This window comes from Oryx dammah, unplaced genomic scaffold (genome assembly GCF_014754425.2).
Source record: "Oryx dammah isolate SB20612 unplaced genomic scaffold, SCBI_Odam_1.1 HiC_scaffold_22, whole genome shotgun sequence".
Lineage (NCBI taxonomy): Eukaryota > Metazoa > Chordata > Mammalia > Artiodactyla > Bovidae > Oryx > Oryx dammah.
This window is the reverse complement of record NW_024070206.1, coordinates 2,685,260-2,757,348: the sequence shown is the minus strand read 5'-3', so window position 1 is coordinate 2,757,348 and position 72,089 is coordinate 2,685,260. Positions and strand designations below refer to the sequence as shown.

Genomic DNA, 72,089 nt, shown 5'->3' with positions numbered 1-72,089 from the left:
GAGAAGGGAACCAAGAGGGAGTGAAGTCCCCGTGGGAGATAGGATGGAAACAGATACAGCTGAGGATTGGCCATAGCAGAGGGATCTTTACGGTAACAGAGACCGGAAACCAGATGGATGCAGCTGCCCTCAGTGTACGGAGACACTGGGGCGTGATGGTCTTTATCATTGCAGGAAAAAGGAATATGGTAGAGGACTTGGGCTAAAATTTTGAGGAAGATTTGCTGGGTGGGAAAGAGGCTACAAAACAATAAAGCAAGACGTTGAGAATATTGACAGGAGACTGCAGTAATGAACCATGCGGCCTCTGCTAGCTGGCGAAGGAATTTAACCACAGGAAGTAGTTAATAGGAAGGCAGTAAAGCAGGTGTTGAGAACTTGAAGCTCTCATGATTTAGTATTGATTCATTTGAAAAATAAAATTTATAGGAGTTTGCTTTTCCTAACTTTTATTATTAGCTAAATCTATCAGTGTTTTATCATCTTCAAACATCATTAAACTCTCTATATAAGAAAGCTGTTTGTTCTTTCATAGAGGTTAATACAGTCCCCCAGTACCTCCTTTTATACCAGGTATGGCTTATTTACAGTACAAAGCATATTTGCTTACTATCTTATGATGTTTTGAAAGACAGTGCCCTTGGATTTAAGAATATAATACTTATTTTGAAGGAGTAGACTGAGGGTTTAAACGTCCGTGACTACTAATGAAAATTGTTTGTTGCAAAGGATGAGAGATTGCAGAGGGCACCTACAAGTGGAAGGTAGAAAAATAATTTTTTAAGAAATCTCTGGAACAGAAAACAATGGTGGGTGTGGGATGGGGGAATAAATCTCCCCTGCAAGAGCATCCAAGTAAATAAAATGAGAGCTAAAGAGAGTGACATAATTATGGCTGGGTTGTAAATGTCTATTTTAAGTCTGCTTCATGTAGTGTAAACTGTTTTTCAGCTCCTTACTTGTAAGTTAGTACTGTACAATTATTAAAGTCTGTTAAAATTCATACCTTTAAAGCAAGAAAAATAAGATATGAATTTATTAGGCATTTAGGTCAAGTAGTGTATTCTTTAAAATAAAATTTATTTTCCAAAAGTCCAGGTAGTGTGTCATGCGATACAAAAACCCCACTGATGATTCGTCACTTTGACCACGCTCCCTGCTTGCCGACCACTACTGCTGGTGTGATGTAAACTCACAAACGTCTCGTGAAATGCGAGGCTTCCTCAGGCCTTCAGTCTCCTGATTTTGCAGTTTCACTCCTGCTCCATCTGTCCCTTGATGACAAAGAAATAAGTTATTTGATGATTTAGAAAATGGAATTCAGTGAATTATACATGGTTATGCTCATCCAGGGAGAAGGCAATGGCGCCCCACTCCAGTACTCTTGCCTGGAAAACCCCGTGGACAGAGGAGCCTGGAAGGCTGCGGTCCCTGGGGTCGCTGAGGGTCGGAAACGACAGAGCGACTTCACTTTCACTTTCACGCATAGGAGAAGGAAATGGCAGCCCACTCCAGTGTTCTTGCGTGGAGAATCCCTGGTGGGCTGCCATCTCTGGGGTTGCACAGTCGGACAGGACTGAGGCGACTTAGCAGCAGCAGCAGCAGCAGCAACATGCTCATCCAGTCTTTACCTCAAAGAGTTCCACTCTTACATTCCTCACCCTTTTTCAGATTTCTTTCTCAGCTACATTCCTTCAGCCTTCCATGGATGCAAGGATCCTGCTGAGATGAACTTAAATGGAACCTGAACCTCAGAGTGAAGTAACTTTTGAGCATCAGTGTTAATTTTAAAAGTTAGAATTTAGGTTCAAATTTAGAATTTGGATTCATCAGCTGGACTCATTCACATTTGCTTTATGGGGACCAGTATGAGCAGATGGAAAATCTGTTTTGGGATGGATGGAGAAAGCCAGGTAAAATTCAGTAAAAAGAGGATGACGTAGGGATCCTCCTCACAGCTTATTTGAAGGGAAGCGATCCAGTTCTGATCCAGTTCTGAGGCTGAAATAATATTTTTGTTCATTTGAAAAGCCTTAATTGAGTACGTACTAAGTCCTAGGCATATGCCAGAGCCCTGAGATATGGAATAAAGCAGCAGTATTGCTAACACTGAAAGGGCCACAGTCTAGTCAAAGATATTACTTGGTTTGAACTTACTGGTTGCCATGGCTCAATCAATTACACAATTGTAGTGGTTCATATTGGAGAAGGAAATGGCAAACAATTCCAGTATTCTTGCCTGGAGAATCCTGTGGACAGGGGAGCCTGGTGGGCTGCTGTCCATGGGGTCACACAGAGTCGGACATGACTGAAGCAACTTAGCAGCAGCAGCAGTGGTTCATAGGTATCTTGGGAGGAGTAAGCTGTTAGTAGTACTATAAGAAGTAGGGAATCTTCATAAATAAGATTAGAACTGACTTTGAAGTATAAATTGGCTAGGTATGAAAAAAGAAAAGTATTCCAGGCAAAGGGAATAATCCAAACACACACAGAGAAATGTGTAACTGCTTAAACATAGTTCACGTCTGAATAGGGAAGGTCTTTCCCCCATGATTTTTCTCCAGAAAGAAATAACTGATCTTTATGTGGCCATTTAAGATTTAAAAAGTCCTTAAGATAATTCAGTTTCAAAGAATTAAGCATAGCAGAAAAGGGAAATTGTTGGGATGCTACATAATATTGAAAAAGTATATGTTGGATGATTAAATGACATTTGTAAACAAGCATCTTCAATTGTATTGTTTTATAGTAAATTACACCAAGTATGCAGCCATGGGGCTTCCCTGGTGGCTCAGTGGTAGAGGATCTGCCTGCCAATGCAGGAAACCTGGGTTCAATCCCTGGGTCAGATCCCCTGGAGTAGGAAATGGATATCCACTCCAGTATTCTTGCCTGGAAAAGTCCATGGACACAGGAGCCTGGAGGGCTGTGGTCCATGGGGTTGCAGAGAGTCAGACACGACTGAGCATGCCCACATGCACACATCTCTAGAAATTCTTATCAGTGGAGAAGGCAGTGGTGCGAATCTGCACAACAACCTCAGTCTTCTTGTTCCTGACAACCTCCCACAACTAGTCTCCCCTCAGACTTCCAACATATTCTTTTATCTTTAGCTGAAAATGGTATTTAAGGTGGTAGCTTGGGCCATTTTGGGAGTCACAAAGGTTTTCTTGGCTAAATCTTATGTATGCAGAAGGTAAACAAGTTATTAAACTTATTATTGTTTTGACAGGGAGGCCTGGTGTGCTGCGGTTCATGGGGTCACAAAGAGTTGGACACAACTGAGTGACCGAACTGAACTAAACTGAATATGTCTTTATTACAGGCGAGTCTCAGCCAAGAACCTAGAATTTTCTGGAAAGAAAAACATTTTTTCCTCCCCTACAGACACATTACAGTCAATAAATGTCCTTTGAAGAAATCAATGAACTAACATAATCCTCACTTTACTGTGGTTTTTAAGCGTTAAATAAAATTTAATTAATGTTACTTTGTTCTGAATTTTCCAAATCTCCTGTAAATGTGTTATCATACCTTCATAATTTAAAAAATGAAAAGAAAAAAGAAAGAAATATAATTACGGAGAATAAATTCAGTTAGGAAACTTTTGAAATCTTGCTGGCAACTTAGAAGAAGATGAGACAAAGATATGACTTAAATCGCCTCCCAAAAATGGAGCCTCAGCGTCACAGATGCCCAACTCTAGGTCTATATTTTGCATTTATTCCAAGACTTAAAAACATGCATTTTATATTTCTTCTTTCATGGTAAGATATGATGTGTTCTTAAATTCTTATTCAATGATAATACAAAATATAATGATGGTATTCTTGATGCTTTATTTCCTTGGTTAAAATTTAATTTTTGGTCCTCACACTAGGTGATTCGGACTAAGCTGATAGAATTTTCTGAGGCTGTTTAATTCACTTCATTAACACAAAATAGCCATCTACTAAGTTTTCAGTTTTGCACTACATCAATATAGACAAAGGTGAGAAAGACACAATAGTAGTTACTTCAAGAAACTGATAATGTAGTCAATGAAGCAGAATGTATAAAAGCCAATAATTACATTGCAAGATAATCAACACCCTAAGGTAAAAACCCAGAATACTGAAAAAACATTCTGTATCAATGATAAGGAAACAGAAAACTATTTCATCTTATGGTACTGAGAAAGAATAACAGAGTCCCGTAAGAATAAGTAGGACTTCAAATAATAAAGGTAGTTTGGGGAAGACATGCAAAATTGAGTTAACAGCAAAACAAATACATTTAATAATTAATTAACTCAAGTGACTGAAGTCCTCTCATCTTGTATATATAGTTCACAAGGTAGACTAAGTGAATGACAATTAATAGATGAATAGAACTCCATCCTCATTCCTACTGCAAACTAGAAAGACGAGAGATAAATGTATTTTCCTCTGCTGTTTTCTGGTTAATCATGGCTATCTCGGACAGTTTTAAAGCTTTCTAATGTGTAAACAAGAATCAAGCTAATACCTCATTTTCAAATAGTGTTCAGTTATGCAAATCTCGGTCTTTCATCTTTGCTTTTTATTAGCACAGTGGTATCCAGTGATTATAATGGGAGAGGATTTTTAAAAACTATTCAAATGTCATTTATATAAGGAGAAAATTTTTTGTATAAAGCATCTTCTACAAAAAGATGCATAGATAAATAATTCAGGGGATATTTATGAGTTTATCCGTTTGTTTTATCTATAGAAGAAATAATGCACAAATAAATATTCATGAGCCAATTTGTGTTATTGGTTTATTTTGTGATACCCAGATGTTATTTTCTTCCTCTTTGTATTCAGTAATGATCATTTGAGATTCAAATGCAAACACTAGGTGTACTTGTCATACCTGTCCATCATTAAAAAATGAATAATACATCATGAGGAAAAAAAAATAACTATTGCCTCGTTTTCAATAAGACAATACCATTTGAAATCCTGTTGTGTATTTCAGAACAATTTTGTATCTACATTGAAGTTTACAAACACAGCACTTTATAACTTTTTGGTCTCAGGATCCCTTTACATATAGTCTTAAAAATTAGTGAAAACCTCAAAGAATTTGCTTTATGTGGGTTATATCTAATAATCTGGTTCTACTAGAAATATATTTATCAGTTTATTTAAAAGCAAAAATTGCAAATCTATTATATAAATTGCACTTCACTAGTGGCTCAGATGGTAAAGAATCTGCACGCAATGCATTATATATTAACAGAAATAACATGGTTTTTTATAAAAAATAATTCTATTTCCCAAAACCAATCTAAAACTCATCGTAACAACTATTTGTAGCAAACTGGATACTATTAACACTTGGCTGTTTCCGGCTTTCATGACTGGGATAGCTTGAGATTTGCCTTTGTTTTCTAAAGCTGCTGTCAGTCATTTAGCGCAGCTGTTATAGATCTGGTTCAGGCCAGGTTACACTAAACTCTGTGAAATTCAACTTGGAATTATTTGTTGCTATTAGTCTGTATTCTAAAATCATGCTTCAAAATGTAGGCTTTGAGAAAATGTAGGAACTTCTGAGAAAAGAAACATAAAGTGCATGTGTTAGCAAATAGAAAGTAGCAACATGAAATGGCCATTCACTTCCCCTGGTGAGGGGCTTCCCTGGCGGCTCAGATGGTAATGAGTCTGCCTGCAATGCAGGACACCCGGCCTTAATCCCTGGGTTGGGAAGGCACCCTGAAGAAGGGGGTAAGTCAGGAATTTGCAAAGCCAAGGATCAGTATTACTTTACATATTCATATTTTATGTTGAAGTGAAAACACACACCAACTGAACACAATATAAAATACTGATAACATGATAGGCTGATTTTAAAAAATCACTACGTGGAAAGAAATGGGTGCTATGTTGTTTTAATAAAATGAAGAGATTAAAGTTGGAAGATCTGCGTCTTGGTCTGGGCTTGAATCTCTGTTCTGAAAGTTATTAGTTATACTTTGTAGGGGGAAAACTCCCTAAGTTTTCTGTAAAATAGTTTCTATACTGTTGGTATTTTGTTAGAATTATATATCTGAATAATGGGAATGGCATTTGTTTTGCTTTGCTGCAAAAAACAAAGCAAAACAAAAAAAGCTCTTTTTATGCTTTACAAAGCAAGCTGATAAAAGAAAGATGTCCTGTAGTCTAGACACAAAAAGTACAAAGGAAAATATTGGTTCAAGTATATTGAATGATTATAATCTTTTCTCCTTACAATGTGTAAACAGTAGGTTTGCAAGTGCGTATGGGAAAACTAAAGTGAAATGTAAGATGAAAGAATCACATAATTGTAAAGCCCAGATTGTTCCATAAAGCAAGAGCTGTTCTCTCTGTCCTTTGTATATTTAGAATATTGTGCTTCATAGTATTGTTAAAATCGTTTCTCAAAGACAAAAACAAATTCTCCCAGAAGAAATCAGTGACTAATGAAAACAAATGAAGTCAAACCTTACAAAGGAAACACATATCAATGTCTCCTGGGTGTTATTTGTATCCTTCTATTCCACAGTCTTAATTCTTTACTCTGTCTTCAAATTTATCTTTCTATTTGAACCCAGATAATCAGACATTATATGGAAAGAAAGGCTAATACATGTTTCCAGTGAAAGCAGTGACAAGTCTTCTTTAGACTTTGTAGTATGACTAAGCATCATATAGATATGAAAATAATTAAATGATTTTCTGAAGACAGAAAAAAATATTCTTAAATTTTTTTTCTGTCTTCAAAGTTTATGCAGTGTAAGGGATAGAATATCAACCCAGGCAAAGTTAAAAAAATAATAAAACATTAAATGGCAATGATCCACACCTTATTTTTTTAACAATATATTGAAATTACAAACATCCTTCTATCATGGTCCAGATGTCATTTTTTCCCAACTCTACTCTTTAAAAACTATAAATGTGCGCAAGGTGCGTGATCATTCTGTGTTTCCCATTACTTATCTAAAGAAAGTTCTGCAATAGTATCTGCGCATGGCATAGACTGTTAATTTTTCCCAGTATCCCTCTTCTCTTCTTTGTTTTGGAAATGGGAAACCTCCCTTCCTCCGCTCTCCTCCTCCTTACCCTGTGCAGAAAGTGTTACCAAAGAAGTCCGTTTAGAAGGTGACATGGTTTCTAACCTAGCCTCCCAGCGGTTCTGTATGACCAGGGCGGCTGTCTCTGGCCACGGAACTAAGATCTGGCCAACGGGATGTACGTAAATTCTAACTCACACTTTAAACAGTAGCCTAATTTCTTTCATCTCCTTTCCCCCCATTCCTTGGTCTAGAATTCAGGCACAGGGCTAGTAAGCTAGTTTTGTGGATAAAAAGTAGGTAAAAGAAGCAATCTTGACTTGTGTTGTCCAGTTCAGTGGCCAGTGGCCATGTGTGGCTTTTGAGTACTTGAAATGTAGCTAGTGTAGTTGAAGAGGTAAATTTTAAATTTTACTTCCTTATAGTTAATTTAAATATAAAAACTCATACTCAATTTCATTACTGGAAAGTTTAAGTATCTTTGAAACAATTTATATTGTTCATTTATTTTTTAATTGAAAATTGCATGAAACCTAAATACAGACTAAGTATTTCAAATGAAATTTAACATCTTCATTGAGAAGCAGTTCATGCTTGAAATGATAAAACTTAAATATATTATTAAAGTTAATTCACCTGTTTTTTAAATTTTTGAATATGCTATTTTTCTGAGCATTTTTTTCTTTTAGTTTTAAGTGCCATATAAAATGGATAGCACAGATCAAGGGAATGGTGGTGCCACAGGAAGACAAGAACTCAGGTCTTTGGATGAACTCATGGAGCAGAACTCTGAACACCTTCCATCCAGTTTAGATTTCTTTGTAAAAGAGAAAATAAAATTATTGGCTTAAATCACTCTTATTTTTGTTTTTGTTAAGGCAACCATACACTATTTTAACTAATAAACTACTTCATAGATTTGTTGAGAGGATTGAATGAATTAATGCCTCTGAAGGGCTTCGACTAGAACCTGCCACACTAAAGTCCGGAGCTTCCCAGGTGGCTCAGTGGTAAAGAATCCGCCTACCAATTCAGGGGACGAAAGAGATATGGGTTTGATCCCTGGGTTGGGACGATCCCCTGGAGTAGGAAAAGGCAACCCTCACCAGTATTCTTGCCTGGAAAATTCCATGGACAGGGGAGCCTGGTGGGATACTGTCCATGGGGTCCCAAAGAGTTGGACACAACTAAGCCCGCACGCACAGTATACTAAAAGTCCGAAGCGTATAAGATTTACCATTCTTAATATATTTCCAAACTGGAAGAAATTTTCTCCCTCCATAAGCCTATAGCCCATTTTATATATTTGTATTACATAGTGCCATCATCACTCAATTTCATGCCTTTAATTGAGATTCATTTTGAAGAATTTGTCAGAGAGCCTATGCTCCTGCTTCTAGCATCTCTGCTAGTCTCACAGACAATTAAAAAAAAAAAAAAAAAAACTCTTGCTCTAAGTTTTACCAAGAGACTGACTATTTCTTCAACCATAAGGAAACCACAATCACGTCATTCCACGGCCCATATCCTTGGGTGGTTTTGCCAAATGCCAAACACATTTATGTGTCTTTCCCGCTTCCCCTGCTGATAACTTCTCCCCGTTGGTTTTCTGGGATGTCACATACACTTATTTTTCCTTATTTCCTCAATTAGCACCTCAAGATACTGTGCATTTTAAAAATTTGCTTGGATGTGATTTTCCTGTCTCATCACCTAGTTAAATGTCACTCAGTTCAGATTTCAGCTCACACACCCCCTCTTCAGAGAGCTGCAGATGGCCTTTCAGACTATTAGTCATCTGTTAATTCTCTCAGAGCAACTTGGCGGCACATTCATGGACCACCCCGGCCCAGGTCACTACTATAATTGATTATAATTTTATTATAAGTGTGGCATTTTTCACATCATTAAAATATTAGAGTTTTGTCCTGTCTGTTACTCTCTTTTCTGCTAAACTGTAACTTCCTTGAGGGTGGATTTGATTGTACTTTTTGTATCTCCCCTCCAACACCAAGATAGAACTTCTAATAAATGCATTAAACTGCCAAAGGAGCTGTACAAAAATTGAAAAAACGTTGCTCTGATAATTCAGAGGGAAATAAAGATCACTTCGGCTCAGGGGGAAATATGCAAATATTTATGGAGTTACTAAGCTATGACAAGAGGAGGGATTAAGAGAATGGACTCTACAATGAGAATGATCGAGTTCGAATCCTGGGTTTGCCACTTACTAGCTGTGTGATCTCTGGAAAATAGCTTGACTTCTCTGTGCTTTAGGTACTTCATCTGTAAAATGAGGGAAGTAAATAGCAGCGTTTTATAAGGTTGCAGGGAGAATTAAATGGATTAATGTGAATCTATCTTACAAGAGTGCTTGTCACATAAGTACTCAGTAAACGTGTGATCCATGGGCTTCAAATTAAGAGAAAGAAGGAGAGAAGTCATTTAAAATATATGAAGTTGCTCTATACAGAGTGCAAGGAAGTAAGAAGAGGTGAAGTTAATAGGAGAGAGTGAGGGAACTATTTCTGAGATGCAAAAGGTTTCTGTAGGTAAGTGGTAGGAGGTAAGGCAAGAAAAGTGTCAACTTAAGGAGTTTACAGTAGATATCATCATTAGAAGTTTTTGGTCCAGGCAATGGCATTATCAGAATCATTTTTGATTGTTGTTTTTTTTTTCTGTCTGTCAAGACTGTCAGGAAAAAGAATTCATAGTTTGCTGTAAACTCTTCAAAAGCATCATCTCTTTTTATATTGAAAGCTCATGAGTAGGTGTTACTCTAGTGCCCACTTTACTGATGGGAGGGCTGAAGCAGAGGAAAATGTGAAACAGAACAACAGCAATAATATCCAGATCACTGGAGTTCTATGAGGAGTCAATCTATGAAATCTATTTAGCACTGTCTTAAATAGAGTAAGTGTCCAATAGGAAAAAAGCTATAGGTTTAACCTTGAGTGACTGTTTTTTAAGAGTATTATCCCCATTTCCTCTGGAAGTCCTATCTAATATAGTGTAATATAATACAAGAGATCTTGGACATGCTTTGTAGATAAAAATTATTGAGTTTTCATTTCAATTTATATATGTTTTACAAATGTATAAAATTAGAATCAAGTGAAAAAAACAGCAACATTAGTTTCCTCTTGGGTTGGGGAGGGTCAGCTGTGTGTTTAGACATAAAGGTCTCATTGTGAGGACATGAAGGGGAAGAAATAGAGTGACAGAGAGTACTCTGTGGGGGAGACCCATTTGCTCAGAACCAGGATTGTCCGAGTCCTTGAGAGCACAGAGCGCCCGCGGTTAGTGTGTGGGGAAGGAGCGGGGCAGGAGGAGGAGGAAGCTAGGGGACTTTGTGGGATGAACTGTGCACGGGAGGGGCTTCTCACAGTGCAAGCAGCGCAGGGACAGAGCCTGGTTTATGAACAGAAATGAGCGGGGGTCCAGGAGTCAAGGCCAGAGTCGATCTTCGAATGAAGATAATGAGATCATCTTCCCTAGTGGATGTAGAGACACGAGTGGTGAAGAACCCGCCTGCCAGTGCCGGAGAGCCGGTTCGATCCCTGGGCCGGACGATCCCCTGGAGGAGGAAATGGCAACCCACGCCATCTTCTTGCCTGCGGAGTCCCACGGACAGAGGAGCCGGGTGGGCTCGGTCCCTGGGGGTCGCACAGAGCTGGACGCGACGGAAGCGGCTCAGCACGGCCGGGTGGACGTGGCGAGGAAGGGTTGCTGACCATCGAAGGAAACGGAACAGCAGCTACGGACTCCGGGGAGCTTACGTTTTCCATTCTCCCCGCTTCTATGCCACTTCCCAATCATCAGTCAGTTCTACTGGAAGCAATGAAAGGAGGAAGAAACACACAGAGAAAATGGTTTTCAAATCATCCAATATGTTTTTTGCTTATTTGTTAGAGGCTCTAGTGAACTCCTTGATGAGGAAAAGATTGTAATAATGGGTCCAGATTAAGTTGGAATTTGTCAATGGCTTTTGACAACCCTCATTTCCCCCCCCCTATCATTATCAGAGTGAATTAGACATCACTGAATCTTTTCATCCTGGAGAAGGAAATGGCAACCCACTCCGGTACTCTTGCCTGGAGAATCCCGTGGAGGGAGGAGCCTGGTGGGCTACAGTCCACAGGGTCGCAGAGAGTTGGACACGAAACACAGAGAAGAGAAGCTAACATATTTCCAGGCCTCTTTGTTTTGTGAGCCACCCATCTTTTCATGTTCTTTCATTAGCATGCTCAAAAGATGCTTAATTTAAAAAAATAGCGGTGTTGACCAGCACGTTATTTAATAGTTGTAAATTCCAAAGGACTAGTTGACAAACTCTTGAGAGAAGGTTCACCTGGAAATGGGGCTCAGAAATGACGATCATTATGTATTTTTGGATTATTTTAGAATTTTCAATCCAAAAGTAGAAAATAATTCCTGTGTTACAAACATTTGAATTATACTATTAATATGCCCATGCATTATTGTTGTTTGTACTCTAGAATATTAACATACCTAACATATCTGTCGATCTATAGATAAAAGTTGTAATTGTTAAAGGGAAATTGAAATTCATTTTTTCCTAGTAAATCATACTTTTAAAAAGCAAGTGATGTTTAAACACGATACATACAATTATAACTTCCCTGGTAACTCAAATAGTAAAGAATTCACCTGAGAAGCAGACCCAGGTTTGATCCCTTGGTTGAGAAGATTTCTTGGAGAAGAAAATGGCAACCCACTCCAGTATTCTTGCCTGGAGCATCCCATGAACAGAGGAACCTGGCGGGCTACAGTCCATGGGGTTGCAAAGAGTTGGACATGACTGAGCAGCTAACCCTTACATACAATTCTCTCTCAGTAAATTCTCTAAACAAACAGGAGCATTGTATTGCGGCCTGTTTTACAAATAATGGAATTGCTCCAAATTTCTATGCCATCAGAAAAAAAAAAAAGGACCTTGAAAGGGTCCCTTATAAATTACAGCAGTTATTCATCTTTAACAGTCAAGTTCTTTTCATTACATCAAAGTGCGCTCTAGCTGCAGGAATTCTCTTAAAGTAGATATTATTTTTTCATGGACCTCAAGGAGTGTGCATATAGCCTGGCAAGTAAGTTGAAATCTTGTGAGAAAAAGTGAAAATTAAAAGTTCATACTCTCAAGTCTTGTTTATTTTCTATGATTATCAGTTATTAACATATTTTGACAGAACATATTAGCAATCTTTGTCTTATGCATTTAAAGCAAGCATTTTGTTATTAAATATTAATTTAATTTCAGGTTGTAGAGCCAATGCATAGTTGAACTATTAATGGAGTATAATTCTTATTCCGCTATATCAAATCTTTTAGTTGCTACATAACTTTTTAATAAATGTTCTGTAATACTCTTTCACGTATAGAATTTTTTATTTCACTTTTCTTGTGATTTTTATTTCCACTATTTATAAGAAGTGATGCATTTAAAGCTTTAGTACTTTAAAATTTATTTATTATCAATTATTACTCACTGTCTATAGCACTGAAACTTGGAAAAAGCAATTTTCCTCTAGAAAAAAATTGTACAAAATATTAATTTATGTCTACTGGATCACCATGTAATATGAAAATCTGTTTTTAAGTACACTGAATTCTCTGCAAAATTATCTCACATTTCTGTAATCTATGTTGTCTTTTCTTATGTGCAATTTTCTCATGTATTAGGATTTTACTTACAGAGAAAGCTATACTGAAACACTTTTGTCTGTTATACATAAACATTTAAAATGCTTATGTTTTATAAACTGATAAATGTATCAATGCTTAAAAGTTAAACCAAATTAATCTTGCTGCAGTCTTAACAAATGCAATCTGGATTATATAGGGGAATAGCTTATTTTATTTCAAGAAAAATCCAGTAGAACTTGAAACAATACTACTAAGCTTACAAAATAGAAGCTACAAAATTTAGCCATACATCATTTTCTGACTTGCTGTTGTTTTTTAGTCGCTAACTTGTGTCTGACTCTTTTGTGACCCCATGGACCATAGCCCACCAGGCTACTCTGTCCATGGGATTTTCCAGGCAAAAATACTGGAGTGGGTTCCCATTTCCTTCTCCAGGGCATTTTCTGATTACTTTGTGTTTTTTCTATGAAACTATTGGCAAACAAGTAGATTTTATAAATTACAGTTTGTACTTTCTTTTTTCTCCTACATTGTTCAGGACATGAAATGATATTAACAATGAAATAGCTTGCTTGATGGGATATTTGGTTTAACAATTTTATTGAAGAAGACTCTAAGACTTATTATTTTCAAATATTAATTTTTAAAGAGGATAATGTATTGATCTTTGGATTTAAACACTTGTCTATAAATTCCAGTCCAACCATATATAAAGCTATTTTTATCAATAATAGTATCCATATCATAAGCCTGTATTATGAGGATTGAATAGAATGACACAGGTGAAGTACTTAGAACAGTGCCTGGGCCATAAAAAGTGCTCAACAAGAGTTAGTTTATTTCTATTATTTAACTTCTTTAAATCTGTTGATCGACATACTGGGGAAATGTACCTATATTGGATGGTTACTGTGAGGATCAAATTGTGTGCACAGCACTTAGGACTCTTAATATGTAGTAGATATGGTTATATGTACTTAAATGTCAATACACATGCAAGGATCTTATCTCGTAGCAGGCATTGTTATTTATAGTTAAAGATAACAGGTCTTCCCTAGTGGTTCAGACAGTCAAGAATCAAGTTGCAATGTAGGAAACCAGGGTTCAGTGCCTGGTCTGGGAAGATCCCCTGGAGAAGGGAATGGCAATCCACTTCAGGATTCTTGCCTGGAGAATTCCTAGTGGACTCCAGTCCATGGGGTCGCAAAGAGTCAGACATGACTGAGTGACTAACACTTTCACTTTACTTTCATGAAAGGTCTTTATTATTAGATTATCAATCCTCTATGCTAAGCTGACATGAAGCTAACGTGTAACAGTTGTATCATTGCTCTCTGTGTGGTGATAAAAGAACCTTGAATAATTTCAGTAGAGCTCATGCTTCTCTCCAGTTTATCCCGCTCCACCAGAGAGCACATGTAAATAAAAATTTCAAATGTTATGAGTTTTTTCGAGGCATCCATTTGATTACAGATTTGATTACAGTAATACATCTTATTAGCACGTTTTAATAATTACAAATATTTTCTTTCTCAACTTAGATAAAAAACAGATGAGAAAAAAATCCATTCATGCTTGTCAATCAACTGACAAAGATATGATAAAAGAAGCTCATGCTGAGAATTTAATGACTAATTTATCAAATGCTTATGCTTCAGGTATGGATGCTGTTAACAAATGTTGTTTCTTTTTTTATAAAAAATAAAAAATCTTTATAAAATTCTATGTTATATACATATTATTGAAGTAATTTTGATTTTTCTTAAGATCTATAGACTAACTTTTATAAGTATACTTTAACTGACTTTTAAAAGTACAACTTACCAGCTCATTTTTGATGACAGTCAACTAAGGACCACCTGGTAGAGCTTAAAGGGCCAATTACTTTCATGGCGTTTATTTAAATTGGCTTACTTTTTGGTGAAAATTGTTATTCAGTGGGACTTCAAAAGAAGATTATTTGTAGGATTTGGACAGATGTTGCTTTATTTACTATTTGACATGGCCTTCAAATGTCTTTAATTTTCTATGATTCAAATTCTGATAGTGAGTTTCGACTCTTTAGATACTGACCTTGTTGTTTATTTCTTTTTTCTCTAGATTTGTTGCCATCCAAGGAGGGCGAAGGTTTAACAAAATGTTTTCTGCTGCGAGTGGTAAATATTCTTCTGCACTACATTGAGAAAACTTTTGATGTTAAGAGTAAAATATTGGACTTTCATCATCCTCATCAACTTCTTGAAGGTTTGGATGGGTTTGACTTAGAACTGTCTGACCATCCTGAATCTCTGGAGCAGTTGCTTGTTGATTGCACAGACACCTTAAAATATGGTGTAAAAACAGGTAATTTTCAAGTTTGTTTGCCCGAACTGGAGACTGAATGAGTAGCCTTAAGTTTGAAAAATACCCTGATTTCATTCATTTTTATTTAAAATATTTGTCTAGTTTATTTTAAATTGGTATTTTCATATATGAATTGTTTATTAATTAACAGAGAAAGTAAACCAAATGATTTTGGTTTGGAGGGATATATCCCAATGGCAAATAACATACAGTTTTTATTTACCTTTTTCATTTTTTTGCTTTATTTGACCATATTCATTACTGGATGCTTGATTTATTATCTCTGTACTTCAATAAAATATAGAATGCTAAAATTAGATATATATGTAATTTATATATACAGCCTATATTTTGGAAAGTGTTTTCTGATTAAAATAACATTATTATAACTGAACTTAATCTCTTAAAACAATGGTATTTCCAGGAGCAAGTGATATCTGAACAAAACTGTAGAGGCAAAACAGAGATTCACAAAGAGCTATCACACACATTATCTTTAAGATAGAGTGTAAAACCAGTGTACAGAACAATCCATTGTGGAACTAAGGAGGAGAAGCTTAATTTAAACTGAGTTGAATATGAATTGTTCAATTTGACAAGCAATGTTGTCCTTAATATAAAATTTTGAAAAATCATTATAAGAGGAACCTGGTATTTTTATAGTTGAAATTATTTATCTTTTTTTGCTGCCTGTATTTTTAAAGAATTCTTTTCCATTTTGGTTTCTTACAGGATATTGAATATCCCGTGCCCTACACTAGGACCTTGCTCTTTATCCATCCTACGTGTAACAGTTTCCATCTGCTAACCCCAAACTCCCAAACCAGTTTGTCCTCCACCCCTCTCCTCCTTGGCAATCGCAAGTCTGTTATCTGTGTTTGTGCTTCTGTTTCTGTTTCGTAGATAAGCTTATTTGTGTCGTATTTTGGATTCCACAGATTTGTTGTTCAGACGCTAAGTTGTGTCTGACTCTGCGATCCCATGGGCTGCAGCACGCCAGGCTCCTCTGTCCTCTATTGTCTTCTGGAGTTTGCTCAAATCCATGTTCATTGAGTTGGTGATGCTGTCTAACTATCTCAGCCTCTGCCACCCCCTTCTCCTTCTGCCCTCAATCTTTGCCAGCATCACAGTCTTTTCCAACATATTGGCTCTTTGCCATCAGGTAGCCAAAATAATGGGGCTTCGGCTTCAGCATCAGTTCTTCCAATAAATAATCAGGGTTGATTTCCTTTCAGATTGACTGGTTTGATCTTGCAGTCCAAGGGACTCTCCAGAGTCTTCTCCAGCACCACAGTTGGAAAGCTTTAGTTCTTCGGTGCTCAGTCTTCTTTATGGTCCAGCTCTCACATGGTGTTTCTTGCTTAGTATGATAATCTCTAGGGACCTGATATTTCATCCGAAAAATGTATAAGCAGCTTTGGAAGGAAAATTATTTCATCTTCTAGGTGATCTTTCCCCCGTTCACTGAGGTAGCTTCCCACACCCCACGCTCGGTCTTTCTACTTCAGTTGGGTTCCTCACTCTGGTATTTGAGCCCTTTCTCATTTTGGTGCCTTCTTATAGCTGCTCCTCCTCCTCCGCTGTTTGGAAATAGACTTAAGACCTCTGAAAGATCACTTCCTTCAAAAGCCTTCTCTGGAGACTGCCTCTCCTACTCCTGACCCCTTAGAAATGGTCTTACAACATGCTGATCCTTTGCTTCGTAATTTCTGCTTTTTACTTAAATACATTTGTGTCGTTATTTGATCATGTCTCCGTCTTTCAACAGTAAGTGAAACCCCCATGTAGCAGCTATGTCCACCCTGTATGACCGCTGGGCCCTAAAACCCAGAACACTCCCAGCATATGATAATCGCTCAGGAATGTTCACTGAATGAAATCCATAACACTTGTTTACTGAGAAACTGCTATAAAATTTAACCATATTTCAGCCCTGTGTTTACACTTTGACCCATGTGCGATTTTGTCTTCTTTTCCCAGGACATCCTCGCTATTTTAACCAGCTCTCCAGTGGGCTAGATGTGATTGGACTTGCAGGGGAATGGTTGACAGCCACTGCAAATACCAACATGTGAGTATCCTTCTGGATCTAAGGAACGTGAGACTGTGAGACACGTGAGCAAGAGTGAAGGTGTCAGTTGTTGAAGTTCTGTGTTGCTGGACAGGATGTTTGCTCTATCAGGAACGAATAGGTGATACCAGAAAAAAATGCAAAGAAGATGGTTCCTATTCCCTGGCGGACATTTTAACCGGTCCTCTGGACAGTCTTTCCTCTCTAGAAACTCTTAGGATCCGAATTTCCTGGTAAACAGTAAAGTTCAGTTGATTAGTCTGAGTTATTAGTGTGCAGACTGGGAGTCCAGCTCCAGGACGGAAATCACTGTAATACTACCCAAAAAAGCCCAGAGCATATAGTGCAAAAATGACACACACTAGTGTATGAAAAGTTGCCTGAATATTAATTAGAACTTCAATCTACTCAAAGGTGAAGAAAGTAAACTATTAAAGTGAAATCGAACTCCAATGTGATTCCTTAAAAATTTTGACCTTTGTCACAACAAAACTTTCAGTTATATGAAAGTGAGATACACCGCTGTAATGTTTTGAAGTAAAATTAATTTCAGGGCAATATATTTCAAGTTTAAAGGAATAGGGAAATGATTGGACATGAAATTGGAAGGAACAGTCTGTCTCAGATGTTAATACAATTTAACTACAATCAAAAGAGAGAGCTGGTAGAAATTTAAACTTTAAAACCAGGAACTAAATATTTATGAGAACTGACTGCTTTACTGTGTAGGAAAGCTGTGGTTTATTTTAACTGTTTAGTTGTCATTGGGATCTTAATGGGGCACACAGTTTTATAAATGTGAAATGCGTAGAAAAATAAGCCGCACAGTTTATTTCTAGTTTTAATTTTCATTGCTTGATGGCAGCCCTTTATTTGAACACACATAGAGTAACACTTTTGGGATCTTCTATGACAGCTCAGTTGGCAAGGAATCCACCTGGATTACAGGAGACCCTTAAAGAACCTATATCGTTTGTGACATATAAAATGACGCATTTTATATAAATTATTACATAAAAATCATTTTACAAATCTTACTCCATTATTTGGAATCCTATTGCTATGAAGCAATCATTCTCTGTACGAAGAAAATATAGATTTTGGGTTTAAATAGAGAAATAGTAGAGAAACGCAAAGAGAAAGCATTTAAGAGATGGTTCTATATGTTTGAATTGTTCTTACTTGAATCAAGGGATGTGTGCATGCATGCTAAGTTGCTTCGCTGTATCTGACTCTTTGGATTATAGTTCACCAGGCTCCTTAGTCCATGGGATTGTCCAGGCAAGAATACTGGCATGGGCTGCCATTTCCTCCTTCAGGGGATCTTCCTGACACAGGGATCAAACCTTTGTCTCTTGCATGCCCTGCATTGGCAGGTGGATTCTTTACCCCTGGAGCCACCTGGGAATCCCAACCATAATGTGAGATAATAGAAAAGCATGTGAGATGGAATTAATTAGGGAAACAAATTTAAGTCCTAACTCCACCCTTTAATGGGGCTCTGGTCAGCAAAACAAGATCGGGAGCTGACTGTGGCTCAGATCATGAGCTCCTTATTGCCAAATCCAGACTGAAATTGCAGAAAGTAGGGAAAACCACTAGACCAGGTATGACCTAAATCAAATCCATTACAATTATACAGTTGAAGTGACACGGAGGTTTGTGACATTGTACAGGAGACAGGGATCAAGACCATCCCCAAGAAAAAGAAATGCAAAAAAGCAAAATGGCTGTCTGAGGAGGCCTTACAAATAGCTGAGAAAAGAAGAGAAGCTAAAGGCAAAAGAGAAAAGGAAAGATAGACCCATTTGAACGCAGAATTCCAAAGAATAGCTAGGAGAGATAAGAAAGCCTTCCTCAGTGATCAGTGCAAAGAAATAGAGGAAAGCAATACAATGAGAAAGTCTAGAGATCTCTTCAAGAAAATTAGAGATCCTAAGGGAACATTTCATGCAAAGATGGGCTCAATAAAGGACAAAAATGGTATGGATCTAACAGAAGCAGAAGATATTAAGAAGAGGTCGCAAGAATACCCAGCAAAACTACACAAAAAAGATCTTCACAACCAGATAATCATGATGGTGTGATCACCAACCTAGAGCCAGACATCCTGGAATGTGAAGTCAGGTGGTCCTTAGGAAGCATCACTACGAACAAAGCTAGTGGAGGTGATGGAATTCCAGTTGAGCTATTTCAAATCCACTGAGCTATTTAAAATCCTAAAAGATGATGCTGTGAAAGTGCTGAATTCAATTTGCCAGCAAATTTGGAAAACTCAGCAGTGACCACGGGACTGGAAAAGATCAGTTTTCATTCCATTCCCAAAGAAAGGAAATGCGAAAGAATGTTCAAACTACTGCACAGTTGCACTCATCTCACACACTGGTAAAGTAATGCTAAAAATTCTCCAAGCCAGGCATCAGCAATACATGAAGCATGAACTTCCTGATGTTCAAACTGGTTTTAGAAAAGGCAGAGGAACCAGAGATCAAATTGCCAACATCCACTGGATCATGGAAAAAGCAAGAGAGTTCCAGAAAAACATCTATTTCTGCTTTATTGACTATGCCAAAGCCTTTGACTGTGTGGACCACAACAAGCTGTGGAAAATTTTTCAAGAGATGAGAATACCAGACTACCTGATCTGCCTCTTGAGAAATCTGTATGCAAGTCAGGAAGCAACAGTTAGAACTGGACATGGAACAACAGACTGGTTCCAAATCAGGAAAGGAATACGTCAAGGCTGTATATTGTTACCCTGCTTATTTAACTTATATGCAGAGTACATCATGAGAAATGCTGGGCTGGAAGAAGCACAAGCTGGAATAAGATTGCCAGGAGAAATATCAATCACCTCAGATATGCAGATGACACCACCCTTATGGCAGAAAGTGAAGAGGAGCTAAAAAACCTCTTGATGAAAGTGAAAGAGTAGAGTGAAAAAGTTGGCTTAAAGCTCAACATTCAGAAAACGAAGATCATGGCATCTGGTCCCATCATTCCATGGGAAATAGATGGGGAAACAGTGGAAACAGTGTCAGACTTTATTTTGGGGGGCTTCAAAATCACTGCAGATGGTGATTGCAGCCATGAAATTAAAAGATGCTTACTCCTTGGAAGGAAAGTTATGACCGACCTAGATAGCATATTAAAAACCAGAGACATTACTTTGTTCACGAAGGTCTGTATAGTCAAGGCCATGATTTTTCCAGTTGTCGTGTATGGATGTGAGATTTGGACTAAAGAAAGCTGAGCACCGAAAAATTGATGCTTTTGAACTGTGGTGTTAGAGAAGACTCTTGGGAGTGCCTTGGACTGCAAGGAGATCCAACCGGTCCATCCTAAAGGAAATCAGTGCTGAATATTCACTGGAAGGACTGATGTTGAAGCTGAAACTTGGGCCATCTGATGTGAAGAACTGAGTCATTTGAAAAGACTGTTTCCTGATGCTGGGAAAGATTGAAGGTGGGAGGAGAAGGGGATGACAGAGGATGAGATGGTTGGGTGGCATCACCAAGTCAATGGACATGAGTTTGAATAAACTCTAGGAGTTGGCGATGGACAGAGAGGCTTGTTGTGCTACAGTCCATGGGGTCACAAAGAGTCATACACGACAGAGCGACTGAACTGACTGACTGTTGTCTAAAAAGAATAATGTCTACTCCCTGGAATGAAATAGGATCAAAAGGTAATGTGTGTAAGAAGCTGAAGTTGACACAGCACTGGCAAAAATGAGTCTCGTTGAAAGAGAAGTCTGTGAGGCTTGCTGTGTAGACTTTGTTCCTCTTAGAACTAGAAGCTTAATTCTAATAGGCAGTGGGTTTGCTCAGTCTGGGTTTTTGTACAGAGCCCTGGGCCAGAGCTTATGTATTATCACTGGATTAGGGCATGCCATCCAGTGGAGCAGCGCTGATGGGGAATGAAGGGGGTCAGGACAAGGCAGAGGGTAACACGAGGGCCCTTTTAGACCTGGTTACCCCTTAGAATAAGCAGAAGCGAGTGCACTGTCTCTGGGAATGTACACCCCCCTGTAGAGAACTGCTTCTACCATCAGGCCCTCTGTAGGGAGCAAGGGAACCAATTTGTTCTCCACAAGGTCTCTTATGACCGAAGGACTACACAATGCCCACACATCATCACTGGGCACTCTTGGGGCTCCCAGCTGATTCCATGGCTTGTCATAAGGGCAAAAGCAAGTCCCAGGGCTGAAGGTTAGGGACTGCCAGCGCGTGATTCTCTATCGTGTTATGGGTGAACGTGGTCATGGTGGCTGGGCCTGAATCATGTCCGAAGACCTGAGAGAGAGCAAGCTGAGCACCTCTGAAATGGCACATAGCTGGTGCCTGGTACAGGGATCCACACGGAACTACACTTAAAGGGATCCTTAAAATTGTTTTGAGGACAAATAAAAAGGATTTCTTGAGAATAACTGGGCCCACTCTTTGATTTGGGAGTCCTTAGTACATCCAGTGCAGAAGGCAGTGGCACCCCACTCCAGTGCTCTTGCCTGGATGATCCCATGGATGAAGGAGCCTGGTGGGCTGCAGTCCATGGGGTCGTGAAGAGTTGGACACAACTGAGCGACTTCACTTTCACTTTTTACTTTCGTGCATTGGAGAAGGAAATGGCAACCCACTCCAGTGTTCTTGCCTGGAGAATCCCAGGGACGGGGGAGCCTGGTGGGCTGCCGTCTATGGGGTCGCACAGAGTCGGACACGACTGAAGCGACTTAGCAGCAGCAGCAGCAGTACATCCATTATTATTTATTGCATTTTGGTATTTATAAAGAAAAGCGTCAAGCCTTCTATTTTAATCTCAACTTCTTTCTGTAGAGCTAATTTTGCAGGGTGACTCAGAGGAGAGTCCCCCACAACAGTCTTCTTTGAATTTTTTTCGATGAAATATTCTTGCCTGTACCATCTACTTGCTGTTACTGGAAACAACAGTTTTTAGCCTTTTTTTTTTAATGTGTTTGCTCATAATACAATCTCTAGCTAGAAAACATTTATAAATCAGTTTTTAGAAAAAGCTCTTTCATATTCTGCAAATCACTATCTGTAGCTGTAAATATGTTGACCCTCAGGAAATGTGTATATATTTTATTGATAACTGGGCATTTTCTGTCCCTAACAGTGGTGTGTGTGTGCTGAGGGGATGGGGCTACTTTCAATTTCCTTTTGGTGGCAAATGAAATTCCCAGGAATTGCACAAAACAATAGGGGCCACAATACTTTGTAGAACTAGCATACTCTTGATCAGGGGCAAGAACTTATAAAATTTAACCATTTCTTGCACAGTCTGTTGTAGAATACAAAAATCTGTATAATCTTACCTAGCACATGACTTTATTTATCCTCTTCCATTTAATATAATTCACAGTGGAATTTCTCTATATATATATTATAGGTTTACCTATGAAATAGCTCCAGTATTTACTGTCATGGAAACAGTTCTTCTTAAGAAAATGTGTGAAATGATTGGCTGGAGAGAAACAGAAGCAGATGGAATATTTTCACCTGGTAAGAAAAAGGTTTATAAATGAAAAGAAATAATAGGAAAAAGTAAAAATGTATTTAAATTAATATGATTGTTTTTGAGTCATTGAACTAATTTGAATGTTCATAAGCCATATTGTTGGTTATAATCATAAACAAAGTTTTTCGAAATCTAAAAGTTGTGGATTTTGTTGTTTGTGATTTCTTTTAATACTTTCAAGGAAGACTGTTTTAAAACTGACATCAGTAATTTGCACCATTTTACTTTCAGAAAACTCTCAAATCATCTCAATCAACATTTTAGATTTTTGAAATTAGATTAACAGTCACAGTTTCTCTTCCATAGGTGGGAGTATATCAAACCTCTATGGTATATTAGTAGCTCGTTATAAGCAATATCCAGAGATAAAAGCAAGAGGCATGGCAGTCCTTCCATGCATTGTATTGTTTGTTTCTGAACAAGTAAGTATCAAGTCTAGATTTTTCTAAGCTTTAAGACTCTTCTAAGATATACTGATAAAGTAATTTAGACATTGAGAATATTAGCTTCATTTTTATGTTAAAAATACTCTGTAATCTCTGTTTGGATTTATATATTGGTATTGGAAAAGAGAAAAACAACTTTCCAGTCTATACAGACTATATAGATTAGCAATACAAATAATTTAGGAAAAATTTTATCTCAACATAGGAGAAACTAACAGGAAAAAAAATATGATTGTAAATATAAAACATTCTGCTATCTTTACCAAAAAAAATATCAAGGCATAAAAATTTCAAATATTTAATGCTTCTTTTTAACATTGCATGGAGAGAACAAGAAAGTGATTAATGTTCTGTTTTTCCAGTTAGGCCAGAAGGAGTTGGTTGAAGAGAAAGCTTTGTTTTTATATGCCCTCAGCCAAATGTTTATGAAATTGACAGTAGATCCACTGAGGTCTCCTTTAGCTTTCATGTTCCGACTCTGTGTATAGTATCAAAACTTCTTTAAAAAAATCAATTAATCCCTCTGATAAATCTGATCACTTTTTCTTTTCCACCTGGTAACATTCATAATCTTAAAGTGTAATTGAAGTCCCAGCTTGAGAATTGTACCTAAAAGTAGTTGGAAACACTGGATTTTCTAAAAATGTCCCTATGTCTGCAATGTCCTTCCTTTACTAGACTCAAATTAGCATCATATGATTACATATTATCAAATTGGGACCATTACTGCATTGTTTTGGTTCCGTGGCTAAGTCTTGTCTGACTCTTTTTTGGCCCCATGGACAGTAGCATGCCAGGCGCCTCTGTCCATGGGATTTCCCAGGCAAGGGTACTGGAGTGGGTTGCCATTTCCTTCTCCAGGGGATCTTCCTGACCCAGGGATTGAACCCAAGTCTCCTGCATTGCAGGCGGGTTCTTTACCACTGAGCCACCAGGCAAATTCCATTGCTGCATACTTAATGTAATTTACTATAAAACAATACAATCAAAGATACTTGTTTATAAATGTCATTTTTATCATTTGACATATACTTTTTCAATATTATGAGCAAATAAGCTGAAATCCCATAATGTCATTTTTTAAAAAATCATTTCCTATTTAATCTATGTATTGATACTCTCCATTGAAATGAAAACATCGTAAGGGTTTTAAATTTCTCTTTTCTCTCATATATGTGGTCTTTTCCAGACAACTAAAAATAACCCAGGAAAAGTTTATCTTTGAGCTCTCAGCTCCATCTTACCGATTCTGTTTATATTATGCAAATTATGCCATGAGATAGTAGTCGCCCAGAAGGCAAGAAATCAAAGTTGATATCAAAGTCAGAATTAAAAACTACAAGCAGAGGAAAAATTGATTCCTTTCTTTAGGCCTCTCCTAAAAAAAAATTGGAAATTCAAGACTGAAAGCTGTCCATAACATGCAAGGATTTACCTGGAGGATACTGTCAGTAAATTTATAAATGACACGATTCATGTGGATACAGAAAACTAGAATAAGAATAATCAAATCCCTGCGTTTAAAGTGTTGTGCTGAGTGACAGTTCCTCCTAGAAAGAGGTGCTACGCCTTCCTCAGCTCAACTAACGTCATGATAAGGGTCTGGAAGTGTGCCTTGAGAACCACACTTCTGTATGTGTGTGTATATATGTATATATTTATATGTGCACAGATCCATTCAGACGTATGCATATATGCCCTAATTTGAGTGATGCACTAGTGTAAGTGATGATTTAAGGTAGGAAAATTAATGCCTTTCCTGTTTTCATTTTTGCCCAAGGGTCATTATTCCATAAAAAAAGCTGCAGCAACTCTTGGTATTGGAACAGATAATGTAATTGAAGTAAAATGTGATGAAAGGTATGTTTCTTAACACATTCTCAAGATTTTTATTATCATTATCCTTCATATAAAGATTAAAACCCCATTTTTCTATTATCCCAATTTTTAGCAAGAATACTTTTCCCAGATTAGTTTCAATAATTTTAACTGGAAGTAATTATGAAAGAAGTACCCAAGTTATCCTCTACAGTATCCTATCCTGAATATAGTCCTATGCAAGTGAGAGTATCACATACCTTTTCTTTAAGTATATTGAAGAGGCAATATAATAATGTTTGGAGATGAAAAAGTCAGTTGCATCAGAAATTTACAGTGTGAAAATATATTTCCATTTCTCTTGAATCTTACTTTTCATGAATAAGCTATATTATAAATACATATATTCTGGAAGATCATTTTGATGCATATTAAATATATTTATGCATATCAAATTCTGTGTTATAATCTGCAACTTATTTTTTTAATTTTTTTGGCTTTAGAATATATCTTAGAAACCTTAGCCTGTGAATTTATACAGACTTTCCTTATTCTTTTTTAATTACTTTGAAGTTTTCCATTTTGTAAATATAATTTCACATATCTTATTTAAAAGGTTTTCACCTAGATTTAAGTATTTAAAGACAATGATTAAATGAATGTGTGTGTGTGTGTGTGTGTGCGTGTGTGCACTCAGTCGTGTCTGACTCTGTGACCCCATGGACTGCAGCCTGCCAGGCTCCTCTGTCCATGGAATTTTCCAGGCAAGAATACTAGAGTGGGTCGCCATTTCCTCTCAGAGAGATCTTCCTGACTCAGGGATCGAAGCTGAGCCTTTTGGGTCTCCTGTATTGGCAGGTGGATTCCTGACCACTCACAGCACCTGGGAAGCGCTGATTTAATGAATATAATTATACAAGTATTCCTGACAGTCTGCATTTGACTATTTCTCACATGAATCCCAGAAGTTGAATTACAGGTTCAAAGACTGTCTGCACTTTAAGTGACATATACGTTTTCATTTGCCCTTCAAATATTTTTGAGTTAACTGACGCTTATCTACTGGGAGAAACTTGAATATTGTCAATACTTCTGTACTTGAAAATTCTGATAGATGAAGATGACCTTCAGTTGTTTAGAACTATTTCTGTCTAGTATACTGACCAACCAGCTGTGTGTTACCGCAACATGTCTGTTCATTTCCGTTTGCCTGTTTCTTATTGGTAGTTTATTATTTATTGGCTTGTAAAAATATTTATATATTGAGATATTTTGAAATGCAAAATATATGATTATAAAATATTTTGCAAACATGCTTTATAAGTTTGTCATTCTATACTTCAAGTTGTTTGGTTTTCTTTATATAAACCCTGTACATTTGCTGAGAATCTCTTTCCCAGATATTTTGTATCTGTTTTTACTACTGCGAATAGGATATTTTCTATGTTTATTCAGAACAATTAGTTTTTAAAAAATAGGAACCTAATTTACTACTGTAACCCTCCCATTGCTCAACATTCTTATAGTTTTCAAAAGGTTTTCAATAAGCAATGTTAGGGATTCCAGGTGTACAACCATATGTACTTAAATTAGAGATTTTTCTTATTTTCGTTTCTGTCTATCATCTATTATCATCATGATTACCTCCCTAGATAACAGGTATTTCTTCAGAAAAAAAGATACTGTAATATTGATGGTGGTAGGCATCCTTACTTGATTCTGGACTTTAAGAGGAATGCTTCCAGGGAAGACGGTGTTTCAGTCTGATAATGGGATGGAGCAGGAAAATACTGGCTTTTGTTTTTTTGTCCCAGAAATTTGCTGTGAAGAAAAATGTGAGACCACCTGAATTTTTGCCACATTCCCCCCACCAATTTGTATCTTTGATTTTTCTGTCTTAATGCCAAGAAGTCTTTATGAAAGTAAAAGTCACTCAGCCGTGTCTGACTCTTTGCGATCCCATGGACTATACAGGCCAGAATCGAGTGGGTACCGTCCCCTTCTCCTGGGAATCTTCCCAATCCAGGGATCGAACCCAGGTCTCCCACACTGCAGGCAGATTCTTTACCAGCTGAGCCACCAGGGAAACCCAAGAATACTGGAGTGGGTAGCCTACCCCTTCTCCAGGGGATCTTCCCAGCCCAGGATTCGAACCACCAGGGTCTCCCGCATTGCAGGTGGATTCTTTACCAACTGAGCGAGCTATCAGGGAAGCCCCAAGAAGTCTTTATAATTAAAGGTTAATCAATAGAGAAAGGAAGAAAGAAAAGAGGGAAGAAAGAAAACCATTATGTATCTTAGAAAAATCAGAATCTTCTGATATGTAAATAATGCAGATTTTAAGGTGATTGAATAGTAAACTCAGCTTCCTTTAATTTGAATAGCATGATATTTTATCTTGGTTTAGGGAACTGCTTATTGCTTGTTTTCCACATCTATAAATACATTTGGGAGTCACTAAGAACTAATTTTTTAATCTTGAATATTATTAATTCTTCTAACTGGTAAAATCAATGTTTATTCACTCATAAGAAAACAATGTGTATTTGACTTTTTAAGGGGGAAGATGATTCCAGCTGAGTTAGAGAAAAATATATTACAAGCTAAAAGAAAGGTAAGTTCTGAAGTTCCATATTTAACTTGCAAATGCATCTGTATTTTCTTTACTGACTTTCATTAGTGGCAAGCAACTGATAAGAATTGCTACAGGAAATAAAGTAATCTCTAAATGTAGGAAATTTCTTCTAAAGCTGAAGTGAAATAATTAAATGACATTGCAATATTTTCCTGACCATTTTGTTTCTGTTAAATATCAAAAGAAAAGTTATCACCAAAAGTAAACAAAGTAGTTTATTTACTACTAAAGGAGTTCAGTCATCTTTATTGTTGTGGTATGATTTTCTGAAAATAAATTCAGAGAGAAAGAACAATAAATGAGATTCAGAGGCAATGATATTTGTTCATCTCATGGTTAAGCTGCGTTTTCCGTTACTGTAGGTGCCTCTAAATGTTTGAAGTTATTAGTTATCTAGTGTCCTTAGTCAGGGGCTTCCCTGGTGGCTCAGCAGTAAAGAATCCACCTGTCAGTGCAGGAGACGTGGGTTCCACCCCTGAGTTGACAAGACTGGCTGGAGCAGGAAACGGCACCCCACTCCAGGGTTCCTGGCCGGGAAATCCCACGGAAAGAGGAGTCTGGCGGGCTATCGTCCGTGGGGCTGCAAAAGATTCGAATGTGAGTTAGCAACCAAGCAGCAACAGTGGGCTTCACGAGACTCTAAGGATGATGCCGCTCTTGCCACCCCAGGGCCAGACTCCTTTCTGTGTGGTGGCCACAGCTGGCAGCACCGTGTTCGGGGCCTTCGACCCGCTCCACGACATCGCAGACATTTGTGAGACACACAGACTCTGGATGCATGTGGATGTAAGTCGTGTCCTAGAGTCTGGCTCGTAATTTCCCTTTTTTAAGAATGCTACTTGTGAACAGTGCTCATAATTTCTTAATTGACATTACAAGCAAGACCAAAATTTCTCTGTAACTCTAATTTTTATGATGAATAAATATCAAGAAAAAATAGTCTCACTTGCATAAATTACCTTAAAATAGACAATGCACTACCATAGAAAGAGCTACATATGTATCAATATTTTTTTAAAAAGTCTAAATGCCTATCAATATTCAACCAACAATTTAGAAGATCAATTTGAAGAAACAGTTAAACCTGATTTTAAATCAAAGAGACTTAGCCCCTTACTCTATTTCTTAATTAATAGCTGTTATGGAAGTCAAAACTTTTGATGTTATTAGTACAATGACTGTGCAAAGATGTCTTTGGCTTTGATTAGAGTTGGACAAATGTAAAGTTATATAATATGGTAGATACTTTAATTTTTCTGTAGTATTGCCAAATCTGATGCCAACTTTAAAACAATTCTGTCTCTGAAAATTATACAGAAGGTGTCTCTTTGCATTAATTGTCAATAGAAACCTAAAACTTTTTTCTTTTTTCTTTATTTATTTATTTATTTATTTTTTATTTTACTTTACAATTCTGTATTGTGTCATGAATAGATAATGAGAATCCATAGGAGGAAAATTCTAAATGCATGGCTCTTTTAAATGAGATAATTATAGCCAAGTTTATAATTATCTAGCATAGCAATCAAATCTTCATCAACTTTTGAAATAAATATAACATAGGAAAGAGCAGTCAGTGCTATGTAAAAAGAAATAAATAATGTAAAAACACAAATCCTTTGTGTCTATTGTAGGCAGCCTGGGGAGGTGGATTGCTGTTGTCCAGAAAGCATTCCTATAAACTCAGTGGCATTGAAAGGTGAGAACTGGGCCGCTGCTCGTGCAAGCGGAAGGGCCTCTTCAGGTTTCGGTTTTGTCTCCTTAGCCTGTGAGCACTGTTGTTTTATCACCTAGGGCCGACTCCGTGACCTGGAACCCCCACAAACTCATGGGTGTGCCCCTTCAGTGCTCTGCTCTCCTGACCCGGGAAAAAGTAAGTGATCCCTGTTTTCGAGCAGTGATGTAATGGAGACCTTGGTCATGACTAGGTTCACTGTGCATGTTCAAAACCAAAATCATGATGGCCTCATTGAATTCATGTAGTGCAGGACCATTTGCCCTCTAGAGGAAGCTGCTCCTTAATTAGCAACCACTGGGCTTCCCTAGTGGGTCAAATGGTAAAGAATCTGCCTGCAATGGGGGAGACCTGGGTTCGGTCCCTGGGTCAGGAAGATCCCCTGGAGAAGGAAATGGCAACCCACTCCAGTACTCTTGCCTGGAGAATCCCATGGACAGAGTCCTTGGAGTCGCAAAGAGGCGGACATGACTGAGCAATGAACACTGGCAGTGGGTAACTAAAGTGTCACAGAATCCAATGACGGTAGGGCCGCAGGCAATAAGTTAATGTGTGAAAGCGATCTGGGATAAGACGATAGACAGTGGTGAGAAATAGAATAGATGATAGAGAATGTGGTCATTTGTGACCTCCCTTCTAAACACGCCATGGACACATGTAAGGTGTCTTTGGAGTCAGATTTGGCCTGCTGACCAATTTGTTACCTCGGAGAGTAAGGCCAAAACAAGACTTGTTTTAAGTAGGGATAACAATCAGTAAGGGTGATGTTCATTTAGCATAAAAAGCAAAAAATTACAGGTGGTATGAAATTATTTTTTGCTTAGGCTTCCCTGGTGGCTCAGAGGTTAAAGCATCTGCCTGCAATGTGGGAGGCGTGGGTTCGATTCCTGGGTTGGGAAGATCCCCTGGAGAAGGAAATGGCAACCCACTCCAGTACTCTTGCCTGGAGAATCCTATGGACAGAGGAGCCTGGTGGGCTGCAGTCCAGGGGGTCGCAAAGAGTCGGACACGACTGAGCGACTTCACTTTTTCACTTGTGTATTTTACCTCTGCCAATGGTGAATGTAACACTACCCAAGGAGATAAGCCCGGGATCTCCTGCAAGAAGAGATACAATTACAAAGCTCAGTTTGAACGTTCCCTGTCTCTACTTAGTTCTCAGAGGTGCAGACACACTTTACGTAGCTATCATTTATAGCTTTGTTTTCTTTCTCTCTTACTCACAAGCAATCCAGTGGTTTGAACTTAAAAACAAAGTGCTTGTCTTCCCATTACAAACTGCCTGAGCTGGCACTCCCCACTTTCGGCTGAGTGAGGTATAAGATTACACACCTCTTCTTCTCTAGCTCTGAGACCATCTTCGTCCTCTCCTGCCCCGAGGCATTCTCAGCAGTCCAGGCTGGAACCCCTAGCTCCGCTGCAGCTCCTGCTCCGTTGGCTGCATGGCAACAACCCCTCCACTTTGCTCTCAGGCCTATAGTCCACTTGCAGATTTCCGGTACTTTTATATTTAGGGCTCAAAAACAAATTTCCTGCAGTCTTTCTTCATTTCTTCACTCATAATGAGTATGTGGAAGTAGCCCTGCCCTTCACTGCTCAGCTTCCTACAACCCACACTGTAAACTCAACTAGGCTAGTTTTTCCTTGCCACAAATCCACACTCCCAGCACAGAGTATGACAGATTTTAGGTGCTTAATTTTTGCCTCAGAGGCTTCCCAGGTGGCACAACAGTCTAAAGCATCCAGCTGCCAAAGCAGGAGAGGCCAGAGATGTGGGTTCAGCCCCTGGCTTAGGAGGATCTCTGGGAAAGGAAATGACAACCCCCTGCAGTATTCTTGCCTGGGAAATCTCATCGGCACAGGAGCCTGGTGGGCTACAGCCCATGGGGTTGCAAAGAGTCAGACTCAACTGAGCACACACACAATCTTTATCTAAGAACTATAGTTAAAACTCACATTGTTTACACTGTTTTAAAATATTTCAGTTTCTAGTTCTAAGGGGGCTTCCCTGGTGGCTCAGAGGTTAAAGCGTCTGCTTGGAATGCAGGAGACCCGGGTTCGATCCCTGAGTTGGGAAGATCCCCTGGAGAAGGAAATGGCAACCCACTCCAGTACTCTTGCCTGGAGAATCCCATGGAGGGAGGAGCCTGGTGGGCTACAGTCCATGGGGGTGCAAAGAGTCGGACACGACTGAGTGACTTCACTTTGTTTCTTTCTTTCCTGTCTAACAAATTTTAAGGTCAAAGTTTGAAGTAAACTAAAGGGAAAATATTTTTCATTTGTAAATTGGACCCTATAGTGTATAGCATGTTAGTCATTCGGTCATTTCTGATTCTTTGTGACCCCAGGGACTGTAGCCCACCAGGCTCCTCTGTCCATGGGATTCTCCTGAGCCAGACGGTAAAGAATTGAAGGGTCTGCCTGCGGTGCAGGCGATGCGGGGGACATGGGTCAGTCCCTGGGTTGGGAAGATGCCTGGAGAAGAGAATGGCTGCCCACTCTGGTATTCGGCTACTTCAGTGTTTTGTTAGATAGGAACTGGAGACTAAAATATTTTAAAACAGTGTATGTAGTGTGTATATATATATATATGTAGTATATTGTGTATATACACACACACTGTACACACACACACAAAGTACTCTCCTTTGCAAGGTATCATTTCTTCTCTACTTCACCCCAGTACTTCAAATCTTATCGCCAGTTGTGATCCTTTCCTTAGACCCATAAGCTGCTCCTAAATAAGAGTGTCAGTTTTCTTCCCTTGGAAATTGGATTGCCACAGACTCCCAGACGAACTACCCTCTTGTTAGCTCTCAAACTTAGCACTATACAGATATATGGTCCTGAAAATCCCTTACTGTGGTGAAGTTTCTGTCTCTTCAATCTATAAAAATGATATAATAGTAGCACTTATGCCCTAAGTCTTCCATGAGGATCAGATGGTATATTTGTGATGTGTCCAGCATATAATAGGCATGTGATCAATACGTTCTTATTTGCTTCATATTCAAAAGGTTATAGTTGGTATAGATTTAAACTCTACCGAGTCAGTGCACATAGGTTTAGCCTTTGTTTTGCTGTGGCAATGCATATCTTTTGAGAAAAGCCTCTTTTCAACTGGCTGATGAAAAACATTTCTTTTCTCTAGTGATTATTATTTAATCATTCAAAAGGAGTATTTCTCCATTCCTCAACACCAAAGAGGAATGTTTTTGACACCTTTTATGTAAGAGGAAATGGCTAGGAAAGGGCAAAATTAAATAAATGGACTGTTTTATTCTCTACCTCCCGTGGCCATCAGAGCAGTTTGCTTGACAGGCATCTAAATGGTTGATTCATGAGAAAGCTTAGTTAAAGTGAACGAGACACTCAATTCTAATTAACTTCAAGGCAGGCTGGTCACATAATTTCAAAAGAGCAGCAAAACTTTAAGGTTTTTAAGAAAAGTTAAAGAAATATAGACAACTGGTAATCTAATTACACCATCTACTGTTTCAGATAAATCCAAAGAACAACTGACTCCATGAAAATCCTAAGAAAGTAACATATTTTTATAGAAAATAAACAAAAATTCTATTTAAATGTGCCTGTAAAGTAGAAATGCTAAGTGAACTGAAATAAATACGTGATTGTGGCTTCTTATTGAGATGTGGATGACTTACACAGTAGATGTATCATTCCTTTTTCAGGATCTTCTGGGAGCATGCAACCAGATGCAGGCTGAATACCTTTTCCAGCCTGATAAAGTCTACAATATTAACTTTGACACCGGGGATAAAACTATTCAGTGCGGCCGACATGTTGATGTCTTTAAGCTCTGGTTAATGTGGAAGGCAAAGGTAGGCATTTGCCATCTTTTAAGAGGTCCTATGGGCTTGGGTACCCGATGTAACTAGTTCCACATTTTAGAGCTTACTTTGGATGTCTTTCCCCAGCTTGTGGTCCTTTCATTTTAAGTTTTTCTATTTTTTAAATTCTATTTATTTGTGTTTGGCGTCACCGCTGCGCAGGCTTTTCTTTAGTTGTGGCGAAGGGGGCTACGCTCCAGTTCCGGGGCTTCTCCGTGCAGTGTCCTCTCGTGGCTGCAGAGCGCAGGCTCTGGGGCGCATGGGGCTTCGGTCGTTGCCGCACATGGGCCCGGTAGCTGCAGTTCGCAGGCTCCAGAACACAGACGCAGTAGTTGTGGCACACGGGCTTATTTGCTCCGCGGCAGGTGGGATCTCCCCAGATCAGGGACTGAATCCCTATCTCCTACATTCGCAGGAGGTTCTTTACCCTTGAGCCCCCAAAGAAGCCCTACGGTCCTTTATTTTGTTAAACTTCTGTCAACGAAACTGCTCTAACTGCAAATGGCAAGCTTGGTTCTGAGCTCAAAAATCTACTGAGGTGTAGAAGATTTTAGCTTGTTTTACCATGAATGTATATTCTATTAAATGGTAGGAGCAAAATCTGTTAGGAATATAAATTTGCCTGCAGGTTTAAAAAAAAACACAACTTTTTTTTTTTTCTAATTGGAATTGGAAATAGGTCAAGCCACTTGAAGTCAGTATAGATTCCCACTGTGAACACTTATTAATTACCTGAATATTCAATCTACCTTAGAGTCAAGGTCGGGGCTTCCCAGGTGGCGCAGTGGTAGAAAATCCATCTGCTAACACAGGAGATACAAGAGACCTGGGTTTGATGCCTGGATCGGGAAGATCCCCTGAAGAAAGAAATGGCAACCCACTCCAGTGTTCTTGCCTGGAGAATCCCCCTGGACAGAAGAGCCTGGCAGGATACAGTCCACGGGTCACAAAGAGTCAGACACGACTGAGTGATTAATAAACACACACGCACACACGCACACACAGGGTCAAGGCCAACAGATACAGTCTCTCCGAAGATCGCAACAGCAGGACATGTTCTACACCCTCCTTCTCCTCCTTATTTATAATTTTTAGCTTAAATAATGGAAATGCTTTTAGGAAGCTATTTCTACTATAGAAGAAGCTATAGACTACTATGTATTAGTAGTCTATAATACACTGGCAGCATTTTCTCTAATGAATTTATCTTTTATCACCTGCTTTTTCCTAATCTTATAATCACCTTATTTGAAATAAGCATTTAAAAACCCACTTTGAATAGTGTATATATATTGATAACTCACCTTAAATTCTTTCCATAATAAGGCATTGAGATAATAAATATATCTATTCAATAGTATAGATCTTCAGTAGTCATGGGTTTACCATATGTTGAACATATATAAAGTTACAAAGCTTTACTTATGCAATTTAGCTTATGTGTCCCAAGAGTTGAGCTGGTTATATCTGGTAAATAGGTAAAGAAATTAACTTGCTGATAGAGAAGAGAACTTAATCTAAGGAGCGCAGCTGACTCTCAAATTCAAAATCTATTTTTCCACAAATCCATATTATCTTTCTTAACATAATTCATAGCACCATGGGAATGCTAAAACTCATCTAGAGTAGTGATGAAGAAGCAGGTTTATCACCATTTGCATATGGAAACTATGTTACCAAAAAAAGGTGTATAAACAGATATTATGTAAACAAGGCCATTCCTGAGAGTAGGGAAAAAAATTCCAGTATACAGCAGAATGGAAATTATTTTCATATTTAAGAGCATGTTTATATGTTAAAATGCAAGTTCAGGTAAATATCCACGGCAGGCTTGAATGGGAGGAGTTGACTTGCTAGCTTTTTGCCTGATCTATAAGTACTAAATATTTAAACATTTGGTGGGTGAGTCTCCATCAGTGCTCTTGACAAGATGATGGGAATTAAGAAGAAAGTCTAGAGATATAAGTGAAAATTTTATACTTTTTTCCTCATTTGCTGTAATTACAGAATGAATACTTCATTGATTACAGAAAAGAGGAGCCATTTTTAATGAAATTTATATTTCCTTAAAGTAAAATTAATTCTATAAAATACTGTGGTAGATTATAAAACTAATAAGAAAATCATATAGAAATATAAGTTTCCACAAACACTGATTATTGTCCAAAAGCAAATCTAATGAACAAGCTTCTCTTTTTGGATGGATTTTCTACAAAAGTTGGACTAGTTTTATATTCATAAAATGACTGTGTTTGGCCAGGAGAAAGCTATCGAGCTTAATTGCCCAAGAGCCCATCTGCTTCTTCTAAAGTCACGACTGCATTTGCCCTGAGGCTGGGCTTCCCAGTTTTCTCCCGTCCATGCCAGGGAGGCTAAGGCATACAGCTCCTGAGAGACGAGACTGTTCCTAATCGCTGAGCTGATGTGAAGAGGTCTTAAAGGCCTTCCTACATCTTAGATTTCATTGCAGTCTAGGATGCTTCCACTCCACCTTTGCCCATCTTTCCCCTTCACTTAGAGTCATATTTGGGCTTGCCTGGTGACTCAAATGGTAAAGAATTTGCCTGCAATGTGAGACTCCAGGGTTCAATCCCTGGGTTGGGAAGATCCCCTGGAGAAGGGAATGGCAACCCACTGCAGCATTCTTGCCTGGAGACTCCCATGGACAGAGGAGCCTGGTGGGCTACAGTCCCTGGGGTCACAAAGAGTCAGACATGACTGAGCAACTAACACACACACACAGAGTCATATTTATTCACAGTCTGAGAGCTTTCCCAGTCTGCCTACGTCCTTCCTACTGTCTTTCACACAGGTATGTGTGTGTGCTCAGTTGTGTCTGACTCTTTGCGGCCCCAAGGACAGCAGTCTGCCTGGTCACGAAAGCTTAAGTACTGAGAAGATGCTGAAGGGCCACCTCATATAGCTGTAAAGGCTCTACCCTGCATACCCCTACAGTAACCAGCAATGGGTGCCCTCAGCAAAGAATATCTGGGATGCACGGACAGAGCAGAGAGCATCAGAGAGCAAATTCAGTAATGCAGGAGAGGGGGATTGGGCCATCACAGTGGCAGCAAATAGGTTAAGATATATTAGAATTTAATTACCTGTTGAAGTTAAATCCAATGGAATTTTCCAAAATATTCTACTGGGTGTGGGTGTGAAAAAGGAAGAAAATCAAGGATAAGATGCTGATGGTTTGGACCTTGGCAACTAAAGGATAGAATGGAGATTGGGAACACTGGTAAGTACAAGTTTGTAGAGAAAGGTCAGGAGTTCGGTTCTGGGCATGTCATTTTGAGATGTTAGTTATATTAACAGGGAATCAAACATATGGATCTGAGGTTCAGAGATGAGGTCTCAGGTGGAAGTATAAGTGGGAGAGTCATCAGCCTCTCCATATTGCTTGGAGCCATGAGGCAAGTGGCAAGCATGGAGGGAAAGAAGGCGAACGGAGACAGAGATGGGTCGGTTTCTCCGTGCCTTCGCCATCCACTTTATAGCGCTCTAAGAGCGAATTAAACCAAGAGTACAAAGCACTGAACTACTTACCTGGCCTACAGCTAAAGGTCGACAACTCTTAGTTTTCAGATATCCACTGCCAGCCAATATGCCAATGGCTTTATTTGTCATATTTCTCCTGTTCCTCACTGCATTGTAGGAAATTTTTGAAAAATATTGCTCTGCATACTAGACAGATAAAAATTAGATGTCAAGGGCTTCCCTGGTGGCTGAGTGGTAAAGGATCCACCTGCCAACGCAGGAGATATGGGTTCCACCCCTGGTCTGGAAAGATCCCGCATGCTCTGGAGCAAAGGAGGCAGAGAGCCACAACTGCTGGGCCTGCGCTCTAGAGCCCGGGGGTCACGGCTACTAAAGCCCATGCACCCTAGAGCACACGCTCCCTAGGGCACACTTACCCTAGGGCCCATGCTCTACAGCAAGAGAAGTCTGCACCCCACAACTAGAAAGTAGCCCCGAGTCACCACAGCTAAAGAAAAAGCCCTCCCAGCAAGGGAGAACAGTATATTCAAAAACAAACAAATAAATAAGTAAAATTATTTTAAAAACTCATGTCAAATATTTATCAAACATTTGTAGGTCTAGGCAACAGAAGCTCAACAAGGCTAAGTAACTTGCCTCAAGTTCCGCAGACAGTAGGGAGTAAAAGCAGATTGAGACAGAAATAAGAATGCAGTGAGAATAGAGGATACCTACTGTTAGTAGATAATAATCACATTTATTTAAATAAGTATATTTAAATAAATTTAACACATTTCAAGAGCTTCTTTAGTTTAATTTGAAGGTACTTACTTGAATAAAGCTTTTGATGTTTTTTTTTTTTAAACTACAGGGAACCTATGGCTTTGAGGTACAGATTGACAGATATATGGAACTTGCAAAATACTTCTATAAAGTTTTAAAGAAAAAAGATAACTTTAAGCTTGTATTTGATGCAGAGGTAAGGACTCTATTAGTGGACTTTTTTTGGTGATACTTTAATGAATCTTTTCTTTATTTGCTGAGTATTTTTTCTTGAATCTATTACCTGTCTAAAATACTTTGAGATAATTCAAAAGTTACATGCAATAATTATCATACACATTTTATTTTATCTAAATGCTGCAAAACATTTAGATCTTACAAACTTTTCTATTAAATTCTCTTTTTTTATAGACTTAGGGCCTAATAGAGTAATTTAATAGTTGCCTTGCCTTTGTGCATGCTTAATTGTGTCCAACTCTTAGTGATCCCATGGACTATATTCCACCAGGCTCTAAACTAAAAAAAAAATTAAGATAAAACTATTTGGTTATAATTGCTTTTCTGATTTTGATGGCACTTAATCAGAGACATTTAATTTTTCCTAGCATTTTTCCTGTAAGTTAGACTATGCAGTTGGATTTCTGGAGAGTAGGTGACATAGGAAAAAGTGGTCTTTAAGTTACCTGATAATCCTTGGTTAATTATTATTAAGATACTAAATTATATATATTAATGATAAAATTGAGAGTTTTGCTAGTATTACATCCATCTTCCTCTTCAAGGGCCAGTCAGCCCCCTTGCAGCTTGATGGCATGGGTAATTAAAATACTTCTGGGATAATTAAGAAATTAGGTAGGGCTTTAAGAATACTCATAAAATTACTAGAGAAGTAGATGAAACTTTAAGAATACTTGTAAAGTGTTAATTTTTGATTTAGCCTGAGTTCACCAATGTCTGCTTCTGGTATTTCCCACCAAGACTTAAACACATGCCAAAAAGTTTTGAAAGAGATCAAGAACTGCAAAAGGTAAGTTTGCGTGTGTGTGAGATGGGGGTTATACTTTGAACACTGCATTTTAAATAGCGTGTGAATGCCCTCTGCATATCCCAATCTCAGTGTTATGTGATCTAATATCACCTGTACAGTATTGTTTTAAGAGCTGTGCAAGACATTAAACAGGTAGAACTTTCCTCTGTAGAATTTACAGAGAAACCATGTTTTGCTGCGAAACAGTGACCTTGTTGAAAAACTCAAGTTGTATTGTAATAATTCAGAGAGTGAAAGTTAGAATACCAGAAGATATTCCTACTTTTCCATTCTCTAGTTCATTTTACCTCTCTCCTGGATATGTCTATTTAGATTGGCATATAAATGTGAACAAAATGTCATGCAACCTTCTTTAATGTATTCTAGTACACTTGCATTATTTTATGAGTTTGGTAATTGTGAACCATGGACTAGCAAGAGCGTTAATGTGTTTAGAACAGGCTGCTTTTTTTCTGTAGTAAGCTAGCTGCTTCTTAAAAATTATCCCTGACAGTTTTAAATTGCCTGCAATTTACCTCAAGTTAATGATAGTCATGTAGTCATCTAGGAGGTAGAACAGAATTTATTTGTAAACTTTCTTTTTAATGATATTTGCATTTATACACAGATTGCTCCAAAGATTAAAGCACAGATGATAGTGGAAGGTACAGTCATGCTCAGCTACCAGCCCTGTGGGGACAAAGTAAATTTTTTCCGAATGGTCTTTTCTAATCCTGCCACAAGACAAACAGATGTTGACTATCTTATTGATGAAATTCAAAGACTTGGGAAAGATTTATGATACTGCAGTATAAACTTGAATACCAAATGTAAAAACCAACTTGAAAAATCTATTGCTGAAGATAATAAGAAAGGGATATTATAAATGGTATCTTCTCTTTAGAATGTTTGGTTCTTTTTTATCCTGTTATATAAGATGATGACAGGGGAGTGGGTTCACTGGAGACACATATCGAGATTCAAGTTTGTTTATGTATTTGTTGTTTTCACTAATTCAGTAAAATTTATGGAAAGTCACAACTGTCTTGGGCTCCAAAATCACTGCAGATGGTGACTGCAGCCATGAAAATAAAAGACGTTTGCTCCTTGGACGAAAAACTATGACAAACCTAGATGGCGTATTAAAAAGCAGACATCACTTTGCTGACAAACGTCCATCTAGTAGAAGCTATGGTTTTCCCAGTGGTCATGTATGGATGTGAGAGTTGGACTATAAGAAAGCTGAGCGCCGAAGAATTGATGCTTTTGGATTGTGGTGTTGAAGACTCTTGAGAGTCCCTTAGACTGCAAGGAGATCCAACCAGTCCATCCTAAAGGAAGTTAGTCCTGAATATTCATTAGAAGGACTGATGCTAAAACCGAAGCTCCAGTACTTTGGCCACCTGATGCAAAGAGCTGACTCATTAGAGAAGACTCTGATGCTGGGAAAGATTGAAGGCGGGAGGAGAAGGGGATGACAGAGGATGAGATGGTTGGATGGCATCACTGACTCAATGGACATGAGTTTGAGCATGGTCCAGGAGATGGTGAAGGACAGGAAGCCTAGTGTGCTGCAGTCCATGGGGTCACAAAGAGTCGGACATGACTGAGCAACTGAATAACCATCACAGCTGTCAGGGACATTTCTTGGTGCATTAGAATACATCAGTAAATTAAAAAGACAGAAATCCTTCCTCTTATAAAAAAAGAAATTCCATTCTAAAATTTGGTAAGTTAATATATATTTATGTGATTGATTTCATTGCATAAAGACTTGCCAAGTTCAAACCATTTTCAGCATCATATGGTAGGATTCTGTCTCTGTAAAAAGTAAAGTAATGCATAAGATGTTTCTCTATTTCAATAAATCAGATGAAGAAATGTTCTGTATTCTGGAACAGAGAGTCAGAGAAGAGAATGACAGGGCTGACAGATTGGCCTCTGGATCCTTGCATTTTTTATTTAGAAGGAATCGTGGCTTCTACCAAGCTTATATGCAGTGATTCAATTAATTGTTTCTGCAATGCCATTTTTAATGTCTCTGAAGATCAACAACAGTGCTATTTAATGTCCATCTAAACATATCTGCTCTTTTCCTAATCCACATCCCCAGCATGATGTGGATACAGATTCAATAAATATTTTTACAGAAATATCAGAGTTGATTTTCTCAATCTCATGTGAGGCTTCTTACCTCTAGGTCCCCATTTTAGTTTTCCTTTCAGAAATACAAGAAGAGATGTACATTAAATATTTCTGACCTTCACTCTCACATGGAATGTCTTTTCATGTAGGAAAAAAAAAAAAACTTTGCAAGATACTTCCTTGATAAAGTAATGATAGTGACTATGCTGATATGTTATTTAAACTCCATATAAGAATAATAGACAGCCCATTAAACCATGCCTGTATACTCTCAAACTAATGAAGCATTTATGAGGAGCACTGTTGTGACTTAAATTCTGCAGTTCATTGGATATTTAAACAGTCTTATCATCTAGCAACTTCCACTCAGTATTCTGAACTACCTTATTAAGAATAACTTAAAAATTTCTTTTAAAAAGTAGCTTTGGTACATCTAGATGCATATCTGTGTGTGTGTGTGTGTGTGTGTGTGTGTACTCAAGTCACTCAGTCACTTAGTCATGTCCAGCTTTTTGTGACCCAATGGGCTGTAGCCCATCAGGTTTCTCTGTCCATGAAATTTTCCAGGCAAGAATACTAGAGTGAGTTGCCATTACCTACTCCAAGGGATCTTCCCAGCCCAGGGATAGAACCGACATCTCTTGTATCTCCTGCATTGACAGGTGGATTCTTTATTACTGGCACCCCCTGGGAAGCCCAGATGCATACCTTACCATGTTTTTAATTATAAACAATGGAGTATTACTCAGTCATTAAAAAGGAACACATTTGAGTCAGTGCTAATGAAGTGGAAGAACCTAGAGCCTGATTATAGAGTGAAGTCAATCAGAAAGAGATAAACAAATACCATATATTAACACATATAAATGGAATATAGAAAGATGGTACTGATGAACCAGTTTGGAGGGCAGCAATCAAGAGACAAACATAAAGAACAGACTCGTGGACAGAGGGAGTGGAGGGGAAGAGAGGGTCGGATGAATGGAGAGAGTAGCAAGGAAACGTACGCACTGCCATATGCAAGATAGATGGTCAGTGGGAAGTCACTGCATGACTCAGGGAGCTCAGCCTGGGGCTCTGTATCAGTCTAGCGGGGTGGGATCGGGTGGGAAGTAGGGGGCGGGAGGTTCAGGAGGTTCAACATATGTATACCTATGGCTGATTCATGTGGATACACGACAGAAACCAATACAATATTGTAAAGCAATTATCCTTCAATTAAAAATAAATTTAAAAAATTAAATTGGCTGTGGTCAATAAATTCTAGCAGTACTTTATGAAGCTAAGGTCCCTGAAAGCCAAAAAATAAAAGAATTTTCAATTATACTCAGATTTTATAATTTTATTTCCTAAGTGCAAAGAACATCACCTTTCTTATAAAATGACCAGACTTTATCAGAAAATATAATATTAATCTAGAAAGAAGAGACATAACTGTATCAGGAAAAGAAGTTTTATACAAATTTTATCCGTGAATTGTACCTGACCCATGTGAGTTTTCCTGGCTGTCTCCTGTGTTTAGCACATGTGTGATCTCGGTGTCTTAAAGGCTGAAATACAGCAAGAACAAAGGTTACTCATGTGAATTATGGAGACATTTATGAGAGCTGGAAATTTTTGAGACAGCCAGTAACCCGTGTGGATCAAAAAATGAATGTCATGTTTGTTGAGGTTGGTTCTGTATTCCCAGGCAGAACAAATAATCTTGGCTGCAGAGATATCTCATACATTTGGAACTTGTACTTGGAACTGACCCACAATTTCAAATTTTCTCTCAGCAACTCTGCAGTCTTGACAGTATTTTACCATTGTGGTCCCTTGGGAATATTTTATGGCAAATTTAGCTTTCCACAGTTAGTAAACACAGTATTTCTGTCTCAGCTCCTATATTTCCATTTGTCAGATCATTTAAACATAAATAGAAATAGAAGTGAAACCATACCTATCCAAATTATCTTTGATTTACTCAAGGACTTAAAGGGCTTCCCAGGTAGCGCTGGTGGTAAAGAACCCGCCTGTCAATGCAGGAGACTTAGAGAAGTGGGTTCGATCCCTGGATTGGAAGACCCTCTAGGGCAGGGCAACCCACTCCAGAGGTATGTCATAATTTATCTGTGCATGCTAAGTTGCTTCAATTTTGTCTAACTCTTTGCGACTCTATGGACTGTAGCCCACCAGGTTCCTCTGTCCATGGGATTCTCCAGGCAAGAATACTGGAGTGCGTTGCCATTTCCTCCTCCAGGGGATCTTCCCAATCCAGGGATCAAACCAGCGTCTCATGTTTCTTGCATTGGCAGGTGGGTTCTTCCCCACTAGCGCCACTGGGGAAGCCTGGCGTAATTCATACTTTATGTTAATTCTCTTTGCCCAGATCACAGAGCTGAGGGAAAAACTTGCATAATTAAAAGTACAACTTTGTTCAAACAATTTAACTTTAGGACATGTCCTTTATTTCAGTGATTTATGTATAACTTTGAAAATTCAGCATTACCCAGCCCCTCTCAAATGCTATGGATTGATCCTTGTATAATTACAGCAAACGCATCCAGTAACTGTTATAAATTAAACTTCCTTTGAACAGGTAATCTATCATGATCATTCCACTGTGCTTGATTTTGGTTACAATGACTCTGCATAGAAAAGCTAAATGCCTCCTGGAAGTAAGTTGACAAGAATGTGAGCATGCCAACTATATAGAGTTGTTTTATTCCTTTACTAAATTTGGTCTCTATTACTTTTCCCAGGGCTTCCCTGGTGGCTCATATGGTAAAGAATCTGCCTGTAATTCAGGAGACCTGGGTTCGATCCCTGGAGGAAAGAATGGCTGCCTACTCCAGTATTCTTGCCTGGAGAATTTCATGAACAGAGGAGCCGGTCAGGCTACAGTCCATTGGGTCGCAAAGAATCAGACACGACTGAGCAGCTAACACACACGCACACACACACACACACACGCTATCCACTAATACTCCAGTCAGTCGTAGGGGGTATTAGTGGATAGTGTGTGTGTAGTAGTAGCCAGGCCTCCCTGTCCATCACCAACTTCCTTCCAAAGAAATCCCAGGGCTGATCTCCTTTAGGATGGACTGGTTGGATCTCCTTGCAGTCCAAGGGACTAAGAGTTTTCTCCAACACCACAGTTCAAAAGCATCGATTCTTCGGCGCTCATCTTTCTTCACAGTCCAACTCTCACATCCATACATGACCACAGGAAAAACCATAGCCTTGACTAGACAGACCTTTGTGGGCAAAGTAATGTCTCTGCTTGTTAATATGCTGTCTAGGTTAATATGCTGTCTAGGTTGATCAATGGAGAAGGCCATGGCACCCCACTCCCTACTCTTGCCTGGAAAATCCCATGGACAGAGGAGCCTGGTAAGCTGCAGTCCATGGGGTCGCAAAGGGTCGGACATGACTGAGCGACTTCACTTTCACTTTTCACTTTCATGCATTGGAGAAGGAAATGGCAACCCACTCCAGTGTTCTTGCCTGGAGAATCCCAGGGATGGGGGAGCCCGGTGGGCTGCCGTCTATGGGGTCACACAGAGTTAGACACGACTGAAGTGACTCAGCAGCAGCAGCAGCAGCAGGTTGATCATAACTTTCCTTCCAAGGAGTAAGCGTCTTTTAGTTTCATGGATGCAGTCTCGGACCTGGCATGTGTCAGGGTTCACGAGGAGCTGGTTATTTGTTGATTGACTTGTACATTCACAAGTCCTCACAATAAAGCACACAGCTAATGACACCATGTGCAGGTAGTTTGGCTAAATGTGACTATTTCCTTGTGACACTTAGAACTGATGAAAATCACAGAAATTTAAGTTGTTTTAGTTTTCTAAGAACAGAAACACACTTTATTGCAGACTTTTGGGTCAATGCTGTAAGTTCTATGACCTGAGTCTCCCAGGCTTCTGAGGGCATAATTATTGTCAATCAAAAGCATTTTGACTGATTTCATGCAACCCAATTACAAGACCTAGGATAAAGCTACAGTAATTAAGACTGTGGTATTGGTTAAAAGCCAGACATGTGGATTATTGGAACAGAATATAAAAGTAAACCCACATAAATATAGGAAATCAGTTTTAACAAAGATTCAAGGATAAGTTGATTGAGAGATGACCATCTTTTAAGTAAGTGGTTCAGTGGACATAAACTTGGGCAAACTCTGGGAGATGGGGAGGGACCGGGAAGCCTGGAGTGTTTAGTCCATGAGGTTGCAAAGAGTTGGACATGACTTGGCAACTACACAATAACAACAAAAAGTAAGAGGTACCGACATATACACAACAAAATCTTGACCCCATAGCTCACAACTTATATATATGTATATGTAAAATACAGAAGAAAAAATGTGTTGGATCAGTCAAAAAGTTTTTAGTGAAATTCATAAAAGAAAAATTGGAGCTTTATCAAAATTAAAAACTTTAAGTCTGTGAAAACACAGTTAAGAAGAGAAGACAAGTATCAGTTCAATTCAGTTCAGTTCAGTCACTCAGTCGTGTCTGACTCTTTGTGACCCCATGAATCGCAGCACGCCAGGCCTCCCTGTCCATCACCAACTCCCGGAGTTCACTCAAACTCACATCCATCGAGTCGGTGATGCCGTCCAGCCATCTCATCCCCTGTCGTCCCCTTCTCCTCCTGCCCCCAGTCCCTCCCAGCATCAGAGTCTTTTCCAATGAGTCAACTCTTCGCACGAGGTGGCCAAAGTATTCCAGTTTGAGCTTTAGCATCATTCCTTCCAAAGAACACTTAGGGCTGATCTCTTTTTAAGATGGACTGGTTGGATCTCCTTGCAGTCCAAGGGACTCTCAAGAGTCTTCTCCAACACCACAGTTCAAAAGCATCAATTCTTCAGCGCTCAGCTTTCTTCACAGTCCAACTCTCATATCCATACAAGCATAAGGACCTAGGAACTTTGCTCAGTCGTGTCTGACTCTTTGCGACCCCATGGATTGTAGCCTACCATGCTCTTCCGTCCATGGGATTCTCCAGGCAAGAATACTGAAGTGGGTTGCCATTTCCTTCTCCAGGAGATCTTCCCAACCCAGGGATCGAACTTGGGTCTCCCGCATTGCAGGCAGATGCTTTACCATCTGAGCCACCAGGGAAGCTCCCATACAAGCATAGACTGGGAAAAAAATCATGTTTCCGACAAAGCACTTGTTTCCAGATTATATAAGAACTCTCAGAATCCAGCAATAAGAAAAAGAAGGAACCTGATATTAAAGAACAGGCAAAAAATCTGAACAGATACTTCATCAGAGATGGCAAATAAGCACAGGAAAATATGCTCAACATAATTATTCATTAGTAAAAGCCCCATCAAAACCGCAATGAAATATCACTTCAGATTTATCAGAATGAAAAAGAAATTGGCAATACCAATTGCTTACCAGAATGCAGGTCAACTCTAACTCTCCTGCATTCTTAATGGGAATGCAAAATAGTGCAGTTCTGTAAGAAAACAATTTGGCCTTTTCTTAGGCATAGACTTCTTATAAAACTCAGTGAATCCCACTCTCAGTTATTTGTCTAAGAGGAATAAAATCTTGTTTGTACAAATCTTGCAGGCAAATGTTTATTTATAGCAACTCTATTTCTTATCCCCCAAAAAACAAGAAACAACCCAAACGTCCTTCAACCAGTAAATGGATAAACCGACTGTGGTATATATTGCATTGTGTACTCTCAGTAAGAAAGACAAACTATTGGTTCCTGTAACAACATAGATGACTCTCCAATGCATTCTGTTAAGTGAAAGCAGTTATGCGTGAATTGTAGGAAAAGGCAAAATTATTCGAGACAGAGATCAGAGGAATGATTCTCAAGAATTGCAAGTCATGGGGGAGGGGATGGTCTCGGAAAGAGATGATCCCACTATTTTGTGTAGAGACAGTAGTGGTGGATGCCATACTCTACACCTTTGTCAAAACCCAGAGAACTGTGTGTTGTAAAAAGTTAATTTTACCCTTTGTAAGTTTTAAAATAAAAAATAGCAATCTGGAAAATTAAAGCAAAGTAATGACTACTTCGTCCTCAGCTGCACTTCTGAAGTAATACAATGATTTGACTCAGTGATTAGAGAGTCAACCTGAGACAAACATTAGTCACAAAATACCGAGCGCTGGTAAATATTTCAGAAATATTACCCTGCCACTATACTGCTAAAAGTCGGGAGATTTACCATGCTTCTTATAGTCATTTTACCAGATATATTAATTATTTACCGGATGTATTAATTATAGCTTATAACATGGATGGTCTTTATTTCCACTCCATTCTATAGGTAGAAACTCCTGGATGCAAAATAAAATGTTGGGATCCAAAAGTTCATGATGGATTCATCCATTCATCCAAAAAAGTAATATCTATTTTAGATACCATTGCCATTGGGTTTGGTGTAAAGATGCCTGTAATTGCTTCTATTACTAAAAAAACCCCCCAAATTTGCAAATCTATTAATAGATATTTTTAAGTAGAATCACTAATGATAAGATACATGGAGACAAATAATTGGGTTGAATATTTTGTAAATAAAGGAGGGAAAGAGTTTACAAATATAATTAAAAGTATATTTTACAACTAGAACCATGTGGAAAACTTCCACTTTGGCAGAAAATCTACACATCTACTTTGACAGATGATCTGAAGTCTTAAAATAAGAGTGAGTCACAAAAATTAGGGAAAGACCAGTATTTAATAGGGCCCCATTTAATGGGCTTCTGGCTGCTTCTTCTTGAGCAAAGGAAAATAGAGAAATTCATATTCAACTTTCTATCCTTCATTTCAGGTGACTGATCACTCAGTGGGTCTTCTATATTTGTTGCCATGACAACAGAGATGTGGAAATGGAGAAACTATTACCTACGGCTCTTTAGAAACACAATTACATATTTGATAGGGGGATGTGGTTAATCAAAAATGGCAGCACGACGCATCGCTCCAAACTCCGTCTGAATTCTTTTTGTGCAGGCTGTCTTCTGAGCCATTCCATCAATGTTTATGATGTCAGACCTTGGCAAACTGTTTCCTCTTGATCTAGTGATCCTCGTAAACTACTGCTTCTCTGGACTATGTGTGTGTGTGTGTGTGTGTTAGTTGCTCTGGCGTGTCTGACTCTTTGCGACCCCATGGACTATAGTCTACCAGGCTCCTCCATCCATGAAATATCCCAGACAAGAGTACTGGAGTGGGTTGCCATTGCCTTCCCCTTCTCTGGACTACATACATTTCCACAATATTCTCCATTGATGAACCTACTACTGTGCTCAGTATGCAATTATTACCAGCTTGATGCTTTTCTGGGTGCTTGTTCATCTGCAGCAGAAGAGAAAGTTCTTGCTCAACTGGCCTGGAGAGATAATCAACCAAGCTATGAATCTTAATTCTGTCTTTACATATATATCCCTATTTATAAGATTTTTTTCTAAAATAATGTTTCTTTTAATAATAGACACTTCTTATATTCAATTAGACAATTATCTCTACAAAGATGAGGCTGACCTATAGGACTACCATTTTGTAACCAGGACCAATTATGTGACTGTCAAGAATATAATTGTAAGAAAAGCCATGATAAACCCAGACAGCATATTAAAAAGCAGAGACATCTATTTGCCAACAAAGATCCACAGAGTCAAAGCTATGGCTCCTCCAGTAGTCATGTACGGATGTGAGAGTTGGACCAGTAAAGAAGGCTGAGTGCTGAAGAATTTATGCTTTCACAATGTGGTGCTGGAGAAGACTCTGGAGAGTCTCTTGGACAGCAAGAGGATCAGACTAGTCAGTCTTAAAGGAAATCAGCCCTGAATATTAGAAGCTCAGTATTTTGGCCACCTGATGTGAAGAGCCAACTCACTGGAAAATACCCTGATGCTGGGGAATGTTGAAGGCAAGTGAAAGGGGTGACAGAGGATGAGATGGTTGGGTGGTTGCATGACTCAACATGGCCATGAGTTTGAGCAAACTCTGGGAGATAATAAAGGACAGGGAAGCCTGGCATGCTGCAGTCCATGGGGTGGCAAAGAGTCAGACGTGACTTAGCGACTGAACAACAGTAAGAATACAGTTAACATATGTTTAATGACATGGGTAATACTGAATACGTGACATGGCATTGATATGCTTGGCAAACTGGCTCTCTCACTGGACAGTAACCTCTTCTGGGCCAAGGATGACACTGTTCTTCACAAGTGATAGGTATGCAGTGATGCCTAGTACGATGCTGTGTCACGCACTTGCCGGGGTCCAGCCCGGTGGATCCAGGGAATTCGAAGCGTGGACGGCGTTGGCGAGGAAAGACTTGTTTATTAATATAAGGTTAGATTAAGACACAATAGTGTAGTAGGAAAACTAAGTGGAGAAAGAAGGCTGAATAACTTGGATTACATGGAAGACCAATAAAATTCCAGACAAGGAACTTGCACCATCTACGTTGGGCCACCGGCGCTCGCTTGAATATCTAAGGGTGCCTTGCCTTAGGCTCCCTTTCGCGCGGGTCTTAACAGCCAGGGCAAGTAAGTAGACTTGGCGAGCCTCTGTGCCCCAGATGGGAATTCAGCCTGAAATTAAAGTAAAGAGGAAAAGGAGGGAGAGGGAGAAAAAGAGAGAGAGAGACGGGGGAAACCAGTCCAGCGACTGGCTCCGGCCCCTATTGTTCAGAAGGCCTTATATACCTTTTAGATTGTACATAGAGATCAATGGGTAATACAAAATTATGCAGTGTTAGCAGCCCAGACTCTTATCAAAACCAGGCTTTTCTCTCTGCATCCCTAGTTGTATACACAAGTCTTAAGTGATTTACATCATCTTCTGGCCAAAAAGGGCCAATTAACATTTTACAGCCTTTTTTCTGATAAGGGTTTGTCAACCAGAAGACTTATTTGTGTTGATCTTTCCAAGGTCTGGTGCCACTCTCAGAAAGCACTAAATAAAGTTACATTCTTACATAGCAAGGACACAAGAGGAGTGCAGTGATATATAACAAAGAGAAGTAATTAACTCAAAAGTCTAGTGTTGCTAACATCAAAACTACTATATATCTTTTTCCATATCCCGTTTACATTGATTAACATCCTCCCAGGTGCTTAAAAGATAAAGAATATGGAGGCCTGGCAGCAATCATTGAGTCAACAGTGAAAACCCTCTACCAATATAATTTTTAACTCTTTAGAAAAGGCTCTGTATCTATAAGATGCTTTTAAGCTTTGTGCCTCTCGTGGTTGGGGGGCTGTAAGCAATTCACAAGCTGTAAGAGGTCCGGGGAACCTGTTATGCAAGCTAGAGAGCTATCAGAGAGGGTTTAACTGAAACATCCCTTTCAAATGCAGAAGACTAAAGCCCTGAGTTGACTTTTTCCAGAGAATGTCAGAAGAGTGGAAAGGCAGGCAGATTCTTATTTTGGGGAGTACATGCTCAGGAAATGCCAGGGGGACCGCTGAAGTCTGATCACGTCCTTGCGTATGTCAGCTTCCTTCCTCATGACCTTGTCACGGGTGGGATTCCTCACGCTGGGTTCTGGCAATGCACTTAACTGTACAAGGGTAATGCTTCAAGGTTTAGATAACTATAGTATAATGAAATTTAGGACTTTTTCTCTATGGTATAATATGTGTCATTTCTTATTCCCTGTTCTGTAGAGAAATGGTACGCAAGAAAATAGTACAGAATAATTTAATGCAAAGAGCAGATAACACATAAACCACACACATATAAAAATTACATAAAATCAGGAGCAATTATATAAAACAAAAATTAATTCATTCATTATTATAGATTGCCCTAAGCAAGACTTTAGCATGTTGAATTCCAAGGCTATACATAGGTGTATCATGAGGAGGCAAAGCTAGAATTTTTAAAATATAGTGACATTATTTGATCACTCTTCACACATTATATTGACAAGGACTTAGTGGCATTCTTTCTCATTTTTTAGTAAAACACAGTTTTCTACAGTGTTCTGTTAGAGAGAGATTACTTGACTGGAATTCAGTGCTTCAGTTTGAACCTTATTTTGCCTCTGGTGGTTTTTAAACTCTGGGTCATGACCCTGTCTGTTCATTCAACTCAGTTTTCTCTGGGGGAGCTTTTTTTTTTTTTTTTTTTTTTTTGATGCAATGCAAGGCGCCACCCAGACAAATTAAATGAGAACTTCTGGGGTTGTGATCAGAATAGTTTGAAAAACATCCCCAGTGGTTCTAATAAACAGTTATAGTTGAGTCTCTGACTTATCAGCCAATAAAGTTAAATAGAGAAATCTGACCTCACTGAGTTCTATTCTCTGTACAGCCATCAATAAACTGGCTAAGTTTTTGAGGGAATGAATGTACACATTTATTGTACACAATGTTTTGCTCTACCACAGCGTCTATCATGAGAAATTCTGGGCTGGATGAAGCACAAATTGGAATCAAGATCCCTGGGAGCAATATCAATAGCCTCAATATGCAGATGACACCACCCTTATGGCAGAAAGTGAAGAAGAACTAAAGAGCCTCTGGATGAAAGTGAAACAGGAGAGTGAAAAAGTTGGCTTAAAGCTCAACATTCAGAAAACAAAGATGATGGCATCCGGTCCCATCATTTCATGGCAAATAGATGGAGAAACAATGGAAACTGTCAGACTTTATTTTTGGGGGCCCCAAAATCACTGCAGATGGTGACTGAAGCCATGAAATTAAAAGAAACTTACTCCTTGGAAGAAAAGTTGTGACCAACCTGGACAGCATATTAAAAAGCAGAGACATTACTTTGTCGACAAAAGTCCGTCTAGTCAAGGCTACGGTTTTTCCAGGGGTCATGTATGGATGTAAGAGTTGGACTGTGAAGAAAGTTGAGTGCCGAAGAATTGATGCTTTTGAACTGTGATGTTGGAGAAGACTCTTGCGAGTCCCTTGGACTGCAAGGAGATCCAACCAGTCCATCCTAAAGGAGATCAGTCCCTGGTGTTCATTGGAAGGACTGATGTTGAAGCTGAAACTCCAACATTTTGCCCACCTGATGCGAAGAGCTGACCCATTGGAAAATACCCTGATGCTGGGAAAGACTGAAGGTGGGAGGAGAAGGGACGACAGAGGATGAGATGGTTGGATGCCATCACCTACTCAATGGACAAGAGTTTGAGTGAGCTCCGGGAGTTGGTGATGGACAGGAAGGCCTGGCGTGCTGCAGTCCATGTGGTCGCAAAGAGTCGGACATGACTGAGTGGCTGGACTGAACTGAAAGTATCCAGTTGACCCAAAGAGCTCATTATCTGAGCATTTAATGTATTCATAGCAAGATCTCTAGTATTTGAACAGATGTCTGGCTTCCCTGGTGGCTCAGACTGTAAAGAATCTGTGTGTTAGTCAGGAGACTGGATTTGATCCCTGGGTCAGGAAGATACCCTGCAGAAGGGAATGGCTAGCCACTCCAGTTTTCTTGCCTGGAGAATCCCATGGACAAAGGAGCCTCATGGGCTACAGGGGGGAAAAAAATGAGGATGTGGCAACAACTCCTCTTGTCTCTATAATTTATTCGACAAGTAGATTTGCCTCAGGATTTTTTTTCCTCTAGATAAAACACGCAACCAAAAAAGAGTGAATCCAATTTTTAATTTCAACTAGCATTTCAAGAGCATTTTGGAAAATATCCTTTTACTTTCAAGGTATAAAGAATAAATCTAAATTGGAAAAGTCTGAAATGTATGTCATCAGTCTGTATCTAAAGGTCAAAACTTTAATATGAGGTTTTGATAAAAGAAATGCTTATATAAAAACGTTTGCCTCCAAAAATTCTTGACTTCTATACTGCTGATATAAGTTTAGTATTGAAAAAAGAAATTCTTTCACCAAATGATGTATTCTCCTCATATTCTAAACAAAGAAAACAAACCTCTGGCAAAATGATCAAGAAATGGATAGAAGTACATGTTAACACTTAAGATGAAACAGGGCCTCAAATACAGATTTTAAAAATGATAATAAAATTCAAAGCAAAAACTGTTAATAATTTTGAAGAACATATTCCCATAATACTCTCAATAAGAAGTATAAAAATAGAAGAAAGTAGAAACATTAAATCAGTTAACACAGTAAATTTGCTGCCCTATAGTGGAGATAGACATCGGGTCTTGGTATTTTTGTAGGTGGGTTTTTTTAACAGCCTCAAGAAACAGATAGTATAATTTCATCACAGAATAAGAAAAGAAAGTAACCCCTAATTCCCAAATATACATTTACTGTAACTGTTTTAGTAAGACCAAAATAGAATAGTATAATAAAACTACATTTTGTACCACTCTTGTGACCACTGAGTTGTATATTTTAAATAAAATACCATCAAATCATATTCAGCAGTGTTTGCTCACCTAAAAGAAGACTCAGTGTCTTAAAACAGAAGGCTTTCTTAAGTAATCTTTACATTCAAAGCAGTTTCAATCAAATTCTCAACAGATGTTTTGTGTTTATTTTTCAAAACTTCATAGCCTGATCTCAAACTTCTGATAATGGAACAAAGAACCGTGAACGGCTAAGTCATTCTGAAGCATAAGTATCAGCACAAGGAAGAAGAACTTGCCTTACCGGATATCAAAACTTTCTGTAAAGCTCAAGTAGTTCAGACGCAGGTAAGGACAGAGGAGCAGATCAGTATCTTACTGGATGACTGGAGCTGAAAGTAAGAATTCATTTATATGTAATAGAAAAGTAAAAATATGGGTGAGCAGGATACGCGCCAATTTCACGATTAATAACTTCCTTCTTGACACAGGAAACAGTTAAATAGCATTTCAACAAAACATGGAAACTGACGTTCCTTTTGTTCCCAGTTTTATTGAAAAATAATTGGCATATATCCTTCTTTAAGGTTTACAGCATGATGGCTTGATTAATGTACATTGTGAAATGATCACTAACATCCATCATCTCATGTAGATAAAATTCAAAGAAAGGAGAAAAGGAAAGGAAAATTTTCTACTTTTGATGAGAGCTCTTAGAATTGACTCTCAATAATTTTCCTGTATATCATGGGGCATTGTTAACTATTGTAGGAAGGTGGTAAAATGTCTAAACTTCCAATGGGAAGCGCTAGGGATGTAACGTCTGATGGGATAACTACAATTAACACTGCTGCCCGGGGTACAGTGAAGATATCAATTACATTTCTTGACTATCAAGCAAATGGAAAAAAACAATATTAAGCTTTGTTTATCTGAATGATGGGTGAATGGAAATTTGTTAAATCATCTTCTATATGATTAAAATATTTCATATTTAAACAAATTAGAAACTCATTTTTGGTGTAGTTGGAAAACATGAACTGAAAGTCAGAAAACTTGAATTTTCATCCCTTTTCAGCCTTTAATTATCTCTATAACTGAGCTGTCAAGGTTCAGTGTTCTCATTAATAAAATAAAGCGGTCTGTGCCTTCAACCACCAAACGGTAATGACCCTGGCTGCTCTAACCCACGTATTTCCCAGGAATTTCAATGAGCTTTGAATTGTAGCAGAATTTATCAGCCAGCCTATGTTTGTCAAGCAGGTGACTACAGCTCTCAACTCTTGCTCCTTAATTCTCCGAGGAGCAATTATGATAATATCATCAATGTAATGCACTAACTGGCTCTTATGTTTATCATTTCCAAGTCCTTCCTCATCTAATTATGACAAATGGCCATATATTCAAATATCCCAGTGGGAAAATAGTTCCATCCAAAAGAGTGGAAAGTGGGCCTGGCTGGGCTTCAAGTTTGCACTGAAAAGAAGACCTTAGCCAGATCTGTGAGGACACAGCGCACTTTGAGTCGCTCCTTCTTTTCCCTTTCATAGAGCGGGAGCCTCTGTGATTCTCCGTGCTCTTAGCCTCCAGAGCGTCTGCTTTACGTGCTGACCAGACAAGCCTGCCAAGAGGGGATTCGGTGGTGGTCCCTGGGGGTCCCGTGGCTCAGACTCTGAGATCCCAGTGCAAGGGCATCAGTTTGATGCCCCTGGGTGTGGAACCAGATGCCACATGCAGAAACTAAGGCCTGGCACAGCCAAAGAAATAAAGAAATAGAAGTATTTAAAAAAAAGAGAGGGAGGGTAAAAAAGATACAAAACGATACTTCTGCTGCAGTTGTTGTTTTAATAAGAGCAGTGATCTCTTGCTGCCTTCCAGGCAGGTCTCAACATGGTCATTTAGTCCAGTTAGTTGTAACTAGGCACAGGGCAGAACCAGACCGTAGGAAAAGGAGCGGATAACATGATTGTTCACTCATTGTATCCGCCCCACTCATGCGTTTGGGAAAAGGCAACGAGACTTCAGAGTAACCTTTCCAGCTACATCTTCTTTGCACTGTGCGACACAGTTCACACCTTTCTATCCTCTCCAGCACTGACTCGCCTACTGGACCTCCCCTCTCCATCAGCGGGCCTCTCAGAACGTCATCGCTGCCCCTCGTAGCCGCAAAGCCAAAGCATTTTGCCCGTGACGCTCCCTGCCTGCTTCACTCAGAGGGTGTCCTGGGATCCCCACCAGGGGTAGGATGGTTGGCCAAGCAGGTCGTGGGCTCTGAACTTTTTTTTTATCAGATTGTATCACTTAAAACCGAGACAGTGAACTCAGCTCTGGTTCAAATATATTTCATTCCAGACTGAAATCCTCACAGGTGAATTGGAATTCCTCAAGGTCTTGGAGGTATAAGGAGAATAGATCCTGTCACCCTTTTTTTTGGGGGGGGGGGGTTGTTTTAATTAATTGCTACTGGGGTATAGTCGCTTTCCAGTGCTGTGTTAGAGGCTACTGTACAGCAAAGTGAGTCTGCCATATGTATACACACCCCTCTTTGGGGATTTTCTTCCTTTTAGGTCACCGCAGAGCACTGAGCAGACCTCCCTGTCATCTTCATTGATTGACAGAGTGCTCAGTTTTGTGTGGACAGGCACTTAGGTTTGAGTTTTGTGTGGACAGGCACTTAGGTTGCTGGAGTTACCCCGTCAGGCCTGAGAATGGACACCTGGCTGCCTTTTTCCCAGGAGTTTAAAAAATATATTTAAAAAGGCAAAGAAGTATAGTTTCATGAAAGTGCCAGCAGATGTCAGCAAAAGGCAAGGCAATCACACTTGACTTCTGTATTGGGATATCAAATATTTAAATATCAAAGTCAGAGCTTAAAACATATCACGTTTTTATTTTTATTTACTTTTTATTTATATTAAAAAATTGGGAGTCGGCGCGGGGAGTTGTGCTTCACAGCACATAGGATCTTGGTTCCCTGACCAAGGATGGAACCTGAGTCCCTTGTAGGGGTGGTGGTGGTTTAGTCACTAAGTTGTGTCCAAATCTTGTGAGCCCATGGGCTGCAGCCCGCTGGGCTCTTCTGTCCATGGAATTCTTCAGGCCAGAATACAGGGGGTGGGTTGCCATTTCCTTCTCCATGGGATCTTCCAGGAATCGAACCTGGGTCTCCTGCATTGTGGGCAGATTCTTTACTGACTGAGCTACGAGGGAATCCCTTGTAGTGGATGGAGTCTTAATCACGGCCACCAAGGAAGTCCCGCAAGTTTTCAAATGCAGTGACTCTGCCTTTAATTCCCTTTTTGGGGACAGTGGACAAGGGGGATAGCAAAAAGAGAAATTTGATCTTCCAGGGTAGAAGTTCTACTGTTTGATGCCAGGAAACTTGCTACAAGTCACTCAGTGATTCTGGCCTATCATAAAGCTCTGAGAATTCAAACTGAGAAGGTGTTCCCAAAGAAATCTCACCCCGGAAGGGGCCAGCACCCATTATACCTTACACCTGATGAAGCTGTCTGACGTTTCCCTCAGAGTGACTAAGCTTTAGACAGACTTCTTCCTGATGCTCAGTCAGACCCTGACCTTCCTTCTCTGAAAACATTCGTTTTAGAAAACTTATAACTGTAAATTCGTTGACTAACCCTTTGAGATATAAATCTTTTTAAAACTTCTTGCCATTTTTACAGTCTAAGAATGTCTTTTGCAAGGACCTGGGAACCATGTCTTTGAAATGTCATGGCGTAAGCTTACTAAACATTTCTTTAAAGCACATTTTAATATTTAAAACTATTAAAAAAGTCACAGCAACTTTTCAAAAAGGTCTCTTAGATGGTCCTGATGAATAAGGGATGGCTAAGTTATCCTTCAGGAAATTTTTTATTTAAAATTTTTGAAAAATAATTATTAAAATAATATTTTATTATAAAATGCTGATGTAAAAAGAGCTCTCAATATAAAACCACACTTCCATAGACAGTGTATTCCTGTATTAGATATAAAATCTAAGACTTTAACTTTTTAATTTGTCTCTATAAGTGACTAAGCAATGTATAAAATTATACAAGATAATACCAAAAAATACTTCCTTAATAATGTAGCTAAGAAAGTTCAGCTGGTATAAGAGCTTGATTGGGAACACAATAATTCCTTAAATCAGTTAAAAGTTATTTAATAGCCTATTTGAACAAATAAAACCAAAATCTTCTCTTTTTACCAATGCTTAGCCCTATTCTAAGGGCCATGAAATTGACAAGATAGATGTGCTTGAAAACTGCGGCAACCAGGTTCAATTCAGTTCAGTCGCTCAGTCGTGTCCAATTCTTCCGACCCCATGAATCGAGGCACGCCAGGCCTTCCTGTCCACCATCTCCCGGAGTTCACTCAAACTCATGTCCATCGAGTCAGTGATGCCATCCAGCCATCTCATCCTCTGTCGTCCCCTTCTCCTCCTGCCCCCAATCCCTCCCAGCATCAGAGTCTTTTCCAGTGAGTCGACTCTTCTCATGAGGTGGCCAAAATACTGGAGTTTCAGCTTTAGCATCATTCCTTCCAAAGAACACCCAGGGCTGATCTCCTTTAGAATGGACTGGTTGCAGATAATTACAACTGAAAAAGCACATTTAATTCTATGTGGATGAAAATAACATTCCATCAGTGTAAAACCAGGCATTTTGTATAAAAAGCAAAACAATGTGTGAATAAAAATATCAAGTATAACTTGATATGGGCTATTACTAATTTCTAAAAGTTCAAAATGATCAATTATCAGAAACTTTATTTGCTTAAACTTTCAACCACTATAAAACATTTCAAAAATGCATTTGATTGGGGTAAGACATCGTTTCAAAGACAAAGCATTTTTTTATTTGCTGATATTGTACTAGACGATTGAAGAGTTAAGAGCAGTGGTAGGTGCATGCCTGTGTGCTAAGCGCTTCAGTATTGTCTGACTCTTTACGACCCTATGGACTGTAGCCTGGCAGGCTGCTGGGTCCATGGAATTCTCCAGGCGAGAATACTGGAGTGGGTTGCCATGCCCTCCTCCAGGGGATCTCCCCCCCGCCATGGATCCAATCAGCATCTCCTGTGACTCCTACATTGAAGTTGGATTACTTACCACTGAGCCACCAGAGAGGCTCCTTAAAAAAATGAAGAGTCCAACTTGCTCATAAATCATGGTAAATGCGTTTAATTGGCTTTCCAAAGTTATTTTACCCATTGTATTGAAATATGAATTTGTACATATTAAATATAAAAGTAAGCTTGTTCTTTATATTAAAAAAGAAGATAAAGAATGAAAGAATGATAAGCAGGTTTGGATGCATAGATGTTTCTACGATTAGTTTGCTGCTGCTGCTGCTAAGTCGCGTCAGTTGTGTCCGACTCTGTGCTACCCCACGGACTGCAGCCCACCAGGCTCCCCGTCCCTGGGATTCTCCAGGCAAGAACACTGGAGTGGGTTGCCATTTCCTTCTCCAATGCACGAAAGTGAAAAGTGAAAGTGAAGTTGCTCAGTCATGTCCGACTCAGCGACCCCATGGACTGCAGCCCACCCGGCTCCTCCGTCCATGGGATTTTCCAGGCAAGTGTGCTGGAGGGGGTCCCATTGCCTTCTCTGCTAGTTTTTCATATAAAACTATGAAGCAATCTGTTAGACTTGGAGGACCATGTGGTCTCTGTCACAATACTCCACCCTCCTACTCTAATGTGAAAACATCAGAGACAACATGCAAACAAATGGGCGTAGCTGTGTTCCAATAAAACTTTATTGACAAAAATAGGTAGCTGAATTTGGAGACGGCAATGGCACCTCACTCCAGTACTCTTGCCTGGAAAATCAGTCCATGCGGTTTCGAAGAGTCGGACACGACTGAGCGACTTCACTTTCACTTTTCACTTTCATGCATTGGAGAAGGAAATGGCAACCCACTCCAGTGTTCTTGCCTGGAGAATCCCAGGGATGCGGGAGCCTGGTGGGCTGCTGTCTGTGGGGTCGTACAGAGTCGGACACGACTGAAGCGACGCAGCAGCAGCAGCAAGCTGAATTTAACCCAGAGGCCAGAGTTTGCCAACCTCTTTTCTAGAATAAAATCAGAATGTGCCATTTGAGTAGCAATTTATCCGAGTCATCTCAATATGATATGGATGTTTCCTCACCTAAACTCAGATGCCCATTAATACAGTGACTGATTTTAAATGTAAAACAAAGAAGAAATTTAATACATTCCTTAATGTGGGTAAGCAGTGAGTTCTCTATTCTTTTCTATTGGTTTTTCCACTGCTCTTAATGCTGTTTTATACTATATTTTCCTTATTTAAATGACACTGCTCAATCTTGTAATCTCTTATGTTCTTCTGTAATATTAAATTATAGTAGAAGACATAAATTTGGTTTTGGTTGTTTATCTGTAGAAAAGTATAGTTCAGTTTATGTTGCTTTTCCTTCCAAGGAAATCAAAGCAAAAATCATATCAATTATTTACAGGAGAGAACTTATTTAGGGTACCTAAGGGGACTCTAATAATGATATTTAATTTATAATTTTTACAGATTTAAAGAATTATCTAAAGATGTGAGAAGATGCATGATTGTAATAAATGAGCATAAATATTTTTAAAGCCATGCAGGCAACGTTATAGATCATATAATTTATATCTGTCCAGAAATAGACTCTGAGAACAGTATTTGAATTTATATGGGAAGTGAAGACAACACCTACAGGGTGTGGGAGAGGCAGCCAATAAAAGATCTCTCAGCTAGCCAGCCACCACCAGGAGCAAACAGACCTTAATTGAACCCCACTGAGACACAACTGAAATCAACAATCACAGACGGAGGACTGTCCCGAGAATGTTAATTCTCCAGGACCTCTGACTTGCTGTATGCACGCTAGTCAGGCTCCAGCGGCGCGATGAACCCCTCAGGCAGAGGTGTGCTGAGTGCTCAGTACAACTCTTTTGCAACCCCTTGGACTGGAGCCCCCCAGGCTCCTCTTGCTTGGAATTTTCCATGCAAGAATAATGGAGTAGGCTGGCGTTTCCTCCTATAGGGAATAGGTGCCGGCAACAACGAGTGAAGCCCAGGGCACTGCCAAGTGGAACGTGAGGGGGTTTAGGTGGGGCGCTGGCAGGGTCTACTACGGTGCATCTAACTCGGTGACCAACACCAGCTCTGTCGCTTAGAATAGTTTCAATGTTATTTTTCCTACTCTTTCAGACTGAGTTGAGAGCAACTTTGTCTAGTGAAATCTTTTTATTTTATTTTTTTAAGTTCCTATAAGTTTCATTATTAAAAAAACTGATCACAGCGCATCAAAGAGATGTATTTTCCATTTGACTTGAAGTTGCTTCTCCACTCACAGGTCATTTCCAAAGCTTCATTTTCTTGGCTTAGTTAGAAAAGGACTTTCTTGTTGGGGAGGACTGCCCAGGTCAATGCATTTACGGTGGCAACGGGCTGAAGAGTCCTTCAGAGCAGTTCTGCAGACAGCACGTCTCATGGAGACCTGCGAGCTGGCAGAAGTGGACTTCGCCAGCACAGTGTCCAAACTGGACTCTGAACCTGAATCTACAGACCCTGCCCCCTTGAGCTCATCAGAGTCACCCGCTAGGACACAGTTTGCTTTGGGTGTTGTTGGTATCCGTGCATCCAGTTTTTCTTCAACACACTTAAACTACAAGTGCACCAGAGGAAGAAATAAATTAAAAGCTAACCAACTTGAACCATTAACTTGTTACTATACTTTTTTCTTTATAGTAGATTTGAAGAATTTTTAAATAAAAATTAATAGGGAAAAAAATAAGAGTCTTGATCTGATTCTTGCATACCTCTGACATCAAAGATCAGGTGACGTCTGAGCCAACAGAGGATAAGAAATAGCAAAAGAGATACAGTGGAAAGCAGAAGGCTACGATGTCATTGAAGCTAAGGGAGGAAAGTGTTTCTAGGACAATGGAGCTGTCAAAGTGTTCCGAGCTCTTAATTAAGATCATATAAGATGAGGGCTAAAGAAGAGTCCCTGGATTAAGTAACACGGTGGTCACTGCTCATAACATACAGTTCAAAACTGAGTTTGTTGTTTGAAAGAAAGGAGTGAAATATTCATTGTGAATTCATTTAAAAAAAAAATGAAAGAGTCCCATGATGGAATATGGGAAAGAGATAAGATTACAGAAGATCAGGAAAACTGGTATCCCTAGAGAGGAGCACCGAATTGAAAACGCCCAAATAAAAATAAAAATTCTGCAAAACTGGACAGTTGTTCTCATCCTTGGTTAAAACTGCTATGAATTCAGAAGAAATACAAAAGGGTGGGGAAGGCCATTGTGAAGATCTTAAATCACCGGTCTTGGATCTCAGCTGACTAGGCTGCGATGTGTGCAAACGAGGAGTCTGAAGGATATACATGAATGTACTGGATGAATAGAAGGAATTGGGATTCTGTTTCTTGAATAAGAGATTTGGGAAGTGGAACAGTTTTCAATAATAGCAAAACAAAAGAAAAAGTACAGAGTAGGTATGAAATTATACAAATGAAAGAATTTCAGAATTACAGTGCCTCCATTAGTTATGACTATGGCAGTTACTCTCAGGGGCTACCTAAGAAGAGTCCACTAGAAAGTGGATTATTGACAAAGGCATTGCATTTTTTAGGAATTTAAGAAAAAAATTGAATAAATATGATCAGAAATTTTGAAGGAAAAAAGATATGGGAAAACATGAAATACAAAGAATGCTCTTTGGTTGAAAACATCATTTGCTCAATCTTTGTCTGTCAAAATTTGAGACAGATTATTATAATTCCAATCAAATCTTTCCTTAGGTTGATTCCTAAATTTAACCAAAATATTTTGTTTCAAGGAAGGAGATAATTTACAGTAAATTTCTTATCAGTGAAGGGCAGGTAGGGAAAAAGCATGTACTATATTGAAAATACAGTGTATATTTCTGCATGTAAAAAAATACAAAAAGAAAGCACTTTAAACATAAAACGAAAGGTGTGAATGAAATCAATCTTTGGGTTTTCTTTAGAAAACAATTTTACGTTAATTAAATCACTTAGATTTTAACTTTCAAGTGTAAATAATTAACAAAATTGGAGTGTCAAGTCTAGGTGAAATTCAGCCATATATATTTATGTATTTATGGGGTTTCATTCTAAAATCTATGTATTTATGGGGTTTCATCTTAAAATTCTTTTAACCTTAACAATTAGATTGTCTCTGACTACAGACAATCTAATTAGCAATAGCCACAATGTTCTTAAATGTAACCTCTCCATCTTACTGATTAAATCTGTTCTTTAATCTACAGAAGCACAAAATAGATTTATTTTTGAAGCTCTAGAGCATTTGGTTGATTCAACATTGGAAAACCAATTAATGTCATCTGTCATATCACCAGGCTTAAGAGGAAAAATCTTATGATCATATCAAAAGATGCAGAAAAAGTATTTGACAAAAACCAACACTTATTCATGATAGACACACTCCACAAACTATGAACATAGTTCGTACTTGATAAATAACTCAACTTGATAAAGAACTTTTACTCTATAGCTAAAAAGAATGAGAAGAAACACCACAGACAGTGAAAAATATATTTGGAAAAGACGTATCTGTGGACTATTAGCCAAAACATACAAAGACCCACACCCAGAGGGGATGGAGAGGAAGACTCCACAGTGCAGTTTCCTCCCATCCAGTGGTCTCAAAAGCCCTGCTCAGGCGAAAGGCAACAGCAGTTTCTCATTTTCCCTTTATCTTCCTTTTCCACAAGGTGGCGCCTTTTCCCCTAGAAACCTTCATATTGGCTTCTTATTGTAGCTTATGTTCGAATGGAAGTCATACACGATTGCGTGGTGTCTTTGTTTGCAGAAGTTCTACGTATGTACGATAGATTCTAAGAGTTTCAAAAGAAACAGAAGATCATGGGTTTCTGTGTGTCATTTAACCAAAATTCCAATAAATGAAATAATATTCAAAGGGTTGATAAGCCAGAAGAATTACCTGCTGTAGAATGCCTAATTTGTTTCAAGCCATAGGATGTTATTTCTCATTAAAAAATGAGAATATTAATATAGTCCTTGTAATCTTCTCTTGTGAAAATTAACTGATATTATGAATGCAAATTAAATGAGACTCAGAAATTAATGCAGTTTTCTTAAGTTTATCCTGCATAACTGACCAATAGGGGTTTGGCACTACTCGGTAGAACTTGTTAGATATATTTGGGGCGAGTTTGAAACTAAGATCATGGCATCTGGTCCCATCACTTCATGGCAAATAGATGGGGAAGCAATGGAAACAGTGACAGACTATTTTTTTTCTGGGCTCCAAAATCACTGCAGATGGTGACTACAGCCATGAAATTAAAAAATTCTTGTTCCTTGGAAGAAAAATTATGACCAACCTAGACAGCATATTAAAAAGCAGAGACGTTACTTTGCCAACAAAGGTCCGTCTAGTCAAGGCTATGGTTTTTCCAGTGGTCATGTATGGATGTGAGTATTGGACTATAAAGAAAGCTGAATGCCAAAGAACTGATGCTTTGAACTGTGGTGTTCCAGAAGACTCTTGAGAGTCCCTTGGACTATAAGGAGATCCAACCAGTCCATCCTAAAGGAAATCAGTCCTGAATATTCATTGGAAGGACTGATGCTGAGGCTGAAACTCCAATACTTTGGCTACCTGATGGGAAGAACTGACTCATTGGAAAAGATCCTGATGCTGGGAAACACTGAAGGCAGGAGGAGAAGGGGATGACAGAGGATGAGATGGTTGGATGGCATCACCAACTGAATGGACATGAGTTTGGGTGAACTCCGGGAGTTGGTGATGGACAGGAGGCCTGGTGTGCAGCAGTCCATGGGGTCACAAAGAGTCGGACATGGCTGAACAACTGAACTGTACTGAACTGAATGCCACTACTTAGAAACGGATCTTTTTATAGTTAGAATTGAATATGCTACTTTATTTACTAGACTGTAATACCATCCTTTACTACTTTCCATCACATATACATACAGGTACCAAGAAATCGCCCTTGCATTTATTTAATTTGTCCACCAGATGGCATGATTAGCCCAGAGGCTGTGTAAGAGTCTAGAAAAAAAGTTCTTGCAAAACTTTGACATTCTTTATTTGTGAGGAATTAGACAACCTCGACGCTGCTCCCAGCTGCGGGTTAGGTGGGTGTCATGGCGAGCTGCGAGATCCCGGAGCGCGTTCGGCCAGTGCTGCCGGCGAGGGAGGCGTGCTGCGCCAAGTCCTGGGAACGCAGGCGTCGCCTCTTTCCGGGCAAGGTTACCTCTCTTCTCCGCGCACGACTTGCATCAGCCAGAACCGTCTAGAGGCAGTGGCTGTGGGATGATTCTGGCTTTGTGAAATATTCGCATGCATATATAAAGGCTTGAAGTGGTGATATGATAGTGACTGATAAGAGCGATAAGAGCCTGAAAGCCACGGGGGCCCGCTTCAGTTCAGTTCCGTTCAGTCGCTCAGTCGTCTCTGACTCTTTGCGACCCCATGAATCGCAGCACACCAGGCCTCCCTGTCCATCACCAACTCCCGGAGTTCACTCAGACTCACGTCCATGAGTCTGTGAGTCAGTGAGGCCATCCAGCCATCTCACCCTCTGTCGTCCCCTTCTCCTCCTGCCCCCAATCCCTCCCAGCATCAGAGTCTTTTCCAGTGAGTCAACTCTTCGCATGAGGTGGCCAAAGTACTGGAGCTTCAGCTTTAGCATCATTCCTTCCAAAGAACACCCAGGGCTGATCTCCTTCAGAATGGACTGGTTGGATCTCCTTGCAGTCCAAGGGACTCTCAAGAGTCTTCTCCAACACCACAGTTCAAAAGCATCAATTCTTTGGCGCTCAGCCTTCTTCACAGTCCAACGCTCATATCCATACGTGACCACTGGGAAAACCATAGCCTTGACTATACGGACCTTAGTCGGCAAAGTAATGTCTCTGCTTTTGAATATGCTATCTAGGTTGGTCACAACTTTTCTTCCAAGGAGTAAGCGTCTTTTAATTTCATGGCTGCAGTCACCATCTGCAGTGTTATTCCCACTGGATCTTACATTTTTACGACAGATTACTCCCACCTGCCCCTCTATTTTTATCTAGAAGGGTTAGAACCAGTGGCATGCCTCCAGCAAGCTGTAAATTCCTTGGTCCTTTGATTTGACTTCACAGCCTAATGTTAACAGGATTTGGTTCTGGGGAGCTTGAGAAGGGCTGCTGGCTTTTAGATTTTCCTTGCTGTTTCAGTTTTCCTGTAGCTAGTGTTTATTAAAGAAAAAGATAAACATTTGCAGCTACATTAAAAGATATACAGCAAGCGATCGTTTTACCTTAAAACAACTAGACAGTCAAGTTAGAAGGCCTTTTAAATAGCTTATGCTGGTTAGGTTGAAACTATTTGGGCAATGGTGAATACAGAAATTATTTCTTGCATTCTTTCTATATGCTAGGCACTGTACCTAGCGATTTATATATACTATGTACATTAAATCCTCACAACAGATGTTAAGGAGATGCTATTATGAACAATTTAAAATAAGTGTTGCAGTTAGGAGTACTGGATTAATAGAAACACACTTGGTAGCTTAGAGGTTTAAAGCATCTGCCTGGAATGCAGGAGACCCGGGTTTGATCCCTGGGTCGGGAAGATCCCCTGGAGAAGGAAATGGCAACCCACTCCAGTACTCTTGCCTGGAGAATCCCATGGAGGGAGGAACCTGGTAGGCTACAGTCCATAGGGTCGCAAAGAGTCGGACACGACTGAGCGACTTCACTTTCACTAGGCAAACATACGGGCTTCCCCGGTAGCTCAGACAGTAAAGAACATACGACCCGGGTTCGATCTGTGGGTCAGGAAGATCCCTTGGAGAAGGGAATGACGACCCACTCCAGTATTCTGGCCTGGAGAACCGTCTGAATAGAGGATCCTGGCGGGCTGCAGTCCATGGGGTCACAAAGAGTCAGACACTAATACTTTCTCTTTGACTTCATGGGAAAAAAGGGGGCAGAGAAGGCAAGAAGGCTGGCTTAAGATTGGCTGATCTGAGTGACTTCAGCAGGTTCTGGGCGGCAGGAGCTGTCCCTGCTTGTCTGGGACCTGGCCTTGGGGCAATGAAGGAAGTCCTTTGGGATACGGACTGCAGCTACTGTTCAGGAAGGAGAACTGATCTCAAAAGAGTCAAGACCAACACACACACGCACACAGCTATATTGTGTAAGTGTCCGGAAATATTGTGGTAAGTCTCTTCATATTTCACACAAGTGAAAACGTGTTTTCTGTTCTGATGAAAATTGGTACTCTGTCCATTTATCCCTTAAGTGCAGTTCATGAAGGAGTTCTAGCAGCCTCTAGCCTCCTCTGCCTGAGCAGTGTAGAGGAGTCAGCCTGGGAGTCTCCCTTCCTGGAAGGGAAGGTGGGGTGGTCTTTGCTTTCATTTTATTTACTTCTGGTGGCCTGAACTGAACTGGTGGCTCAGATGGTAAAGAATCTGCCTGCAGTGCAGGAGATCTGAGTTTGATTCCTGGGTCTGGAAGATCCCCTAGAGAAGGGAATGGCAACCCACTCCAGTTTTCTTGCCTGGAGAATTCTATGGACGGAGGAGTCTGGCAGGCCACACACAGTCCAAGGGATTGCAGAGTCAGACATGACTGAGTGACTAATACAGACACACACACATCTTCCACACTCACTTTTCCTGGTGTATAAAATTAAGAAGCTGAACTAGATAACAAAGATTTCTTCCTTATTTACATCAGGATATTTGATGCATAGAACCTGAGAGTCTGAAAAAAAAAATGGCAGGGAAACTATGTAAGTTCTGGTTAGTGAAAATCAATTAATTAATCAAGCATTACACAATAGAAAGCAAAACTTGTGGATCCTGGTAGCAAAATGATTAAGAAAGCAGGGAGGGCCAAAATGCAAATGGAAACAATAAATTCAGACAAAAGGCGGTACGTATATTGACATTTGAAAACTGAAAGCCTGGAAGCTTTCAGTCCAAGTCTATATGAATATCCCAGCCCTTTGTCATCACTCCCCACATCAGAGAAGGCCCCTTTCCCCATGCAAAAATAAGTAATCGCCTGGCAAGAGGACCCTCTCTGAAGGTTCTCCACTCTGTCGGGTTCCTCTGTCCATGGGATCCTCCAGGCGAGAATACTGGAATGGATTACCATGCCCTCTTCCCGGAGATCTTCCCACCCATGTCTCCTGCATTGGTGGGTGGGTTCTTTACCACTAGCACCACCTGGGAAGCCACTCTGGCTGTTACTTTCAAAGGAAAGAGGTGATGAAGGGAAGCATCTCAGGACATGGGTGACCTCTCAGATTCTGACCTGACAAGCCCTTTCTCCAGCTGCTATCAGCTGGATAATGGATTTGACTGAGGCAGAGCGATCAGACAGAGTGACCAGCCAATTCAATATGAGCTGTAAAGAAAGAACAGACACAATATTTTAGAGAGAGTACTGTAGTGGGGCGTATACAGGATTTAAAGTGTAGATAGCTACCTTCTATCTAATATTTTCACACGTTCACTTTTTAATTACATCTCACAATTTGCAGTTGAATATAGAAATTTAAAATTCTTTTAAAATAGTTCATTGAGAGTGCAGATTTTGCTTTTGGTTAGGATTTTTATTTTACCTTTTTTATGTTGTTACCTTGTGATTTGAAATCACGTGGAATGCATTTTCCAGGTAGGACCAAGCCTACAGTGACAATGCTTTCTTAATAAGTAGGGTAGACTTTTTAGACACAGACACACCATCCTATTCCAGCTGTAGTCACCCAAATGGAAAAGGGAAACTGTATAAATATAAAAGCATAGCTAAGCTTTCTTTGCAGGCAAGGATGTTTGTCTCTTTTGTCCATTTCTTATGTTTGTTGCTCGGAATTGAGCATGGTACTACTAGATCTTCAATTCACTTGTTTTGTTGAATGCATTAGAACCAATTTAATTTGTTCATAAATTGCTGTTTTGAAGGAAGGAAAAAAAATCAAGCTTGAGTCACATAAATTTCTGAAGAGGAAAATGTATGCAGCTTCAAATTGCATGCAAAAAACTAGTGTTTAGAGGGTGAAAACTCTAGTCTTTCAAAGCTGCAGTATAAAGGAGAAAGATTCTCAGTCGACTCTAATAAAAAATGAAGATAACTGAACTGGTACAGAATTTGGTAAGGATAGTTTTGCTGAAAGCGTTGAACATAATTTCCTTTAGAAAAGGCACTTGACTGTTTGGTTGATCTATGAGACTAAAAAAAAAATCCATCAAGAGTGTTGATCAGTTGGGAATAGCTAAAAAAGACCAGGATGGATTGTTTGGATTTTCATTTTATGTCATAAATTTCTAGGGTTTTAAAAATAACATATGACAATATTTCGTACTTCATTTAGCATATCTTAATTTTTTCCCATTTCTTCTAGACCTGGGTTTTTCTGTACTAGTGGGTCTTTCCCCTAATATTGTGACAGCTTTTCTCTGAGGCCAAGGCCAAATTATATATGCATCTTTAAAAAAGACAATAGTTCTGTAGTTGCAGAGTAATTACTTTTCTAACTTCCATGGTAAATTTTCTCTTAAAACACTATCTACAGTGTGAAATTGAGTAGACATCTGATGGAGCTCAACCCATTTATTTCTCTCCTCAAAAATCATTAAGTTTAAGTCACACTGAAAGCTGTACTGACATTAAAGAATGCATTCTATTGCTTTAAATTGCTTTTCTACCTACACATTATCCAGGGACAAAGGCACGTAACAATGTTCCACAATCTGAGCTTGTGTGTTTTAAATACACACACACACATATTATTGTTTTATAATTAATAGGTAATAGTAACACACAAAAAAGAGAAAAGCCTGACATAGTTTTGGCTTCTTGGGTTACAATAAGCAGTTCTTGTGTGCAGGGATGTAATTTGGTACTAATGTTCCAACAAAAGTGCTTGTTTGTTATAATTTATTTTGCCTTTTATAAATTTGTATTAGTTATGCAGAAAATGTTAGCACTCTGGTTGACTTAATTAGCATATTCCAAGAAGAGAATTTAATCCTAGTAGGGATATAAGGATATTGATTTTCTGCCTTCTAAGACACAGGGTCAAGTATAACATGGGTGTTTTTTGTAGTAATATATATTCCTAGCAGTAGCATTGGAATCTGTCACTCTTATTGATTCTTGTTTTAAAATAACCAGTGCTCATTAAGTTAGGCAGAAAAGTGGTTGGGATAGGGTTAGTGCTTGCTTGCTATGACTTACAGCCAATACTTGACCTATTGAACAGACATTCATATATTGTACTTTATGCATACTCATCAAAGTATACAGCATGCGAAAAGATACAGTGGATGTATATATCAGAAGCAGCTTGTAGACCGCCTGTCCTTGTTGGTTATTTTCTGGTGGATTTCCAGGGGCGCTAGAGAGAAAGTGTGCACAGTGGTAAGGGTGTCTTGCAGAGTATGTGTGGCAGAAGCTATGGTATCTGAAATAGTATTATGGAAATGTCTGGAGTTTATAAGAAAATTCCCAGTACCCTAAGCACATTGGATATAAAAGAATTTCTAGATTTCCGTAGACAACCATAGAAGTAATGACATATAGGTAGGATATGACTAAATTTGAAAATTCAGCAAACGTGGAACTGAAAACTTACAGTGTGATATAGTCTACTTCCTATTTCTCAACAAATATTAGATGTTATCAACTATTCTAAAATTATCCTATGTTCACAAGAATTCAGGTCTAGAAGGAAGAGATACGCTACGTTAAGAACTTTCGGAAACTACTCACTTTGAGTTATCCCTGTTCTAGGTAGGTCTATGTGTTCATTTAAAACTGACCTTACTTCAGACTTTTAGATTTAGCCTTTCGTCTTGTATCTCACTATTTCATTGTATCTATGGCCTTGGCACTAACTAATATTCTTGGCTTGTCCCTATTTTCTGTGGCGAACCCTGGGGATTTTACATAGCTTCTCCTTGTTATGGCCTGTCTGATGCCCACATGAACTTGATTTTACAACTTCCCCATTGTTTTGCACAGGGAAAAGAAGAAAATATGCTGTCTATCTTTAAGTAAAGCATCGAAAGGTGATTCCAGAGAAATGAGCAAATTTCAAATACCTGAAATTGGGGGAAAGTTTCAAGGGACTGAAACATATTCTATGTTTCAAGGCATTCCCAGATGATACAGTGATAAAGAACCTGCCTGCCAATGCGAGATGTGGATTCAATTCCTGAGTCAGGAAGATCCCCTGGAGGAAGAAATGGCAACCCACTCCAGAATTCTTGCTTGGGAAATACCATGGATGGAGGAGCCTGGCAGACTACAGTCCATGAGGTCACAAAGAGTCAGCTATGCTTGAGAGACTGAACACACACATAGACACACACACACATAGACACACACACCTTCTTTTCTAGAGCTCCTGTGATTTTTCTTGTTTCTTGAGAGAAGTGTAGTTGGGGAGAAAAATTAGTTGATCTTTAATATGTCATCTTGTCTCCAAAGATCCATATCACTAATTAGTATAAAGATGATTTTTGACTTAAATTCTCTGTTATACTAATGTATGAAATCTCTCACTATGTTAGTAGTTCAATCTAATTTCATTGCGAAGTAGGATTTTCAGTCCAATGGTTGTAGACAGTTTGGGACCTGTGAAGCACTTGGGTAACTGGCTAATAAATATTTGAGTCTGGCTTGAATCTTAAAGCATTGTATTCTAAAATATTTAAGAATATTGAATTTAGTTGTTTTTGGATGAATTTCACTCCATACGTCTCAAAAGTATTAATCTTTCCAGTTGTACCCTTTTAAAACAAGATTCTTCCTTTAAAAAAAATCACAAAAATATGGGGGTATTGATCAAAAGCCAGCCTTTGGAGTTCAACAACCTTGTTTTAATACCCAATTTAACTACTTAGTGACTTAGAACTTTGGCAAGTCAGTCAATTTTTCCAAGGTTATTTCCTCAGTATCATCAGGGGATGCAAATCAAAACCACAGTGAGATGTCACCTCACATCTGTTAAAATGCCTATTATTTAGAAAACAAATGGCAATGTGTTGAAGAGGATGTGGAGCAAAGGGAGTCCTGATACACTATTAAACTGGTCCATCCATTATGGAAAGTGGCATGGAGGCTCCTCACAGCATTAAAAGGTGACTACCACGTGATCCTTCAAGCCCACTTTTGGGTTTTTATGCGAAGAACTGAAGTCAGTATCTCAAAGAGATACCTGCACTCCTACGTTCATTGCGCCAGTGTTGATGGCCAAGATATGAGAACAACTCAAGTATCCTTCAGCAGACTGATGGATAAAAGTAATGTGGTATATATGCACACAGTAGAATATTATTCAGCCTAAAAAAGAGGATATCCTTCCAGCTATACATGGATGAGCCTGGAGAATATTATGCTAAATCAAATAAGCCGGACGCAAGTGCACATACTGTATGATCTCAGCCTCATAGAAACAGGGACAGAATGGTGATTCCCAGGGGCTGAGGACAGGGGAGGTATGGAGATAATGGTCTAGATACATTGTTAGCATTGATAGCTAATAATAATGTACTTAAAATTCGCTAAGAGGGTAGACCCTATGTTGAGTATTCTTACTACAAAAATAATTGAAAAGTTGTAAGTCAAGCTTACAAACCCTCAAGTAAAATGTATTTGTTGATTGAATATTTATTGATTCAAGACAACTCTTGCAATCTACATGAAATTTAAAATGTTTTAATATTTGTTAATAAAAATAAAATAAAAAATAGCTAGATGCCAGAAAGAGGAAATTTCCACTGTGCATAGTAACTTTTTTGAATATTTCATGAACCCAGATGTCACTGAAAACCAACAGCTATTACAAGACACCATGAAATATTAGACAAACATTACCCACTTTTTTTGCCCCGTGTCCCTTGGAGCTGCTCAGTTGTGAGTTTTGAAGGCCTTATTAACATTTCCCTATAAGCGCCAGAGTGAGAGATTAAGTAAAATGTACTGGAGGCGGGCATGGCAACCCACTCCAGCATTCTCGCCTGGAGAATCCCATGGACAGAGGAGCCTGGTGGGCTGCAGTCTGTAGGGTCACAGAGTTGGACGCGACTGAAGTGACTTAGCATGCACGCATGCATAGAAGAGCAAAAAGTCATTTTTAATCCAACAATTGGCCCTAAAAAATTGTATTTAAACCTACTTTGAAACAATGAAGCTTTCTAACCG

At 39.1% G+C, this 72,089-nt stretch overlaps 1 protein-coding gene across 1 annotated transcript; it reads left to right on the top strand.

The window, feature by feature from the left end:
* Positions 1-14,793: 14,793 nt before the first annotated feature.
* On the top strand, positions 14,794-39,229 carry LOC120880876 (glutamate decarboxylase 1-like; the record flags this gene model as incomplete). The annotated part of the gene is made up of 13 exons (XM_040264276.1): positions 14,794-15,046; positions 17,027-17,117; positions 22,524-22,636; positions 22,959-23,074; positions 24,879-24,958; positions 27,476-27,530; positions 28,221-28,337; positions 29,186-29,250; positions 29,346-29,424; positions 32,979-33,128; positions 37,489-37,596; positions 38,338-38,427; positions 39,056-39,229. Coding segments are annotated over 13 exons (1,491 nt in total), but the record flags the coding sequence as incomplete, so codon positions are not given.
* Between the last annotated feature and the right edge of the window lie 32,860 nt (positions 39,230-72,089).